General features: G+C 54.6%; 2 protein-coding genes across 2 annotated transcripts; both read left to right on the top strand.

Moving 5' to 3' along the window:
• Nucleotides 1-13,978: 13,978 nt before the first annotated feature.
• On the top strand, nt 13,979-53,016 carry SRRM4 (serine/arginine repetitive matrix 4). The gene is made up of 13 exons (XM_065646673.1): nt 13,979-14,109; nt 30,834-30,977; nt 33,274-33,357; nt 33,705-33,776; nt 34,737-34,763; nt 35,460-35,510; nt 38,456-38,542; nt 39,501-39,663; nt 48,009-48,346; nt 49,795-50,007; nt 50,248-50,358; nt 51,947-52,090; nt 52,752-53,016. Exons 1-13 carry the CDS (start codon nt 13,979-13,981, stop codon nt 53,014-53,016), a joined length of 1,830 nt encoding a protein of 609 aa, XP_065502745.1.
• An 8,008-nt stretch (nt 53,017-61,024) lies between these two features.
• Nucleotides 61,025-65,021, top strand: HSPB8 (heat shock protein family B (small) member 8). The gene is made up of 4 exons (XM_065646487.1): nt 61,025-61,127; nt 61,227-61,891; nt 63,012-63,075; nt 64,254-65,021. Exons 2-4 carry the CDS (start codon nt 61,513-61,515, stop codon nt 64,411-64,413), a joined length of 603 nt encoding a protein of 200 aa, XP_065502559.1. The 5' UTR covers nt 61,025-61,127; nt 61,227-61,512; the 3' UTR covers nt 64,414-65,021.
• The last annotated feature ends 3,987 nt before the right edge of the window (nt 65,022-69,008 follow it).

The following is a 69,008-nucleotide window of genomic DNA, read 5'->3' as shown; positions in this document are numbered from 1 at the left end:
AGCTGATTATTTATTTTTCTTCCTGGGAGTTGGAGGTGCCTGGGAAAAGGGGGGGTTGGAAGTGAAGAAACAGCACCCCTGGGCAAATGGGGCTGGAAGGTTTGGGGAGTACCCCGGACCATACAGTGACAGCATTTGGAGTGCAACATCATTTCCAGATGTGAGCCCAGAGCCAGAAAGGCGGCTGTTCTGGGCCAGACTGGAGGTCCACGCGCTCAGTGCCCAGCCACGGTGTGCAAGAACAGTACAAGAGCATCCCCAGGAGCCTCCAGAGCTGCTTCTCTGCTTGCCACCAGTTGCATTTGGGGACGTCCCAGGTATGACATGGTGTCCCTCTATTTAATGGTCATTCTCAGGCTATTCACGCACCTCTCCTGAGCCTCCCGCCCAAGCATCAGCTCTGTGCCACCCATAACCCATCCTCTCCAGGGCCAGCCACACTTTGCCTTGGTGGGCACTTGGGTTGGCCAACAGTGGCCAGAGCTCTGCTGCTCCCCTGTGTGGTAATACATGTAAAGCAAACGGACCCTCTGCCCGAGGTGAGTTTTGTTTGAGGTGTTCCTCAGGCGAGGATTAGCTCCTGGCTCTGCTGTTTGTTATGGGAAGAGCCTGTGTTTGCCTGGGAGATGCTGGATTTAACCAGGAACATGAAGCTTTCTCCAGCCTTGGATCCCCCACATCGCTGACTGACCGTGTTGCTGTATTTATGCCTCCATAAGACTTATCCAGGATTAATATTTAGCTGCTAATTAATCTTGAGAGCGATGTAAAGGCTTTGAACTGCTGTTTGAAGATTGAGTGGATGATTTCTGCTCTTGTCAAAGAAAGAGGGGTTTGGAGGTAAGATCCCAGCTCTGAATGGCATTATGTTGCACCTCATGGGCAGGTGGGACCAGCTCCTCCCTCCCTCTTCTTCCAACACTTGCGAGGTACCTGTGTGACAAATCCCCTTGGAAACCAGGAACAAATGGTACTTGGGAGGGACACCAGCCGGGATGACATCCAGCTGGGGACCGGGAGTCTCTCTGCACGGCCTGTGACGTTTGGAGTTGACAGTCTGGCCCTTTTCTTCTCCCATGAGCGTTTTTCCCCAATACATCATCTTCGCTTCCAGACTCACCCCAGCGCTGGGTGGCGGCTCAGATGTCTCATCAATCACCGCCGATGATGGCCAGGCGGTGTCTGGCGGAGCCGTGAAGCCGAGGTCCCAACCGCTGGCGCTTCCCCAGCCAGGGGTGTTTTGCAGACGAGCGGTGCTGCTCCCCGAAAACTCCAGCCGAAAACCGGGAAGAAACTACATCCCTCTCAGGGTCAAAGTCCACGCAAGATGCTCTCTCTCCATGCTGGCCTCTTGTTCCTGCCCACAGGGCAGGCAGTTTATTATGGATAGCCCTTGCAAACCTGCATCTTTTTAAAATAACATTTTTTCCTTTTCTGCGCTTGCCGGGATCACGGTCGGCTCCGCGGAGGGCTGATGGGTTTGTCTGCTGTTGCATTGATTTGGCAGAAACTGGGGATGAAAGCCCGGCAGCCTCTAGCTGAGACTGTAGAGGATTTTTAGGCTCGAGTTTTCCCCAATTCTGTCCATCACAAAGTGAACCGTCAGCCAGGAGCAGCTTGAAGCCAGAGATGGTTGAGCATCGATCGCTGGCTGCTGGGCGAGACCTGACCAAAACCCCACTGATGTCGGGAGGCAACTCCATCCTTCCTGGCTTCCAAACGCTGGGCTGGGAAGAAAAACCAGCCTGCTGAGACAGCAATCCTTTGACATCGTGACATTAGGCTTCAGACATCCAGCGCCGCTGGTAACAAGCCTGGTGGACCTCAACACCTTTCGGTTTTAATCTGACATGGGTTTGTGATGCCCTGAAGTCGGCATCGTCCATCAGTGCCCGGGGAGGTTAAACTCCTCTCCCTCACCCTCTGCTGCTCCCCCCGCCAACGCTTTACCTCTCCAGAAGCTGAATTCAAGTACAATTCACTTTGTTATTAATTTCTTTTACGCAGAGGCTTTTTAGAGTGCTTAGGAACAGGGACTCGTGTCACGGAGACACTTTACAGCCCAGCAGCTGTAACACTTAAGTGCTGTTTAAATAGCCGGCTCATCTAAAAGTAATAGGCAAAGAGCAGGGAGCTTGCCAGGGCCGCAAAGTGGCGTGAACAGGCCCTGTGGAGACGATTTTGGGGAGCAGGGCTTCTTCCCCAGCAGCTGCCTCCCCCGGGAGCCCCCGCACAGCACAGGAGACACGAGGCCACGTCCTGAGCTGGAGAAAGGTCAGTGGAGGGGGCAGAACCCTGTGAGCCCCTGGACGGGGATGCTGAGGATCCTTTGAGGTGTCACTGTCACCCCCTGGCCCGTCCTGCCATGGCACGTGGTGGCTCTGGGGAAATGGATGCTCTGGGACCCTTCACGTGGGTCTTATTTGCTTTTGAGCTGGTAACTAAATTGCATTCTTCCCAAATGTAATAAATGAGAGTTTTAATCAAACCCAGCCAGCCAGCACTCATGATCTTGGTGGTAGAGAAAAATATTGCGTTTTTTGTTTGTTTATCTCCCCCTACACTCCCTTGGAGATGTCCCGGCTCTCTTGGGGGCTCGATGGCACCGGAGGGTGCCAGCTTTGTCCCGCATTAGCCGAAACACCATGCCATATGTGGCCACTGCGGCGGGACCGGTGCCAGGATCTGGTTTTACGGCACCTCCAGGTCTGAACGGTGTGGCAGGGAAGCCGAGCACCTCCCGGGCTGGAAACAGCTGTGGGTAAGGGCACACGTGGGGGTAAAGCCATTGGGCTTCACTCTGAATTAGGGGGCAAAGCAGCCCCTGATGTGGAGCTGGTCTGTGTGACTGCGGGATGCTGCAGCCGGGAAGCGAGGACAGACTCTGCATTTTCCCTGCGCATCGGAGCCCTCGGAATGCACCGGATCCCAGCGCAGGGCCAGCTGCTCCCGGAGATGCGGCTTGGCTGCCGCCTTTCTCCAGATGGCTTTTCTCAACCCAGGCTCTTACAGAAATAGCGTGTGCGCTACGAGCAGCCGGCTCTGCAAATAGCTCACCTCCCGAAACGGAGGCGGCAGCGCGGTCGGAGCATCGTCCCCCGCGTCCCTTCCGTCCTCCTGAGTGCCTCAGTGCCAGCTCCAGCGTGCAGAAACCCCCTGCTTCCCCCGGGACACCTCTGCTGGCTGCGGAACACGGATGTACCCGGGTCCGCTGCGTCCTGGACCAGGGGATCCCCAGCTTTGCCGCGGGAGCTGACCCTCGCTCAGCCATGTGTGTCACACATCCCCGCAGGGACGGGCGGCTGGTGGCTTCCCGGGGCAGGACAGGTGGCCCAGGGGACACAGCACGTGTCCCCACTGCCGCGGTGGCCAGGCACTGCTGTCCCCAGCCGCAGGACTCTGCCTCATGTCCCTTCTTATACGTTTATTGTGCCAGCGTAGATGAGGAGGATGCATTTTTTTTTTCTGTAGGTTTAGCTGATTTATTAATACTCTGAAATGCCAGTAATAGCTCATCTATAAATCTTAAGAATTTATAGGGCAAATATTCCAGCGCGATATTAAAGACACAATTCATAAAAGCCCGTAAGCACCAGCCCGGCAGCTTCAGCAGCAGGAGACAGTTATCCCGGGGGAGGGAGAGGCTTGGAGCCTCAAAAATCTTTGGGAAGCAAGTTATTTTAGGGCCTGTCCCCTCCAGCCAGAGGTGCCTGTGGCCTCCTGCTCCGTGCTGTGCAGGCGCTGAGCCCAGGGTGGGTGCCAGCACCATCCAGGTGACCAAGTGCTGCTCCTGACCCCCCCCGGCACCCTCCCCAGAGACCCCACAATCTGCCATCGCCTCGTCCCCAGCCCTTGGCGACAGTATTTACCGCTGAAGTGCGCTGAGTGTAATTGCTAATCAGATACAGGCAATCAATTCATCCCGCCGCCGCCTCGGAGACGGGCCGCCTCTCCCTGCTGAAGGTGACTCCTGCAGGAATTCAGATTTAAAAATAAAAGCGATAATCATCAGAAGTTCATTAAATTAGCATCGGGCTCGTTTGCGCTCGGCGGGGGGACGAGGCGGAGGGCGCGGGTGCCCGTCCCCTCGCCGGGGCCCTGCCCGTCGCCCCAACCTCTCCCCGGTCGCAGGGTGTCTGCAGGAGATGCTCCAGCGGGACGAGCCTCCGAGCGGTCGCCCTCCCTGATTTACTCGTCCCGTCCCGGTGATGCTGCAGTCATGAGTCAACAGTGCAGTATATTTAAATGCAAAACACCATTATCCTTCATTAAAAGCTCTGTCATCGCCCAGACTGTGCAGGAAAGAGTTATTATGCCATTATACTCCCGGTGCCACGCGGGTTCCCCGGCCCTCTGGCAGCCGTGGGGATGCACATCGGCTGTGCCGGTGCCCGTCCTGGGCCCGGGGCTGTGCTGGGGCTGTGTGAAGTGGCTGCCATGCGATTTTTCCCTTGGTGGTGGCCTCCAAGTAGAGAGAGGAGGCTCAGAGGAGCCGGGCCGGGGGGTTCAGGGTGTCATGGCACAGGCGGGATGCGCTGGCATGGCAGGGGTGGGCACCGCGAGCGCGGGGATGCTCGAGGACGGGGTGAGCCCTGGAGCAGGTGGGCGCTGCGGGGGCTTTGCAGAGCGCCCGTTCTGTTCCCAAAGAGGGGCGAGCACCGCGGAGCCCGGGAGCCATTTCTGGGAAGGGTTTTGGGACCAGGCGCAGGCAGGAAAGCGATGCCTGGGATGGGGTCGCCCAGCTGCCCTGTGCCCCCCAGCTGCCCCAGCACCCACCAGGGACACGGGGCAGCCGCAAAGCAATCACCCCACAGCACCACCCCCTGCTCTGCACCCCCAGTTCTGGGGGGGGTCATGGTTGCTCTCCAAGCGCCCACTGTCCTGCAGGATCCAGCCCCCGTGCTCCTCAGAAGATCCAAGTAAGGGCAGAGCTGGTGTTTCGTGAACCTCTCGGCGATTCCCCGCCAGCAAGATTTGCAGACAGTATTTCCCTCTCGGTGGAGGAAAGCGAGTGAGGCAGAACGGCTTTTGTAGTAGCGGGGTGTTGATTCACGGCTCGTAGTTTAATTAAGAGAGAGACGAGATCAAAAGGGGGACTGTATTAAAAAATAAATCAGGTAGAGGGAGTGGAGTTCCTTCCTTTAATTACGGCATGGATTTGTAACGGAGAGAGACTCCATCAATCACAGAGGAAAGAAAAGGTGTCAAGTAGAGAGAAACCTTCCTGGGTTAATTACCGCTGAGGGAGGAGGAGATTATCGGCCGTTGTCAGAAAGCCGATACCTGCCGGTGCTGCTCCGGGTGGCACGAAACCCCTTCGAGGTTGGACACGGTGATGCTGGAGGTGCCTGGAGGGTGCGGCTGAGGAGATGTTCATGACGCTGTGCGATGGTGGGGAGGGCGGGCGGGGGTTTTTGGGAGCAAACACCCCCAGACAAGAGCACGGAGCACACGGCCGGGTCTGGGCACAGCCATGGTGGCCACGGTGGCCCTGCTTTTGGGGACCACGGGCTGTGCCATCAGCAGCACTGGTGGGGACCGGGGCAGGGCTGGCAGCAGCTCGATTTGGGGAATAATTAATTCTTTTTTGATCATCTGCTGTGTAAATCGTCAGTGGCCAGGAGTTAATCATGCATATGAAATGAATCCTTCTCCTGCCTTAATGAGTCCTGAATCGTGACCAGCATCTGTTTACTCCTGACACTTTCATCTTCTTGATGGTCTGAACAATTAATTGTTTCCAATAATCTCCTTTTTATTCTATTTGAAAAAAAAATATCCGAGAGCAAGCAACCTTCCACTCCACACTCCTACTCCCGCCGTCACCTCCCTAATCTTTGTTTTTTCAGTCTTAGGCAAGGATTTGTTTTTCAGGAGCGATATAAAGGCTCCGCAGGTGCTCAACCAGCCCGGGGAGGAGCGAACTCTCCGCTCTCCCAAGGAGGATGACGCTGGTTGCAGGACAGCCTTCCTCGCCGGCCGGCTTTGAGGCCGGGCTTTTCATAGTTAATAACAAATAACAACTCTGTTTGAACACGGGAACATTTCCGCCTGCCATTCACCTGGAGCAAAGCGCAATTAATCCGCCAGTTGCACCGCCAGCGCGGTGTTGGAATTGGATTAATTAGAGAGGAGCTCGCGGCTGCTCTGGGGCGGTCTGTCCCCGGCTGCAGCCTCCTCTGGCGCTGGGATCCGCGGTGCCAGTGCCGGACCAGCATCACCAGGAGCTGCCAGGGCTCGATGGTGGCTGATGGAAACAACCTGCCCGCTAATTGGAGCTTATGAGGCATGGCCTGGTTAGCGGGCACTTGTAAGACAGACAGACAGACAGACTAGAGTCTGACCCCCACCTGGGTTTGTGCTTTGGGGATGGAACCTGCGCCACTGCCTGGGGTCTGTGCCATCGATTCGGCTCCCTGGTTGACCACTAAAAAAAAAAAAATATACGTATGGGCAGGTATTGAAAACAGCTTTTTGGTGTAGGTATTTGAAAAAGGTTTTCAGGAACTCTGTGCTGTCTGGCTGGAGGAAAGGTGGGGGGGGTGTGTGGATGGGGTACCCCTGGGCACGAGGGCCATGCCCACAGGCTGGGGTAGGATGCCAGCCCTGCTCTTCCTGAGCTCATTTGGGTCTAACCTGGCACAGCTGGAAACCAGGGGCCACAGGGGATTTATTGTAATTGCCCAAATCAACTAAAAAACCCACAATGCCCTTGGGAAAGCTGTCAGGTCCCCACGGGCTGCTGGTGCCAAATGCCAACCTGCAGCTCTTCTGAAACCCTCTGAGCTGTCCTCACTGGAGCAAATCCTAAAGCCATTGTCGGCTAACTAAATCAGGAAAAATACCAACCCCAAACTGCTGAGAACGGGCCCTGCACCCTAAACCACATGGGACATCCCTGCTAACAGGACCCAAGACCTGGCTGCAGCCACCAGCCCCGCTCGGGATGCTCCGAAGGTGAGGCCAGAGAGCATGACCCAGCCTTTAGGTACTTTATTCCTTCCTTTACCCAAAAGGAAGAGCCAAATCCCACCAGTTCCTCCACTCTCCAGAAAAATGGGTTTAGTTTTGGTTCGATTTATCTTTTTCTGAGTTGAATCGACCTCCCCAGGAGGCAGCCGGGACGATCGGTGGCTTTGGCGATGTGCGGGATGCAGCGTTCAGACCTGAAGAGATGCGGCTTGCAAATCAGCTCGAAAGGTAACAGTAAGGTCAGCGAGATTTGGGGCTCCTGGACACGTCCCTTGTCACATCAGTTCCCACGGCGTACTGGGCTGTAACTTAGCCCAGTTTAATTGGCGCTTAAATTAGCCACAAATGGAACAGCGCCGCAGCTGCGGCTGAGTTCAAACATATATAAAATTACAGCACAGTAAAACATTTTCACATTTCATTAGTGTGTCTTAATGGGAAATATCTGCCCCCCAAACCCTCCGTTTGTTCTCCGGAGCAGTTCGCGCACGAGCAGTCGTGCTGCCCGTTATTGTTGCAAAATGCTCCAAATGTTTTGCAGAGGAAGCACTGCTCTGTGGACACAGGATAGGGAGCCTAAAATTTAAGGGTCTGGGTGCTTTCCCGAGGCACCTGTGAGTGTGTGGTGGGACAGAGCTGAGCAGGGAGCATCCCATGAGAGCCCCATTCCCAGGATGGTGCCACCTGTCCCCCCCGGCTTCACCAAAGCTCGGGCTTTCTCACAAGCAGGGTAACGCCTCTCATCCAAATCATGGAACTTTTTCAGTCAAAGCAGCTTTTCAGCAGAAGCCTATTTAACACTTAGGCTGGTGCCCTCAAGTGCTTTATTTTACAGTATTTTTGTTCCTCTCCGTTACAAGCAGTAGTCTATAAAAGCCGGCACGCGGCACTTTGTTCCCTCCTGCTTCTCTCCCCGTGGCACGGGCAGAACAGGGCTCCTCCATCCACGGCTGCCGCTACTGCCGGGCAATAACCCAGAGGAGAGGGAAAGAATAAAGCCAGAGAAAAAAAAAATCAATGAGAGGTGACTGCATGGAGTCAAACTGCTTGTCTCATCAGCATACTGATCAGGTTAAATAACTTTGGGTTCATGGGCAGCTCTGTTTTTCTCAGGCAGCACCTTCCCTCTTCCCATGAGGCTCAAGACGAGGGGCTCATGGTGTGAAATGGGTTTTGAGGTCCGAGCCCAAACTGAAAATGTGGCAATTGTACCTCATCCCTCACACCTCATCCCCCCAGCGAGGGATTTTGCTGCACTTGCCGCTGGGCTGGCGTGCTCCTGCCTGGACACGTATGGCTGTGGGCTCTGTCCCCTGCGTCCCTCTCCGTCCCCTCCGCCAGCTGCGTTTGACCTTTCGGCAGCGGCACTTGCAGAGCAGCAGCGGCTGCGCAGCTTTGCCGCGCGGTCCCCGGGGGCCGGCTCGCCTCCACGGCCACTGCGCCTCGGAGGGGAAAAATTATGTTTTCATCTCCATCCCTCCATCCTCCTGTCCGCTCTGGAGCTTTTTTTAGAGCCGAAAGGAAGAAAAGGCCATGGTCTGACTTTTCTGCCCCCCCTCTGCTCCTGCCCTTTCATTCCCCTCTTTCCAGCAGCTGCAAATGGCTTTGCCTGCGAACGCTCACACTTATCCATCCCTGCGCCTTTTCATCTGGCGCTGCCTAAACATGGGGGCCGGGCAGCTCTGGTAGGTGACCAGGGAGGAAAAAGCGCTTTTATTAGGCAGGTGAGCTGTAGAGCCTCATCCTGCGGATGGAGAAATCAGCTGCCCCCACCGAAGCTGGAGCAGAAAGCCGGGGTGGGGGACGCCTGGTCCTGCCACCATGGGTGGCCCTGGGCAGGGGGACATGGGGGCTCAGCAGGTCCTGGATGTCCTTCTGGAGATGATGGAGAGATGTCTCGGGACCCTGCCAGGCTGCTGGGGTCTGGCCAGCTACGTCCTGCAGCCTGGGGGTGACACCCTGAGCTGATGGAGGGGACATGGGCACCCTCATTGTCTCAAATCACACGAGCGCAGCTGCATCTCCCCAATATCAGTCCCCTCCCTCCTCCTCCCAGCAGCCCCCCAGCATCCCAGGGTGGATCACATCCAGCATCCCGAAGCTTTTGAGCCAGAGTGGCCCTGTCTGGTGATGGATGCACTCCAGTGCCCACGGCCTCGGTGCTCTGCAAGGAAACTGCAGCTCCGCTTTCCAGCCCCTCCCTTATTCATTGCCTGGTGATGGAAAGGACAGAGCGGCTACTGCCACCGTCCCCCATCGCAGGGGCCATAACAGCCTTGCAGGAGCCCTGGGGCTGTGGGTGCTCTCGCATTTCCCGTGGGTGAAAACAGCTCTTCCATGGGCAGAGAAAGGAAGGACAGAAAAAAGACACCTTTGGCAAACGCTTCGTCCTTTGCTGCACATTGTCCCATGGCCGTCACCTTGTCCCCACCCCACAGCCTGCTTGGTGCCACCTTTCTTGGGAAAACCAGCCCAGATCCAGCCCCACCAAGCATCTCCCAGCCCCTCCACCCAGGCAGCCCCATGGCCAGACCTGCTCTGCGTCCATCTGCATGTGCTGCAGCATCTGAAACGAAGCCGTGCATCACCTCGCGGGTTCACATCTCAGTTGCAAATGTTATTTTAAGCAAGAAGCCCTTTGCCCTTCCTCCACCTCCTCCTCCCTGGCCGAGCAGGAAGATGTTGCAGCAGGCAGCAGCAGTGGAGAACCCCTCTCCTGCCAGGCAGGGCTGGCTTCGTCAAGGGAATAATTGGTAGGTGCTTCTGAAGTGCCATGAATAGAGGGCACTCGTAGCCTTTGTTTATTGACTCTTGAGTGATAATGAATACTTCCAAAGATAATTATTGATTTTCTGCATTTGCAGTAAACCTGTTTGGCTGCGGAGCGGGTGGAGCGGCACCGCGCCAGAGCCGCGTGCAGGTGGGAATGAGGCGGTTTGGGCAAAAACAGGTTCTGACTCTTCCCACCAGGTACAAGCCAAATAAGAAAAAAAAAAAATTTCAGTGTTTATTGAAAAATATTTGTGCAGCTCCAGGATAAACTCAGCTTTCTTCTCTCTACTAGGGGGAGCAGATTAAAATTCAATCCTAGTTAAACACATTTTCTCCTTTCCCACCCCCCGTGAGCATACACAGCTTCGCACTGCTCATCACTCCTTCCCCCAGCCCCAGAGCTCGTCCTCCTTGACAGCAGCTGAACCCCCACGGTGGTCACCCAGAGCAGGGACCGCTCGCATTCCTCCATCACTCCCAAAATCAAAGCCTGGGGACAGGAGGGGATGGGGAGATTGGGCCCTTTAAATGTGGCAGAGGATAAAGCAGGAGAAGGCAGGGCTGGGGCTCCTGAGCATCCTCACCTGCTTTCAGCCAGGTAGGTCCCTCTCAGCTTTCCTGGGGATTTTGGGCCCAAGTGGGGGGTTTGTGGGATGACAGGGCGCTTGGTGTTTTATCGTGTGGCTCAGGCAGCTATGGGTCTGTGGAGCCGGGCAGGGCGGGTGATGCTGGGGGTCCGGCAGCTTCCAGGAGAGCTTCGTGTGCAGCCCCCTGTGTGGGGTGGGGGAAGCCCAGGCTCAGCCCTTTGTGTTCTTTAAAAAACAAAACAAAACAAACCACCATGCTGGAAGAGCTAAGGAAGAATTATATTTTTTGCTTTTGAGGAAATCTTGCTGCTATCTTCCAAGTCTCAGTTTCCCTGTTACAGTCACAGGACTCGCTCTCCCTGCTGCAGTTTACTGCACCCGTTTCGATGCAAACATTTGAACCTGCGAATAACCCAGGGCAGCATTTATTGCAACGCCCACGGGGCAAGTTACCACTGGCTGTTCGCTGCTGGCAGTGGTCTCACAGTATCTGCTGGGGCTCTGGGGATGCTGTTTGCAGAGTATGCTCTGGGCAAGGGAGATGGAGGGGGCTGCCTGTGCCCCATGGCGCCGTCCCCATGGCTCCTCGCAGAGTCACCGGCCCAGGGATGGGAATGCTGTGGGCGAACAGATACTCTAGAAATGTATGGTATCGTTTCTGCTTATGATATAGTGCTTTTTCTGGGTATCTTGTAACGCTTTTTTCAGGCTGCTTATTTATGAGGCAATTTATTACAGCGCAGTTATTCTATAGCAGGGAAGTCTATTCCTAGGAGCCTCCGTTAACGGAGCCAATTGCTTAATTGGCTCGCTGATGTCTCCACAAAGTATGCCAGGAGAGAGGGTTCTTGTAATGATCGCAGCCTTCCTCCTGCCCACACGCCACCCGTGCTGCTAATTTAATAGTGCAAACATTTATTATTCCTTTTATTTGGTAGTTAATTTTAGGGCATTTAGAGCTGTTCTAGGGCTGCTGGTGGAAGGGGGTGAAGTGCCCTGGGGTGCAATGAAGACCCTGGTTGCAGCTGTGGGTGATTGGACTCATCCTGCAAAGCCCAGGGGGGTGCAGAGGCTGATGCCTTGCAGGGTATTTGGTTAATGAGCCCCAAGCAGAGGGCTGGGGTAACAGTGCATCCCACATTTGGGTCATCCGCCAACAAAACAGTGAGACCAGGGCACGCGCGTACCTACAGCTGATCTCTCTTTGAGTTTCAATGCGCTGCGAAGGGAAACAGGCTCCTAAGGAGCAGACTGTGTGTTATGGGGATGGCTGGAAGGGCCAGAGGAAACCCAGGCTTGGACTTGGCGGGGGCCTGTTCCGGCTCTTCTGCAGGAGAAGGACAACGCAGTGGCGGGTGGGTGGCTGTCCTGGGGCCGGTGGGTCCCTGCTGTGTCTGCCAGTGTGCTCTCTGTGCCCCCCCAAGCTGTGTTTTTGCAGCGTGGCTGCTCTGGACCTCTCAAGCCTTTTTCCTGCTCCTCCTTCTGCTCTGCCCTTTGCTGGCTGTGACAGTCCCTGGAGGGTCCCCGCTCCGACATCTCCTGCCCACGGCATGTGCGATGTGCGCTGGGCTAGAGCAGAGCCGCAGCTCACGGCCGCCTTTCCCAACCCCGACGCGGTGCCCATCGCCTCTGGGTGGTTTTTCGGGAGCGGGGGGGGTTGGGGAGCAGCCTCTCAGCGAGCATCTCTCTGCCGTGCGTGAATGTCATCCCCTCCCTATCGAGCTTTTCAGGCGATGTCTGGCAGAGCTGACAGCGTTTCTATAAAGCCTTGCTGGATCCGTGCCCGCTCCCGCTGCCTCCCCGGCATCCGTCTCCAGCCGGTCACGGCCTCGCAGCACAAAGCCCTTGGCCAGCGCGTGTCGCCGGGGCTCTCGCTTTGTGGCTCTCGGCGTGGGGACACGGCTCAGGGTCACCTGTCCCCGTGTGCCGGTGGGGCAGAGCCCTGGCACCGGGAGCAGAAAGCGAAAGGGAGCACGGAAAGAGGAGTTTGACAGACAACAGAGTCAGGATGAGCCTTCTCCTAATTTTGTATTTAACATAAGAAAGTGATCGAGTTTCTCCATGATTTTTATTCTTTCTCGGCTCCCACCACCTATTGTTCCTGGCTCCATTATCCCCCCCCGTCACTTACATAAATGTATCGTGAGGGTTTCTAAGGCACAATAGAGAGAGTCTCATTCACCCAAGGTCACCAGCTTTCACTTGTGCTTCAAGGCATTTGGTAGAAGAAGCATTTTCTCCTAAAGACGCTTTTATTGTACTGGGTGCAGAGGCGAAGGGAAACAGCAGCGCCGCACTTGTGCTGCCCCAGCCCATCCCTTCCCTGCTGCACGTACCCGGTCCTGGTGGGTCAAATCCTGCCCTGCAAGGTGAGGTCTTGTTTTTCTGAGCTGGTTAGGACCACATTGCTGGGGCCAAGAAGCAACATGCCCTGTCCCTGCACCAGGGAAGGGATGGGGGATGGAAAATAGGGGGAGAGTTTTTTCCAAAAATCTCCTCCCCAGAAAGGTCCCAGTATGGACCAGTTACAGAGAGGTCTCAACAGCTTCCAGCTGTTTTCTCATCTGAGCTGGTAGCTCTGGGCTCTCCCTCTTTTTTCCATCGTGTCTGATAAGCAGTTGTGAGTGGGCAAACATGAAGGGTACTGGTGGCCTGTGTTGGGGGACGGGGATTTGTGGGGGCACAGGCTGGTGGGTTTGTGCCCCGCAAAGGGCAAGGTGTGGGGGTGCCAATGATCCTGCAGCGAGCTGGAGGCGTTCCTTGGCTGGGGAAGGTGACGATGGGGATGGAGCAAGGAGGGTTCTGTGGAAAAAGCCTGGAGAAAAGGAGACTGAGGGGAGACCTTCTCGCTCTCTACAACTGCCTGAAAGGAGGTTGTAGTGAGGGGGGTCGGGCTCTGCTCCCCAGGACCAGAGGGAACGGCCTCAAGTTGCGCCAGGGGAGGTTTAGATTGGATCTGGGGAACAATTTCTTCCCCAAAGGGCTGTGGGGCATTGGACCAGGCTGCCCAGGGCAGTGCTGGAGTCACCATCCCTGGAGGGGTTGGACAGACGGAGATGAGGTTCCCAGGGACATGGGGCAGTGCCAGGGGTGGGGGAACGGTTGGATTCCATCCTGGGGGGTCTTTTCCAGCCAAAATTCTATGACTGCAAAGACACCAGGGCGGACATGGGTCTGTGAAGGAGGGTGCAAAACCTGCCTGTAGGGTGGGAGCTGCTTGAGACCCCCCAGGAGCCGCCTGAGCCCCCCAGAGCCACCTGCTCCAGGGCGGCCAGCCCGGCTTTTCCGCGGGCAGAGCGAACCCCGCCGCAGGGCGGCCACCGGCTGCTCCCGGGAGCGCCCACCCGAGCACCGGCGGCGCGGCCGCAGCCCCGGGGCCGCCCCGGGCCGGGCTCCCCGCGGCCCCGGGCGCAGCGGCGGCGGGAGGCGGTGCCGGGGAGGGGCGGCGGGCGGGCCCGGCCCCTCTCCCCGCCCCGGCGGCACAAAACGGGCGGCGGGGGCGGTCGGGCCGCAAACCTGCCCGCCAACCGGGGCAGCGCCGGGCCGGGCTCCCGGCGCCGAGCCGAGCCGGGGGGGGGGCCCGGGGCTGGGCGGGGGATGTAGCGCTCAGCAGCGCGGAGAACGGGGTGGGGGGCCCGGGGAAGGCCATGGCCAGCGTGCAGCAGGGCGAGAAGCAGCTCTTCGAGAAGTTCTGGAGAGGCACCTTCAAAGCCGTGGCCACGCCGCGACCCGAGAGCATCATCGTGGCCAGTATCACGGCCCGCAAGCCGCTGCCCAGGTAAGGGCTGCACGGACGCCCCCCATCCCGCCTCCGGCTGGGGCTGCGCCACCCCGAGCCTCCTCCTCACCCCCAATTAGTGCCCCCCTATCAGGAGGGTCTAGGACATCTCCTCTCCCCACCCCAGTTAGGGGCTGTTGGAGCTGGGGACCCCCCGTGCCTGGGGCAGGGGGCTGTTGGCTGGCAGGGTCCCCTCCCCGGGCTGGTGCTGTGCTCCAGAGGGGACCGGGCTCGGTGCACTTTGGCAGGTGGTTCTCAGAGCCTGGGAGCTGCCTGCGGGGTGCTGCGTGGGGACCTGGGAAGCTCTAGCTGGGCTATGGAGGAGGGGGCAGCGTTCAGGGTCATCGGCCAGAAAGTGTGGTCACCTCCATCCCTGCCTTGCAGACCCCTGCGGTGGGTGGCCTGCCGCTTGTCTTGTCCCTGTGTCGCTCCTTCACTGTGCACCCTTGGGAAGGTGATACCTGGGGAGGGGAACAGCCCCCCCGCCTGCTGGACCCTGCTGTGGCGCATGGAGGAGGCTGATGCACCCCAGGGAGGTGCAGCCTGGAGGCCACAGCTGCCCAGGGCACCCACGCACGGCCGTGCAGCGGGGCGGCCGTAGGACTGGTGTCCCCCAAGTCTCCAAGGTCTCTGCTTTGCTCGGCTGGTGCCTGCCTGCCCTGTCCCTCCTGCTCCTGGAGGGGCCGGTGCCCCCCCTGTTTGCCAGAGGCCGAGCAGGGCTCAAACCCCATGGAACAAAGCGAAGGGGCTGCTCGTACCCCCCGAGCTGCTCAGCCAGGTTGTCACACGGACAAAGGTCCGTGTGGCTTCCTCACAACAATGCGCTCTTGAATTTATACTGATTTTGCTGGCTGTCTCAATATTGTTTAAAAATATCCCCTTCGCGCTGTTTTTGTGAGGAAAGGAGGCTTTTGCAGGTTCTCCTCTCTTTGCTCTGTATTTCCACTGCTGGCGCTACCCACTGGTGTAGGGAACAACCTGAAGTTTCATGAAGGCGGTGGGTGGGTACAGGAGAGGGGCTCTGGGTGTTGGGGGCTCAGCTTGTACCGAACAGCGCGGAGCGAGCTGTTTCGGGTGCCTCCTGCTCCAGCGAAGGTGAGCTGCAGCAGCGAGGGGGACAGGGTCCCGCTGCTCGTGAAACAGGGAGGTCACTTCTGCCCCCGCAGCCCAGCTGCCCAAGTGTGAATTTTTCCAGTCTCTCTGATTGCCATTAATCGGGGTAGAAAGTTGGGAAAGGCACGGCTTACGCTTCCAAAGGAGAAAAGCAAATTCTGTTTCCACGGGCAGCGCTTGCAGGGCTTCAGCCTTCGTGGGGGAGAGGAGCCACTGTGGCTTCTTTCTCCCGTGTCAGGCTAGGGTCGGCACCCAAAGGGGCTGTCAGCGAGCTGGGGGCTGGCTCTGCTGCCCGGATGTGCCTGAGCAAACCTCGCTGCTTAAGTATCTTGCAGTTGAGATGTAATAGGGCAACAAACTAGGGCATTGGGGAAATACAGCAAACCCAAGTACCAGGAGTGATGTACGGCTCTGCACGGCAATCTGGATTGCCACGGACGTCCCAGCCGGGCTGAAGACCGCGGCAGGAGGGTTTGCAGCTACGTTAAAAGTTAACAAATACAGGCGCCTCTCTGTTTCACCAGCATTGCCAGCTCTGGCAGGAGGGGAACCATCTGTGCAGGGGTCAGGAGCTCTCGGCACATGGCAAAACGGACCCTCCAGCTCAGCTTTGCCACATTTTGCACCTCGGCACCGGCAGATCCTGCACAACGGGGTCCCCGAGCCAGGGTGTGCTCTGTGCAGCCGGCTGCGATGCCGCCGGGTCCCCGTGTTGCTGCAGCCCGTCTCCTTTTGTCTCCTGGCAGCAGGTGCTGCTGACCGGGGCCCCGGGATGTTCCCCGCCATGCAGCCATCTGCACCACTGCCCTCCCTACAGGTGTGGAGCGGGGGTGGCTCTGGCGGGGCTCTCCCTGGGGTCTGTGGGGTATTTGTGCTCCCCGGTGCCATCGAGGGGCTTTGCTGCCTGGGGGGGTTGAAGCTGAAGGCTGGGGGAGCAGGAGGACCGCGGTCCCTGGCTCCTCTCAGGAGGGCTGCCAGCTCAGTTTGCATCGCGCCGGGCTCTGCCGGGAGCCCGAGGTTCTTTTTCTTGCCAGGATTGTGCCTACAAGATTCCAGATCTTGCAGGGCCCTGCAGTGGGTCCCCACTGGGGTACATGGCGATGTCCCCAGCACCCCGAGCTGGCACCAAGTTTGTAGCCCAGCAATAGCCAGAGCCTGGCTCCTGCTCCTATCCCCGGGAGAACTGCCCTGAGGTTTGCCGCGGCTCGTCTCGCAGCTGTCTCGGTGCCCAGCTCCACTCTGGGTTTGTTTTTCCTGAAGGTTTTGCTGCGCCGCTGCTCAGATCGGCCTCTCTTTCCCTGACGATGCTCTCGGCTAATTTAAGAGCAAATGACTGCGGTGCCAGCAAGCTGAGCGCACCAGAGAGGAGAGAAGGAGACCAGTTAGCCAAATGAAAAATTAAGATGACCATCTGGATTCCTGTTTTCTCCCACACTTGACAGCTGCTCCTCTGCAAACACCGCGGATCTCTGCCCTGGATCTGGCCCCGCGCTTCCCACAGCGGTGGAGGCGATGGTGTGGTTTCTAGGCCAGTGCTGCCCATCTCCCCATCAGGTTTTGCTGGCTGAGCCTGTACCCTCGAGGGGTGCCAAGGGGCTCAGCTATGACATGGGGGTCCTGCTGGTAGCCCCCACAGTGGGCATAGGCCAAACCCATTCTCGCAGAGTGCCCTGGACATGGCTAAGCGCTCAATCCTTCATCCTTGTGGGGCAGCAGTGGGGTTCCCAGGGCAGAAGGTGTTTGTTTTGGTTTTGTGTGGTTTTTTGCTTTTTTTTTTTTTCCCCCTCTTCAGCCGGCTCTGCTCTGTGCCCCATCCCTCGCCTCCACCTTGCTGCTCATCCCGGAGATAAAGCCTCTTCCATCTAAATTCCTATCAAGCTCTCTGGGAGGTTTGGAGGGTTAAAGCTCTGCTAAACCCACAGTTCATCCTGAAACAAAAGAATACATTAATCCCTTCCCTCCTAGTCCTGCCGGGGATGGGGGGGCATGTAGTCGGCCCCCCAACACAGCTTCATGCCCAGAGCAGGGCTCTGCCAAAGTAAATGGATTATTGACCAGTTTGCAGTGTGAAAGGAAGAGGCAAGGTGATGGGGAAAGGGGCTTTTCCAATTAACCTTTCCCCATGCTGGGCTCAGTGAGGCTTCACCTCCCGTGATAAGGTGCCACCAGTCTCTGCCCAGCCTTTGGGGACAGGTATCACTGTCACACTGTAGCCCTGGCCCTACAACCCGGATCCATTTCCCCCCCTCTTGGCTGGGCTTTGTCTGTGTCTCTTCCCTGGCCGTGCCCCTGGCCACAGCGTGGTGACTGGGAGCCCCTTCGCACTCGGGGGTCTGACTTCCCCCAGCGCTGCTGCGTGTTTCAGCAGCGCCCGTCCGCTGGGGAACCCGCGGGTGTCGGGGGCAGCCAGGCCGGGAGATGCTCCAGGGTCCCCCGGGACGCGGAGCTGGTGGCAGTCTGGGAGCCTGGAGGATGCTTTTGGGGATGTTTGTGTTCTCTGCTGCCACACGGCCCGTCATGGCTCTGTCCCAGCACCCCCAAACTCAGCTGAAATCCACTTCTCCATGCAAAGCGAGGGCAGTGTTTGGGGCTGGGGGTGCTGGTATCGGCTCCTGGGGCAGCGGGTGATGCCGGGTGAGCACCGGCAGCGCTGGGAGAAAGGCGGCTCCTGCATCCCTCCCTGCCAGATGGCCTAAGTGGGTCGCATCGGGGCAGCGCAGCGGATTTGTGCTTTAACCCTTAATCCCCCGCGGTGTGCTGTGCACAGAGGGGGAGGTGTGTGGCTGAAGTGGGATTAAGTGCAGTTTCACTGCCTGGTTTGCTGTGGCAGGTAATCTCGGAGACGGGTGTGGACGCCACTCTTGCAAACCTGCTGGGACAAGGGTGGCAGTGTGTCCCCCCCCGGCTGCATTGGGACCAGGCAGGAGCAGCGCTGGGGGTCAGCATGTCCCCAGCGAGGGGAAAAGGCAGCTGCAAATCCCCTGTGACTTCTGGCGGAGCACAGAGTCCCCGATGGGCTGACTCGCCCATCCCAACCTCTGGCTTCTTGGCCGCACTTCAGTGGCCCTGAACCCCGTTCATCCCGAGTGGGCTGGTGGCCCTTGGGCATCAGGGTGTGCTGCTGGGGAGGAATCCCTCCCTCCGGCACATGGCCCCTGCTCCCGTTAATCCTCCCCCTTGTCGGGCATCTGCTCTGCGGGAAGAGGCGGCGGCAGGGCCGGCCACGCCAGCCGCCTGGCTGCCATCTGCTCCCAACGAGCCCAAGCGCTAATGAGCCCGTGGCCCCGGCCCAAGCTGGGGGGGAGAGGGGCTTGAAAAGAAAAGCAGAGGGGGAGAAGAAAAGCCCCTTCCTCGGGGGGGGGGGACTGTCAATAGGGAGGCTTTTGTCTGTCCCTGCCCTCTGGCTCCAGCTGGCTGGCGGTGGGAGTGGGGAGAGCTAATTAGGCAGCTTGGGAGCTGGGAGGAGGTTGAGGGGAGCTGGGGCGAAGTGAGCAAGGGGCAGAGCCAGGGATGTCTACAGGACCGTCTCCTTGCTGCTTGCAGCGCCTTCATCCTCCTCCTCCTTCCCCCTGGCCCCATCCACCTGCCTCTCTGCTGGACCCGTGCTGGGGACCGTGGTCCTGCTGGCGTCCCCAGCAGGATGAGGGACACCTCTGTCCCCAGAGAGGTGGCCTTGCTGGCATGTTGGCAGGATGGACCCGCTCCAGGTTGGGTGGGATGCAGTGGGTGCTGGGTGGCACAGCTGGGCTCAGCACCCATGGGTGCCTTAGCCAGGTGACCCAGCATGGGATGGTGGACAAGCACCTAAGGAGAGGGGCCTTTGGAGGCCCCCAGAGGAGCCCAAACCCACGCGTGGGGTCTTCTTAGAGACTTTGGGCTGGAGCAAGCATGGTATTGATCTCCCCTCCTCATTTTCCTCTTCGGCTAAGAGATGAAACTATGGGGAAGAAAGCAAAAGGGGGGTGAGTTCGCTGGCTGGAGAATCATTTTGTAGAAATACTTGGTTTCACCCTTGAACAAAACCTCCTACAGATGTTTCCCTGGCTATCGCGGAGTCCCTGTGTCTTGAATGAGGCTGTTTCATAGAGCTACTGAAGCGTGGAGCAACAGGCCAGGACAAAAAGTGGTGGTTTAGGGACTTGTGGGGCCGATGCCTGTCCCCGCACTGGGTCTGGCCAGCCCCTGTCCCCGCTCGTGTCCCATCCCTGGAGAAGGAGCAGAGCGGGGCTTTGAAACCCCGTGCACGCGTTCGCATCCCTCCCTCGAGGTCTAAATAATAAATATTAAGGGCTGTGAGGCCCTAAATAATAAATAGTAGCAGCCACCCTTATGCCAGGGATTGCCGAGGAGCTTCTGCCTGCCGGCGGGTGCTGCGGTCATTGTCCCCTTGCTGTCACCGTCCTGCCTCTGCCATCCAGGGCAGCCGATCCTGCTGTCCTGTGTCCCCAGCTGTGTTGTGGGGGTCCCCTCCGGATCCCCAGACACAGGGGTTTTCTCCTTCCACAAGGGCTGTGGCTGGAGCTGAGCCCTTCTCTCCTCAGCCCCATTCCTATCCCGTTCCCACAGCTCCGTGTTTGGTGGCTGGACCTTTCTATAAGTACATTTTTCTATAAGATGAACTTATCAAAGGCAAACCCCGTGTCACCGAAATGAAATCATTTCATGCATGACCACCCTTTCCTTCTCTCTTTTTTTTTTTTTTTTTTTTTTTCCCCCCTCCTTTTCTCCCTGCGGCCACTGAAACCTCTTCATCATTGCAAAGCCCAACCCAGGCAGCAAAGCCCACACGCGTTTGGGCTGCAGATACTGCTGGGGCTTTGCTGGAATTGGTCTGTGCCCGGGGGCTGTGGGGGCTGGACACCTCCTCCAGCAGCGTGGCCAGGTCTAGTGTCCACATCTTGGTGCCACCATTGCCCAGCAAAGGCCACACGACCCTCTGCGGGATGCTGGGTGCTGCAAAACCGGCTTCTCCATCAGCTACTCAAGCTGAAAGCGCTGACAAACAGTGGGAGTTTAAAAATAGCAGGGTTTTTTGCACGTGGCGGTAGCACTTTCCTTGCCAGTGCAGCGGGGACTGCAGGAAGGGCTTAGAAAAAATAAAAGTTGGGAAAAAATATCTATTAAAACCTCCATTGGTGTTTCAGTCTGGCTGAGCTGGGTCTCCTAGCCCGTGGCCAGGGCAGGAGGCAGCGAGGTCGGGACTAACTGCTTCACTGATGACCCATTTAACACTTCATGTTTAATTTATGTCTTGTCATTAATGAAAGAAGAAACAGCTGCTGCTGCCCGGCCCTGGCCGAGGGCTTTGTGGGGGGCAGAGGTGACAGTGGGGGCACCGGGGAGGGCACAGGGGTCAGGGTGCTGGTGTGGGCTGCAAAGACCTTCGTGCTGGTGAGTCCTGGGGGTCGAGGTCAGATGCCCACCTCACGTGCAAGTGGTGAAAAAGCTCTGAGACCCACTGGCCATGATGAGAAAAAGAGTTTTCTCTGCCACTAACACCAAATTCCAGCAGCGCATCGTCCCGGTGGAACTCGATGGCACTTTGGCAATGGGCTGATTGTGTTGAATTTATCTCTGTGCCTGTGGGTGCTTGGGAACGTGTGTGTTGGGATGTGACTGGAGGAGAGCGGGGAAGGTGGCTGTGATTTTAGCTGCATTACTGTCAGGATGAGGAATTAGCTATTGCCCAGCAAGAGAAATATTTTTGCATTAAGCAAGATTTCACAGTTAAAGACCACCTGCTGAATTAATCTGTGGGTCAGCTGGAGCTGCTGGATAACCAACCGCCCACCAAAGTGGTGCATGTATAACACCGACGTATAGTAGCACGTAAATATATCATAACTTATTCTCTGCTGCTGCATCACCTGCAGCCTGTGGAGCAGCCCTTCTCGGCGGGGCGGCTGTGGCACACCGAGCGAGGAATGGCTTTGGCCCTTGGAGGGTATTTCCCTCTGAGACTGGTGATTTCAGCTCTGCAAACCTATTGCCTAGAGAGCATTTGCCCTCATCAAATCCCCCCTGTGTTGCTCAGAGCATGGTGAGGTTCATTATGATGGGGCGAAGCAAGACAAGTGGGTTCAGCGCTGCTTCTTCCAAGAGATGGGTTTTTATTTGCCAAAATACTTCGATATCGGGAACATATGGGGAGGGGGGGGGAAAAAAGTAAAAAAGCAGCTATTTGCCTGCCACAGCTGCCTGCCCCGTCCCTGCCTTTGTCTGCCCGTCACCGCCTGTGAGCGAGTTGCTGAAGGACGATGGTGCCACCAGAGCGGAACGGGAGTGGGTAGCGCGTGCAGGAGCAGGAGGTGCAGCGGGTCTGGGTGGGCATCGCCGGCGGAGGAAGAACAAAGGGAGCCGACGATCATTGCAGAGACAGGGCCGTTCTGCAGCCCAGCCCACCGGGGAGCAGTGGAGCACACGGGCTGTGCCAGCTGAGGATGGACACGATCTCCTGGGACCTCTTCTGGCTCTGTGTCCCCAGACCCTGGCTGCCCCAGGGGTCCCTGTGCAGGGCTGAGCGCTGCAGGACATGAGACATGTTTTGTGCATCTCCCCAGGATCCCAGGGCGTCCCCAGATGCAGCGACTGAGCTGCCCGTTCTGTCCGATGGCTGGTGAAGACAGTGGCACCGTTTTGGGCCGGTCCTTGTGCTCTCCCACACATTTCCCACGTGCGGTTCAGGAGCCAGCACAGGTGAAGATTGTCCTTCGGATGTTTTGGAGGGGTTTTGGGGTGTTTTGGAGAGTCCAGGCTGGCAGACACAGCCGTCTTGTGCTCCAGGCAGGTCCTTGCCCATGGGTGTGCTGGGTCGTGTCCCTGTGTCCCTGTCCCTGCCCTCGCCGTGACTGTGGAGCATCTCGGCACCTGGGGGACAGAGCCAAAGGCACAACGCCCGCAGCACATGCCAGCAGCGGGTTTGGCCCCACTATTTGCTGCCTTGTTGCAGTGGTTCCTACCCCATTGCCCTCAGAGGTTCCCCAGGAGTGTTTTCTCCACCCACAGCCTCAATTTCCCCATCCCTCCGAGCAGGCTCGGATGCTCTAGGGCAGGTGCTCTGCACAGGAGCTGCCGCCGTGGGGACGGGTGGGTTAATTTTGCAGTGGGAGTTCAGGGGCCGAAGAGCTGCCTGCCGGCTCTGCTGGGCTGCCAGTGCCACCGAAGGCACGTTCATCTCTGATTAATGGAAACTGAAAAGCAGGATCCTGAGGACAAACATCTCCTCTGCCATGGGCTGCTGCTGCCAACCCTCGCCCTGCGCTGCCGCCGGGTTTGTCCCACGCAGAGCAGAGGACGGCAGGTCTCGTTTTGCCTTTCCACAGCAGAAAAGCGGGCAGTGAACCCCGCGGCCACAGCCTGAGCCCTGCCTGCAGATCCAGCGCTGGGACACGGCCACTGTCCCGCTCCCCCTGCTCACCCTCCCCACCCCGGCGGTATCGATTTGACCTGAACTCCCTGTAACGTGCTGTGATTTCTCTCAATTAGGCTTTGAGCGAGGCCTCTGCAGCGTTCGATAGAGCCAGCCCCAGCGCGGTGCCTGGACCAGGACGGTCCGGGGGGAGGTGCTGGGGGATGCTCCCGCATCCCTGACAAGGGCATCCCTCTGCATCTTGCTTTCCCCATGAGGATAATCGCACCGCTTAAAGCTTGCTCCTTGTCCCCTCTGCCTTCCTTAGCTCTTTCTGTCGCTTGGACTGGTTGCTTTGCTACCACAGGCCGTAGGACAGATTTGCCGCATCGTTAGCTGGTTCATCTTCCTAATTTAAACGAACACCAGACCTGCATGGTGCCCCCTGCTCTGTGCAGGAGCAGCCCTGTCACCAACCAGAGCCGAACTGAACCTGAGCAACCTTCATCTTCCCATCCCCAGCACAGCCACCCTGCTTTCCTCTTTCTCCTTGGTGGCTGTCATCGCCTTGGGGACATACTTAGTCGGGGCTTGGTGTCACACTGTTTCCGGCAAACTAATGGGCAGAGTGCTTGTTTTCTGAGATTGTATAGAGCAGAAATCCCTGCACTTCATCTCCAGCTGCAATTACCGAAGCCAAGTCGATGCGGTTGATGGTAATAGGATGGTAACACTGTCTGAATTTGTATTTAATGCTGATTCCGAGGGTCTATAATTTTCATCAGCGCCACATGACTTTTTATAGAACAGAAAAATGTGAGAGCAGTTAATGAGCTGTAATTCTGGAGAGCTTCTGCCTTGATTGGGACTAATTATTTTCTTTATAAAAATAATTAACAATCCACACAACCTATGGCGTGAAAGGCATGTGGCATTAATTAAACCATGTGGTATTTTCAGGGCACCTTTATCTCCCCTTTCCCAGCACACCCCGAATAGATGGTGGTGTTGCACAGGGAAAGCCAAGCTGGGCACAAGCTGTATTGGGGTTTGGGCTTGTTCAGGGCAAAAAGGACAGGTCCTGAGTGAGGGGGCTGCATCCAAATCCCCCCGCAGCCTCCTGGCCTTGCATGTATGATAAAAATCCTCATTTGAGTAGGAAAAGCTGTTTTGGGTAGAATAAGGCGATGGTTTTCATGCATGGGCTGTCCGTGATGGATGCAGAGGGGACACGGGATGTCTCTGTGTTTTGGCTGAAAAGCAGCCGGTGAGACCCCAGGACACGTGCAGGAGACTGTGCTGGGTGCTGTCACTTGCTGTAGGACATTGGGATGTCCCGAAATTGAGACGGTTGTTTTGTACAGATTGAGCCCTTGTTCTCCAGCGCTCTGAGATCCTGGGACGAGTCCCAGGTGAATGTGCCCCAGCGCCGACAACACGGGGTTTGTGCATGCTTAGACACACACTTACATAATATATAGTTGTTAACAAGACTAATTCCTCTATTTTCCTGGAGGTGTTCTGAGAACTAATGAATATATTTGCATAATCTTGATTTTGTTTATGAATAATTCTGGATTATCCAAATGCGAATAACACTGGGGCTTTGCCGTTCTAGATTGCCTTTCAGCTGAGGATAGCAAAGCATTTTACAAATATTAGTTCAGCCTCACAAATCCCAGCAAGCCATGAAATTATTATTACTACACCCAATTAAAGATGGATGTGCTGAAAAGTGAAATGATTCTCTCCAGCCCCTCCTGGCTGGGTCTGCCACGGGGTCTCACCTGCCCCCTCCAAACCTTCTACTTAGGGAACAGCAAGCCAAGAAATATCTTCCCGCTTGCTTTTTTGGGATGATTTAAAACAGTGTTCAGAGTTGCAGGGTGCTGTGGATGGTTGGGGAGAAGACCTGGGAGTGGAGAGGGAGGTTCCTTTCTGGTTCTGACCCCCAAACAGCCCCGGGTGCTGCAGCACCGAGCACCCCGGTGCCAACCTCTCCTTCCTTGGAGCACAGCAGGAGGACAAAAGGACAAGAGGACAACTCTCCTTGACTTAAAACCCCCTCACCAGTCCTTCCTGGGCAGCGGGCAGGACCACCGAGGTGGTTCCCATGGGACTGGGGGTGTTGTGGGGAAGGAGGTTTGGGTTCAAACCAAACCCTCCCACCCCTGAAGCTGCAATTCAGCAATTTCCCAGCTCCGCTGATGTAGGAGATGTGATACAGGGGCTCTTATGGCCATAAAAATCCCCCAGCAGGATGTTGCAGGGGGTTTAAAGCCCATTTCCCACGTCCCTTCCTGGGCTGGGAGCGTTGCAGGCTCATCTCACCGGCAGGAGAAATCTGTTGCTTCATTCCTTTCCACGGGAGCTAATTGCTGCCCACGCGTCCCCAAGTGGGGACATCTGCTCCTCGTGGCGTCACCGAGCCCTCCCGGCCCCACGTGGCCCTTGGCATCCTGGTGGGATGGATGCTCAGGAGACAAGTCCCAAATGGGAGACTGTCCAGGGACCCCCGTGCCCCAGGACACTGGGGTTGGGGACGCCTATTTGACTGCACCCGCAGGTCTGTTCTGGAGGGAGATTAGTATTTTTTAATGTTAGAGTCGTTTCAAGTTGAGCCCTTGGGATTGCTGTTCATTAGCTGTGTGAACGGGTTGGGGTTTTTTGGAGTTAGCTGAGTGTTGGGGCCTCCAGTGTGTTTTCTCTTCTCCTTCCAGTGGTAATTCAAAAAAAAGAAAATTAGAGGAAGAAGAGGAAAAAGGTTTGTGTGAGTGGCAAACGGAGCATTGCTGCTTTGAGTGCAGATCTCCAGCCGTCTTCTCCTTGCTGCCTCTAACATGCCTTATTACTAATTCATTTTTAAAGTGATCTCTCAGCACTCCCAGGAGCTCCTGGTAACTGTGGGCTTACAGTCCCCTATTTGATTAAAGTTTAACAAGCTGTGTTATTCCCAGATACACCAGTTTGCTGCTGTTTGCCATACTAAACAGCATGGGGTTTTGGACCAAGGAGGGAATGGGCACGTCGCAGAGAGCGCCCATAATGACCAAGCGCCGTGGATGTGGCATCCTGTCCCCTGTCCCTGCCACCACAGATAGTGACCTCCAAAGAGATCGGCGCTTCTGTTCAGTTCGTTGTGGTTTTGTTTTTAAACCCTGGAGCTTGGAGTGCCCCAGACCATGGGTCAGGGTGTGCAGGGTTCCTGTGCCGTGGTGCAGCTCAGGGCAACGTCAGCACTTCTGGCTCTGCCTGCGGGCACCAGGGAGAAGCCGAGACTCCTCCTTTCCTATTTCCTGACGGAGGAGAAAATTGGCTCCTTTACAGGTGTGGGAACCTGCTGGGTGTTTGTCTGAGGAGGAGGATTTGAGGATAGGAAAGGCACAGGATTGTCCCACAGCGTGCAGGTGCTGTGTGGCACAGAGCACCGCAGGGACCTCAGAGCCGGCAGCGTGGGAGGCGCAAGATGCCGTAGAAACCGCTCGAGATGGGGCAGCAGTCCAGGTTTCCTTTAGAAACAATATGCCTGCCTGCCATATTCCTGGGCTTTGTCGCTGCTGCTGCTGGCGGGCGGTCGGCAGAGCCATCCCGGCTTGCTGGCAGCGAGGGAAAGTGACGCCGAGCCTGGCGAGGCAGCCGGGAGCTGGGGAGGGCTGAGGGATGGGACGCGTCCCCAGGGAGAAGGAGACCCAGCCGTGGGGACACGGAGGGGCTGTGCTCTCCCTCCTGCCTTACCTTACCTAAGATGGTCCACGTTAGCATCGCTTTCCCCCACATTTTACGCTCCAGTAGAGCTGTCCATCCCTCGTGGCTCAACGGGAGCCACCGCCAGCTGGTGCCCGGGCCAGAGCCGTCCCCGCGGGCTGCGGCCACACAGCATCCCCCGAAGCATCTGGCACCCACCCTGGGCCTCTTCCAGCAGGGAAGCTCCTCTGTTCTGCTTCAGCCATGCATAGCAAATCAGCTGCTGGAAAATAAAAAGCCAAGCTGCTTTTTTGGCCCGGGATGTGATAAGAGCGGTCGTTAAACGTTTCTGGAGTCCAAGAAGCAAAAGGAGCTGCTGCTGCAATCGGGCTTGCAGCGGGATGCGTGTTCCTGGGAGCAGGAGGGGGAGGAGAGTCACAGTTGGCAAAAATTGGATGAAAAATGTGTATTATGGAATTGTATTTCTCTTCTGTGCTTAAACTGCCTCAAGAAAACCACGCGCTTTTCTGCAGCTGGTGCCTCTGCTGATGCATAGAAAAAATAGCGGGGAGAAGATTAAAATGGAACTGGCTTGGAGTCTGTGTAATCAGGGAAAATATCTTGGTGATTTGCTATTATAATTTTCAATAACAAACTGCAGGGCTCCCACCGCACTAATAATAATGGTTTGAATGTGGTGGGGGAAGAACCTGCCGTGGGGTGTTTGTGTGTGTGTGTGTGTTCATGGGAAGCACTTACAATTTTTCCCATCTCCTAGTTTTGAAGAGGTATTTTTAGTGCATGTTTCAAAGAGCTTTACGTAAACACATCTGCTGGAGTTTTGGCTTGGAAATGTCTTTACAACCTTTTTTCCTGTCCCCTCCCTCTCCTGGGACAAAGGAACAGTTTGACCATTTTCTTTTTCAATCAGATGAGCAAAGCTGGAGAGCAAGAGAGAAAATAGAAGGGTCGTTTTGCCAGCACCAAAAGGCTTCTCAGCCCAAAGTGGTGGATTTCAGAAAAGCTGCAAGCAGCTCAGCCCATCTTCTCCAGAGCCAAGAGCCGGGGGCAGGGATGCAGGGATGCAGGAGAGCAGGGACCCCAACCTGCCGTCTGCCCCCTCCTGCGCAGCCAAAACCTCTGGGCAAGGAAAGGAGAGGAGGTGAGAGATTCAGTCATGTGTCCACGCACTTTTCGTGTGTTACGAAGTGGTGGCAGCATCCCTGGTGCGAGCGGCTGTGCGCGCAGGAGTTTCTCCCGCTTCCCATGCCTGTGTCCTTTCACGGGCTGATGTTCCCAGTCCCCAGGCGAGACATCCGTCATCGGTTTAATGCCATTGGAACATTCACAACGAATGGGCTCATCAGAGATGCTTTAACCTTTTTCATTTTGGGGGCTCTGGTTGGCTGGAGCCGCTTCTACCTTTTCACCAGAGGCTGTGGAGATGATAGGAATGTGGAGCCAGCCAGGGCTGAAAAGGGCAAGGTAGTAAAGTATCCATATTTGTTTTCCAGATGCTCTGTCCTGAGCTCGGAAACGCTGTCGGTGCAGGTCTGTGAGGAGCAGTCAGTGCTCGGGGTCTCCAGCGTGCTGCCCTGCGGCACCACGCTCCCGCTCAGGCTGTGCATGCAGCGCCTGACCCAGCTGCGTATGCAAAGTAAAATAAATTATAAAAAGTAAAAGGCTTGCTTAGCACAATCCAGCCCTTCTGTGCTTACGCTGCTGCTTGCAAAGCCAGGCCACGGAGGGCTGGGGCTGCTGGAGCCCGTCCCGCAGAGGCAAGGGATGATGCTGCTGAGGTTGGTGGTGCGGTGGCAGCATCCGGCAGCTGGAAGGTCACTAGGAAGACAATTTTCCTGCTTTTCTCTCCTCTGGAGAGGAGCAGCTGAGTTACTGCAGGGCAAAAGGATGATTGATGAAAGCTTTGTGGCAGGAGATGGCTTCAGGGACAGAGGAGCTGGGCTGGGACGCAGGAGACTGTGGGCAGGGGAGGGGGTGATGACACGCAGGGACTTCAAGTGCACACCAAACCCACACCCACTGCCCGTCCCTGCGGGGCCGGAGGGGCTGAGGGTCACCGGGCTCAGCTCCCGGTGACGCGTGTGTCACCAAGCGCCACATTTCATGGCCTGATGAGTTGGGACTGAGATGAGATGAATGCAGCGGGGATGGTGTGAGTTAGCTCTGCTCCCTGGGGCAGCAAACACTCTGTGCCTTTGCCTCGTGGTTTCACCCCCCTTCAAATTAGGAATATTTGGGTTCTTTCCCACTAGTGACCTTTTCAGCATCGTTTCTATTAGGGTAGCAATGCATCATTTCCCTCTGCTGTCAACGCATTCTGTTAGGGGAGGAGAACACGGGAGAGCTCAAATCTGATACCAAAATGTGGAGAAGGGCTGGTGGGTTCTGAAAAGCAGCGAAAGGCTTGGGCTGGTGGGAGAGGCGAGAGCCCTGCATGCCTGCTGCTTCACTTCTAGCCATTGAAAAGCTGGCAAAAATTGCCATCAGCCCAAAAAACGCCTCCTGGACTGGAGGCTGCTGGAAGGGACAAGGGGAGCACCCATGGCCAGAGGTTGCACAGGGCACGTTTTGCAGCCCGGCGGGTGTCCTGCTGTGTAGGGTCTCCCCGTCAGGAGCAGCGATGCTGCTTTTGGACAGGTCTGAGGGGTAGGCTGTTGTTTTGCAGAGAGAAGAAAAGAAAAATGAGTGCAAGCCATTGAATTGTCTACTGGAAAGGGAGAAACCTGGAAGGCAGGCAGGACAGGCAGGCAGCTGCCCGCGGCCAGAAGCGCATCCTCGGGGACAAACACACAAACTCCGGTCCTCGCCCCGACGGTGGGGCAGCCTTGCCCCCCAAGCAGGTCGAACCCTGGGCATCCTTCCTGCCTCCTCTTCCTCCTGCCTGCTCCGACACGTGTCTCTGCAGGCAGCACGTCCTCTGCGCTTCCAGCCGCATCGCCCTGAGCATCCTCGCTGCCCTCCCAGCGCCGGCTCCAGCAAAGCACCCGCAGAGGGTTTCTCCTTTCTGCTGCTGGCAGGGGACTGGCAGGGGAAGGCGTGATAATCCTCTCCTTTGAGGCCACAGTAATCAGTCGCACCAAACTGCAAGCATTTGTGTATCGGTCATGAAAAAGCACAAAAGGCGCCCAATAAAACACTGTGTTTTTATATGTATGTTCAATGTCTATGGAGCTTAACGCAAGGGGATTACCAGCCAGTTTAGAGAGTTAGTGACTCTTGGCATTCATCAGAGGAGAACATTTGGTTGAATTGAAGCCAGCCTTTGATGGGATTGGAGAATAATTATTTCCATCAATAATTACTTCCAAGCCCAGAAGAAATGGTTCCAAGCGTGTTGCAGGACAGGAGACCTTCCTTGCCTCAAGGCCAATGTGTTTTAACCCCAGAACCTGAAAATCCCGTTAGTGGGGGCAGGGACAGGGGTGAGAGGGACATTGCCCACCGCGCCGGGGTCCCTCCTGCCAGGCAGCGATGCCCCAACGTGCTGCCAGCCCGGGGGACCCTCCTGCCCCCGCTGCTGGAGCTGATCCAGCCCCGACTTTGCACAGGTCATTAATTTGGGGACATTTTTAATGGATCCTAATGATTGAGCCTCAGAAGACTGTTCTTAAAAGGGGTTCGGGAAAGGCCACAAGCTAATTAGCTTGCACAAAGAAAGCAATTAACCATGTAGCTTCCCGGATGGTTAAAAATAACATAGATGTTGGGAAGCGACTGAGGGATTTATTACAAGCAGAGTAATAGATTTTTAAAACCATAGGGACCATCACCTCCTGCATGTCCTAGGCCACAAATATTTCACCCAGCTTCCCCCCATTGACCCCTATCACTTGTGTTTGGCTGATGCACATCCTTAAATGTTCCTGAGATTGGTGTCAAAATGATAATGGGAAGAAATGGGGACAACTTCTCCACCAGCTGAGCCCAGGCCACCATTGGTACCACCCCACAGCCAGGTCGGGCTTGGACAGGCTGATAGTTGTTTATTTGTTCGAGTAATACTCTGGATGACACCAAAAACATAGCGTTCTTGGTCCCCCTGCCAGGTATGGTTTATGGCTTTCCATTAATCTTTCTGTTCTTCAAAATAAACATCTGCGGGGCCTGGAAACCAATTGACTTTCCTCCTGAGTGTCTGAGCTCAGACTTGTTTGGGTTTGTTTTCTCCTTTTGGCTTCTTTTTACCATTTGAGCTTGCCCTGCCCGAGCCCTGGTGTTTCTTGGAGACTTCTCACCAGCAGCTTGCCCTGCCCCAGCTCTGCTCCTCACCAGCTCTTACGGTCTCCCCAGGGCTCTTGCAGGCACCTGCCTGGCCCAGGTGGCTCCCTCAGCTCTGCTGGGCCCCCCCAGGTTCTCCAGTTTGGGCTTTCAGCAGAACCAGGTGTGTTCAGCCGCCCAGCGCCCTGTTTGTAGGAGCAGGGCAGAGGGATGTGCTCTGGCTGCCAGAGCTTTGCGTCTATGCGAGTGCTGGTGAGGAGGTAGAGGATGAGTGGTGAGGTATTAGCAACCCGTAAGAACGGCTCTGTATTGCTCTCTTTCTCTCCTGTCGCTCCTGCAGTGCGACGCTGGGCTGCTTGCCGTACGGTGCGGAGGACAGACGTCCCGAAAAGCCGAGTGGCCGCGCGGTGAAGGAGAGCTCCGCCACCAACGGCTGCGCCAAGGGGAAGGAGAGACGGGGCCATGCTCGCCGTAGGTCACGCAGGTGGGAGCCAGGGCCGCGAGCGGGGTCCCCGTGGAGCAGGAGGGTGGTGGAGAAGGCGCCTGTAACTGTTTACACAGCCTGAGCCCCTGCGGGGGTCTGTGAGAGCTTAAATGACCTTGTGAACGTACCGCAAATGTAAGCAATTTCATGAAATCGTGTGGTTCGCTTCCCGTGCGCATCTTGCTCTTACAGCCCCCTTGCCAGCAGCTCTGGCTGGAAGATGGGTGACCTGCCAGCATCCCCGTGTGCTACCCCCGGCTGGGCATTGCTCAGTGATTCCCCTCCTCACAACTAGATCAGACCAGCAGCGCTGGCTTCGTTAGGACACTGCTCCCTTATCAGTTCATCGCTAGCCCTTGACAACTTGAGATGGGGGGCAAAAATGAATCAAACGTTGTAAATTAAGCAACTAGGGTCTCTGAGCCCTGCCTGCTGAACTGTCTCTGGGGTTAAAGCCTCTCCGTTTGGTTAAAGATGCTGGAAAGAAAGAGCAAGAAAGCATATTTCATATCTTCAGATTTCAGGCTAACCGGAAGAATAATCTAAAGTGTACTTTTAATTAGACTTTGATTACAATCATGGCGAAACAATTAAAATCGGATCAGTGCAGGGAGAAAACTTCCACTTCAAAGACAAAAGGCTTTATCTTGGGAGGGGGAAAAGGGCTCCACAGAGCCTGCCCGCGGCTGCACAGCACGGTCAGAGGTTTCTCCCTTAGGCAAGAGGGGCTGAGACGCACCCAGACCTGCTTACTGGGGGGCCCAAATCTGTGCTGGGGTCCAGTATCCTGATAACGGAGGGGCCGAGATGGGTGTTCAGGTCCCTGGTCTAGGACAGACCCTTAGGTTGACTTTGGGCCAATGTCTGAGCTTAGCGGGAACAAGCTGTCTTGGAAAAGACATTTCTTCTACCTTTATGCAGAAAAAAGACCCACCGAGCCCAAAGTGTGCCGTATCTCATAACAGCATTCCTGCTGGTTGGTGAGATCCTTGAGAGGAGGAGAGCACGAAGAGCTATTTGGGTGCTGCTCAGGGGCTGTGATGTGTTCACACCTTGGATTTACTGCACTGGGAACACTCAAGACTCAGTTATTCACATTTCACTAAAGCGTTGGCATACGGTTTCGTTTTGCAGAGCGATCAAAAATTTTTAAGAAGTGTATTAAAAGCACTAAGCAATTGGCTTTTTATGGTAGCGTGATTTTTGACAGTAATTCCAGCCCTGGATGTGCAAGTGTTTTGGGGTGGTGGAGCCTGATTTCCCCCTGCACATCCCCTGCCACTGACAGGTCAACGTGCTACAACATTCGCTTTGCGTTACGACCGTTATTGCACATGACATTAATTCTTTCTGCAGAAACTGCTCAGCTGTCAGATGGTTTCTGTAGTGAAGATCCCACAGCATTGTCCAAACATGGGACCACCTTCGCACATGCCCTGCTAGTGGTCGGCAGGGTGAGAAGTGGGGAAACTGAGGCACAAACCCGGCACCCTCATTTCCAGCAGTGATTTCTGCAGCAGCCCCGGGGAGCTGGCTGTGCTCACTCCCAGATCCCTTTGGGGATCCACAGACAGATCTGGGATCAATCTGGGGATCTGCAGGCTGTCACCAGCTGTTCCCCATCTTTACAAGCATTTGCTTTGGTTAATGAGTAGCCACAGAGTATCTGTCATATTTTCAGCCCAGTGGTCTGAATTAATTTAATCATGGTATTTGCTTTTCATTGGAATATAACGCAATTCAGTGTCATATGTTTAAAAAATAAATTAATTGACAGGAGGCTTTTTTCCAGGGTTTAACAACTGTGTGAGAGATTTGTATCTTGTTAAATTACCATAGCATCTCAATAAATTTATATATTTCTCATCAATTGCTATTTAACATATGTCAAGTCTCTTATTATAGTTAGATGCATCTGGCTGCAATAATTATTGTATGCAAATTAAATGCCAATTAATTATTTAAAGCGTATTTACAAAGAGCAACAAAACCTATAAATCTGTTACAGAGTTGTTAACCTTAGCAAACATGTTTTAAATAATCATCAAGCATTGCTGTGCTGTACAGTAGCTGTCTCATTATATCTCTATTAGACCCGCAGAGGAGACACTTGATTTAAAGTGTGACAAAATTATTCGTTAGAGGGTAATTAGGTGCTCGCCTGTACCCCGGCTGCACCATGAAAATTGGTCTCTCTGCCCTGGACATCCCTGAGATGGGGATGGGGAAGAGCAGTCCCGTGATTCAGCTTTTATTTTTCTTATTTTAAATTATTTGGGTTTGCCCCCCTCCTCAGCGCCTCGTGCGATGGGGACCGTGTGCTGCCACCAGCCCGGGGGAAGAAGAAGAAGAAGAAATCCGGCCGCAAGAAGCGAAGGAGGTGAGGGTGGCCGTGGTGGTGTGTGGGGCAGGAGGGGACAGGAAGCCCTCAGCCGTGCGTGGGGGGAAAAAATACGGTGTGTAAAATGGAGGCCGGACACCCCACGAGTCCGCGTTTGGGGCTGAGGGTCTCAGCCCTGGCCACAGGGAGAGGAAGGCGCCGCCATTTTCTCACCCTTCCCTCAGGGTGTGCAGGCCGGGGTGACCCTGCAGCCCGTCCTGGGGGTCCGGGCGCCCCCCGGCCCCTCGTCACCCGGGGGGATGCCGCTGGCGGCGGGGTGAGGGTAGGGGTAGCCAGGGAGGGCTACGGGGAACCCTGTGGTCCCTAACACCCCTGTCCCTCCTCAGGTCTCCCTCCTACAGCCCCTCGCCTGTGAAGAAGAAGAAGAAGAAAAGCTCCAAGAAGCGAAAAAGAAACAGGTATTTTTTTTGTGTGTGAAAATGTAGTTCCCTGCCGGCAGTGGTTGTTGGGTGTTCGGACAAGGGGTGGGGGACGTGACTGATGTCACAGCTGGTTGAGCTCTGCAGCGGGAGGGCAGAGAGGGGCGTCAAACCCCTGACCCTCCGCAATGGCCGCCCAGGGCGCAGAGCCCCACGGGGAGGGGAAGCCGAACAGCAGAGCTGGGGTCCCTTTGGGTGAGGAGGGCACGAATTGGGGTGCACACGCAGGGCAGAGAAACAAACACGAGCTGTTGGGGTGTGGGGGACGAGAGACAGATGAGCCAAATTAGTGTGACATGTGCAGAACCGCTGTCCTGTTTCACGTGGCGCCCACCCCCGGGACACCGACGGGTCAGCGCTCGGGGCTGGCGCTGGTCCCTGTCCCTTGTCCCCCAGCCTGCACAACGTGTGTCAGCGTTTGGACCAGGAAAAGGTTCAGCCCAGCACACCCCATCCACATCTCAGTCTTCCCTCCCAGCCCCAGGTGGCTGCCTCCGTGTTCTCATTCTGAAGCCTATTCTTAATTTCAAGAGCACAATCAAATTTTAAAATTACAAAGATTTTGCTGTTTTCTCTCAACCGTTAAACCAGTATTTGAAGAGAACAGTGGATGCTGTCTCCCTTGGAAAGCTCATGTATTTATAATATATTGAACCAAAGAGAGAAGCTACCAAAAATGGGTAAAAGTTGAGCTTGAATATTAAATAAAAGTGAGGGAGGAAGGAGGAGAGATAAGGTTATAGAAACTCCTTTAAAATACTTCCTTCCCGAGAAGGGATTCTTTTGCTCTTTTATGGATGCTGTCTCCTGACAGAAGTCCTGGGTCAGATGCTCCTTGGCTTTGAACCTTTAGTGCCCATTTATGCCCCTGCAAGCACATTGTCTCTGATTCAAATTTTGTGAGACCCTGTATTCAATGTACATATTTGTGTCTTGCAGGTTATCTTCAAAGAAGAGAAGACACAGGTAAGAGTTGAGCAGGTGTGTGTGGTCCCTTAGAAATGTGACTTTAATGGTGTCTTCAGGATCTCACAAGGTTGATGTTCACTGGGTGGGGGCAGTAGACACTTTTCTTCTGTGTCTCCTTGTGGAATCCCCTTGACTCCCCCGATTCCTTGTGGGTCTGGGGCTACCCTCTCCCTTTTCAGGCTTATGTGTTCCTCAGACCCGCCAGGAATCAGGTCTCCAGCCCAACCTGTGCAATCAAGCACATAACTGAAAAAGACCTCGTCATATAACGTGGCCCCTGGCAACCTCATCCGTGTTGCATCCATCCCGCATCTTGAGTCTTCATCTCTCTTTATGGTTTCATTTGCACACAGTCTGGTATCCCCCAGCAGTGCCCATCTTTGAAACATTCACAGGTGTGTACTGGAAGAACTCTCTTGATTCCAGTATGTACAGTATCAAGAAGTATTAATCTTCTCTATGGGAAAATACAAAGTCACCAGGATGGCTGATCCCTTTGATGGTCCTTTTTGGCCAAACCCACGAGGCAGATTTGTCAGCAGGCACTCAGACCCCCTGTGCTGCAGCAGAATTGTTAATCCCTTTCATTTTTATTGCACGCTCTCGGGCAATCCGGTTGTGACATTGACGTGTGATTGTGCAGCTTTTTATCAGAACAGAAATCTCGGAATTAATTAGCCATTTCTTATTTAGTTCCTCAAGCCCCAAAAGTAAGAGAAAGGAAGAAAGAAAACACAAAAAACAGTAAGTAGCGATTCATGGTGTTCCCTCCCCTGCCTGCAGAGAGCTGTGGGGCTGGGAAGTGCTTGATGTAGTGGGTCCCCTGGAGCTAACGCCTGCTGCACAGCCCTAAGCAATTTGCAGGATTATTTCACAGCTAAAACCAGCAATTCTGGTTTTGTTGGAATGGAAAAGGGTTTGCAGAGGCTGGAGATCTTTCCTCACCCGCTCTTTTGTGCTATCTCATTCAGCACTTTCTTTGTATCTCACAGGGATGTACAGTGTCTTGCCCATTCAGTTGTGAGCAGAGGCTCCAGCTTTTCCTCTCCAGCTGAGGGCAGCATGAGAGGATGAACTCAAATCTGCAGAGCGCGGTGCCCACAGCCCAGAGGGCAGGCTGGAGCACTTGCCAAGAAGGGCTTGAGCTCCTCCTTGTTTGCTGCGCTTGGAGGTTCCAGTAGGGGCTACTCGTGATATATAATACAACCAACTATCTGAATGGGAGCAGAAGGCAATGGGGACTCGGGAAGAGAAGGGATTGTGTGGAAGTGATGTAGGTTGAAAAAAACAGAGGTTGAGGCTCGCATCTGCCCTGGAGTGGTGGCAGAGCACAGTCCTTGCCCTGTGGGGCAGACAGTCAAGTGGTACGGTATAAAATGTGGTTCCTTGGGGCTGGAAGGAAGGCCTCTAAGCCTTCTCTGTTTTCCCCTGGGAATTGCAACTTGTGGCTTCTCACCTGCTTTTTCAGAGCAAGGAAACAATTGTGGGGCTGAACCCTGGGCACCAAACCCCTGATCGGCTTTGCTGGGACTTGGGCTACGCTACTAGAGACAGAACCTGAGCTAGCAGGTGGAAATCTGCTGGTTTGGTCAGTATTAGTAGGACCTGCCCTTTAATTCATCCCAACACAACTTTTAGTTCTTAGGCAGAAAGGAGACAGGGGGACAATAACCCGTGACGCCACCAGTGTCACCCCAATACACACTGGGACTGAGGAGACTGGGAATCCGTGAGGTGCAGAGCAAGTGCTGCATGCACAGGCCATCTCTATAGCGTGCAGAAAGCCCATCTCCTTTTCCCTATGATTTCTACATGTTCAGTAGCACAGACACTTTTTTTTGGTTTTGTTTTCTGCTATGCACGCAGAAATCTCAGTGGTAAAACTGAGGCTTCCTAGGTTACCGGTAGAAGCAGGAATCTCCCAAACCCAGTGCAGCAGTGGCCAGTATGCAATAGCTTAACTGTGGTAAAAACAAAGATCAGATCCTTGCTTGCACTGACCGGGGGGAGGAAGGAGAGCTGCCAGGTTTGCTCTTTAGGGGTAAACCAGCCCTTGTCTTTCAGCTCACAAATCAGAGCTGAGCCATTCCTGGTTTCTGCAAACCTTATTGCTCCAGGGTGTGGATCAGACAGATCCCATGAGCCAACTCAGATCAGGATTTTTGTATGATCACACTGCTTTGGCTTATCTTTGTGTAGAGCAACTGGTTATCTAAATCACACAGGACCAGTTTTTCCTCCTGCAGAAAGGGAGAACTCTTAAGCTGGAAGGACTGATGCAGAGGGTGAAGAGCAAACAGGGATTTTCAAACAAATACACCCCGTGAGGGGGAGATGCTCGGTGCTGCTGAATTCAGCTGTATGAAAATAAGGAAGGAGGATCGCAACATATGAAGTTTGTAAAAATATAATCATAGGGTGTGAGAAGCAGCAGAGAAAACAGCCAGGTGGCGTTCAAGCAATGGTCTGGGAGGTCACCCTTTCATCTTAAAGGAGGTGCTGTTCTCAAGCAATTGATTTGCTGAGTTTTTATAGCGGCAAATTGCTAAATGCTGTCCAGGCAGGCTGTGTTAATGCTGTCAGTGACTGGTATAACGCGGCCACGAAACCAGACGGTTCCCACCAGCCAACTCATCTCCAGCTCTGCCTGCTGGCACTGCGATGCCAGCCTGAGCAGATGGTTACGCTGCCAGACCTAAAATAAACTGCTGCGGTGGGCAACGATGAGAGGGACTGGGCACAGAAGGTGACAGGTAGCCTGTCACCCACGTCACCCTGCTCTCTGCATGCAGGACTTCAGCTGTTGGCGCCAGCAGCAACTGCCCTTCAGTAATGGGGCCAGGTCATCCCTCAGGAGCAGCCTGGAGGGAGCAAAGGGAAGCTCGGCAGGGCACGAAACCCGCGTCCCTGCACATAGTTTGCTGGTGACTGTCCTTGGGCCCTGTCAGGAAAGGCAGCAGCAGTGACTGGACACTTGTAAGAAGGCAGGTAAAATGGTCCTTGCCCTCGAGGAGGAGCTGTGTGTAGGGCAGGCTGCTGTTAGCGAAGCTGTACTTCATATAGCAGCCATAGGAGCTGCCTATAGGACTGTCTGGACCGCAGAGAGCGTGGGGAAGGCTGGCCGTCTCTCAGTGTGCTGTATTATTTGGACCCTGTCCTTCTGCATCTGCTCTTTAACAAGGAGCCTGCCCTACGGAGAGGGTTGGAGCAAGAAATGTGAGGGCTGGAGCTTTGCCATGGGGCGCCCAGAGGGACGGTGCTCCCCCGGGGAGGCTCAGCAATGAGAAGGTCCCAGGCTGTTTCCTGGCTTAGAGCAGGCTGCAGGGTGATGGGCAGGCACACGGCTCTCTGAATTCTTGAAAGCAGAAAGAATTGGAGCTGCCTGCTGCCCTCTTGCATGCTAGTCCATAGATCTTCCCCCAGCAGGCTACAGAGCCAACCTAACAGCTTTTAGTTAAAATGCTAGGATAGATCTCGGTACGATGGCTTGCCTTAATGTCAGTGTGGCTGTGAAGGGATGGAGAATTTCACGTGCCTTGGTGTCCTGCACAATGTTTCACACACCAGTCTCTTTAAAATGCAAATCTCCTTTCTGATTTGAATGTTATTGACTTCAGCCTCCAGCTGCTGGCTCTCGCATCCCCCCGGTTTGCCAGCCTAATGGTGGTTTTCCTCTCTGCTTCTTCAAGCTCTCGTGCGCGCACCCGGAAATCTCATCGCCATCGCCACTCTCGCTCGGAGAGCTCCGACTCCCACTCCCCCAGCTGCCGAAGCAGGTAACGTCACTGTCCCTGAGCTGGGCGTCCTGCTCGAGGATGTGATTGTGATAGTGTGTGTGACCCGCAAACTCTGTGCAGAGCCACATCGTGTTCTGGTGGCAGATATGTCACACGGTGGGGGTTGAGCTTCTTGTGGTCTTGGCCATAGGAGGGTTTTGCCTCGAGGAGCTGTGGCTGCAGCTTTTCAGTCCAGCAGTCACTTCTAATCCCCTTGGCTGATGATCAGCCCGTGGCAACTGATTCCAGCCTAGTCTCCCTTCCCTAGCCCAAGGGCTCTGTCCTGCTCGTGTCCCAGGAAACCCTTAAACATGGTCTTAGCAATGGAAATATATTTGCCCATGGCAGTCTGTAGCCACTATCTTTGACCTGATTAAAATCTCTGTCCTGTGGATGACAGATGCATCCTGGGGCCAGCTAAATGGATGCTGGTGCTAGAGCTGGCATCACTGCAATAGCAAGTCGCATGGTTTATACACATCATGAGTTCATGCTTCAGGTTTTCTGAAAGCGCTTGAACACACCACCCCCACTCTCTCGCTTCACTCCTCCTAAGTACTGGGAATTTTCTTATGAAAAGCTGAGTATCAGTGAGAGGAGGAATATGATCAGTAATTGGAGAGGTATTTGTGCAAGAGTAGAGCATCATCTCTTGCAGGTGTATTACCATAGGGACATTCAAGGCTGTGTGAAAGCGTGGTCACCATAAAATCAGGAACTGGAGCTGAAATTTGAGGTTAAGGTCCAAAGCCTGCAGGCAAAGTATTTTTTTTATTTAAATGTAGAAAAGCAAAACACCCCTTTTCTTTCCATCATGGCTCCACAAAGCAGCCAGGTGGAAAAGCTGCTCCCCCACACAATGGCCCAGCCCAGAGCTGCCAAGGGTTTGCATGGAGCTGGTAATGGGCACTGCTGCAATAGCGAGGAATAACGGTTTGACTGTTTGTGTTTTCTGGAGGCACAGAGCCAGGTCTCGGGAGGAAGGGCGTAAAACACGGCGGAGACGCTCCCGGCATCGTTCAAAGATCACAGCAAAGCCAAGCGCCTCTGCAGAGGTTCAGGCCAGCCAAAAAACCAGCCAAACCCTCCCGTTCTACAGCTTCCTGTCACCCAAGGAAGTCGTAAGTATTACACACTGTGCTGCTTTGCTTGAACTAGCCACAGGAACCTGGGCAAGAAATCAGATATGAAATTTTTATAACTCAATTATAGCGATGTTAGACAAAGTTGGTTGAAACTGTATTATTTATTAATGGCGCTGTTCTTCAATGTATTTAAAGTCATTCCTTCCTTCAGCACTTTCACACCAAGGGTGGGGCTGGAGAGGGGAAAAAAATTGCAAAGGCTCTAGCCTATGAATAATGAATTGAGGACATTTAACTAAAAAAAAAAGTGGCCTCCAGCAATGATATTTTATAGGGAAGTGTTTGTTATGCAGTCTTTGCTCAGCTGGATGTGAACTTAATTCACTGGTCTTCATGTCTGAAAGTTTAGCCCTTCAGGGGAAGAAAGGGAATCAAACATATATAAGAGAAACATTTAAATTTAATGAGTTGGTGATATTGGCAGCGGATATTTTCTGACTATCAGGATCCTTCTAGGATCACTGTTGCTCTGGACTGACAAGCCCAGGGGCCAAATTCGGAACTTACAAGCAGCTCTCATTGATGCTAATGGGAACTGCACATGCAGCCGAGGGTAAAATCAGGCACAGTGCCTTGGGATGTTTTTCCATATACGTGGAAAGAGATGGTATAATACATGCCTTAGAACTGAGGGAGCAAGAGATGGAGGGAAATATTAGATACAGATGGATAAGAAGTTTTCCTTCTCCATGGCATGTTTCCCCTTTGTTCTCGGTAGCTGCAAAGCAGAGGTGTGATGCTCTTTGATCGTGGTGTTAGCATCCAACAGGCATTCTGGAGAGATAAATCGCTACATAGGACTCAAGGTAGTGCAGAATCTGGTACTCCCGTGTGTGGGTGTGTAACGTTAGAGGTGTCTTGACTACAGAGTCCTCCAAGCCCCAAAGTGCTATAAAATGGGGAACTGATTTTCTCCTTTAGGCCCAGTTATCAACTGGAAATAGCTCTGCCATAAGAAGTAGCTGCATGAGATATGAGATAGATAGTGCCAGCAAGAGGAGAGACTTTATCCGCTCGCCTTTACAGACAGCGTTCCGATCAAAATACACAGAGATTATACGTGGGTACAGACAGGCACAAGCTGTCTCTCAGCATTATAGATATGCATATTTGCTCTCGTTATGTACATCTACTGAGTGTGTAATGCGCATATGAGTCACTGCTTATAAAACCATATAAGGTAGAGTGAATAGCAGAACCTGCACACCACGCTTAGCTGTGTGTGTGTGCACATGTGCAAAGGAAGAATACAAGGTATGAAGCTTTTATTGTTGTGAGCCTGAGGTGTTGCCCTCTGCCAGCCTGGGAAGGTAGGAATGAGTTAAGAACTCCTCCCAAAAACCAACCAGCCAAAGACTGCATCGTGTCACCAGGGTGGCTGGTTTTTGTTGGGTTTTTTGTTGTTGTTGTTCAAGCTGTGTATTTTACATAAATGTTTTCAAGTCTAAGCCTGGTTTTTAATTGGTACTAGGTTTCCTCTCTCTGAAGCCAGGCTCCCTGAGTCCTGTGAGGCCGACTACCAGCTGTTCTGTTCCCTGAGCAAGAGTAAACTCTAATTTAAAATTGTAAAAGCTTTAAAATGAGCTAAACTCAAGCATGCTGCACTCCCCTTTCCACTTGCTTCACTCAGGGTAAATGAGCACACAAGCTGCAGGGCAGGGAAAAGCGGAGCTTTATAGTTACAGATGCAGGGGATGGATGTAAAGTAGAAGTCATCAGGCCCCTGCTGCATTCTTTCTAGTAAAGGTTAATAACACAGGCAAATATTTTAATAACTAAAAGGCATCAGTACTTTTACTATGCAACCCACTAGTGGCCTTCTGTTCCCAAAAAGAAGTACACTCTCTTGGGACATCATTCAAGAGCACATTTAAGCATTTGTTTAAATTGAAGCCCCTGGTTAAGTGCTACCCCTGAAATTTTTCTGAATAAGGTCATTAAATATCATATGCTCAAAAACTGGCAAGGGAAAAATGGAATGGGAATGCTTAGTCTCATTTACTGATGACTATACACAACTCTGTGATGTTTCTCCTTTTTGCGAGTTAGCTGGTTGCTCTATAAATAAGCTTAGTTCTGTCAGAATCTACTTTGAGAGCAGCCTGGATGTGTTAGGAAATGAAAACGTGCTCTTGCAGAAAACGTTGATCACACATCAAAAAATAAATTACTGGAAAAGCAAGGATTTTGTGGAAAATTCCAAAATTAGGATTCAAAAATGCGATGTTTCAGTCCTCTATGGGGGTCGGTGTGTCACACTTCCCTCCCTTCCCTTTGCTGGGGCTTCCAAGCCAAACCACCCTTACCTGCGGAGCTGCGTTGTTGTATCTCCAAAGGAAAGGGATTGTCCAGGGAGGATCCCAGCCTGCAGATCCAGAGAGACAATACCTGAACTCCCATTAGCTCATGCTACAGCACTTCCAAATCAAAGATTTTTCTTTTTAAGCCAATTTTTATTCTATATTCTTTTTCTTCTGAAAAAAATTGAAGCATTTTGTGATAACTTCTGCCCTCCCCACTATTTGTTTTCCTTCATTTCTACTGGAACAGCCACAATTTCTAACTAGGTCTACCTGTAATTTGTGAGGGACAAAGCATACAAAACAGCGCCCTGCCCACGCATCTACCTTGCTGCTTCTTGCCCTCTTGACTTTGTGCATAAGTTGATGCACATGCACATGCATGCACACATGCAGAAACACCCCAGAGTTCCCCGCTACTTTTCTTTCTGGCAGTGAATTTCCAAGCTTCTCTGGCTCCTGTTAATCCCATGCAGCTGCAATAACCACCTATTGGGAACAGGATTGTGGGTTTGTGCCTCAGCATGCAGAGAAACTGTGGGTAATGTGGAGCATCTATTTTTGAACCAAACACCCCTAGCCTGCTGCAGACGCTTTATTCCACACCAACACAGCTGTATTACGTGCCACTGTGCTTTCAGTTGAGCAGTGCAATATAAATACCTGCAGGGTGTGAATCTAATTGCCTTGTTGTACCTGATGAAGATTACTGCACGCTGCATATGCTTTCCTTGCCAGCTCTTTTACTTCCACTGAAACCCATTTACAACGTCACAAATTAACACAGGCTTGAGCCAGATTTTCAGTGAGGCTCAGTGGGGTACGGCTGCTGCAAATGATGCCGTTTGTCTTTGTGCTCATGTGTCTGCAGAAAGGTAGAAGGGGAGAAATACTGTGCAGGGGCTGGGACAGCGTGTGCAGGAGGGCTCAGCAAACCTTACAGCAGACCTGCATATTGGCTTGTTGTTCCTATTTTCTAGCCTGGGTTTTGGTTTACGTAGGAAAAACTATTCTTTTAACTCTTAGGCAGCATGTTTCTGACACAAACAGGGTCCTTGAGGCGAAAGGCAAAGCCTTCCATAAATGTGGAAGTTTTTATCTTTTTTGCTTTTCATTTTCCCAGCGAGGGGACTGAGGTTACCTTCGGTTATCGCCCGGTAAATTCGCAGCTCAGTGCTGGGACCGCAAGGAGGCCAGCACCGGGGGTATGGAGGGATACCTGGGGTATGGAGGGATGCCTGCAGCCATTGAAGGGCTGTGCTGCTCACCAGGTACCAAAGGAGGTGGTGGAAAGCAAACTCTTGCTCTGGTGTAATGCCAATTTGGCCCAAGCAGAGATGGGGACACCCTGGCCTCTGTCACACGACCCTAGCTGCACGCCACAGGCTGAAAAGATCTTTGCAAAGGAACAAACCTTTGCCTGGCGTTCTCAGGAATTTACCCCCAGCGATGGATCTGTGAGCCAGGCTGCTCAGCAGTGTTGCCGTCCAGCCCCAAATAACCTGAGCTCTGACCTTCCAGGGACAGTTGTGTCGTTGCCTCCACACTCCTGGACTTAGCTTTGCCTTCATGGTAGAGAAAGCCTCACCCTGAACTCTCCAGCTTGAGAAAAAAAAAAAAAAAGGTATTTTCCACTCAGTATTCCTTGCATCCTACAGCACTGCTGGTTTTTGTACTCCCTTAATTTGAAGAGGTTGGCTTTTCAGCTGGGGCAAATCATCAGCAGAGATGAGCCCATTTCCCTGGGTGAAGGTCTCCCCTCAACCCCGGCGCTGGGAGATGGAGGTACCGGCTCCCCGAGCAGCAGGTGCTGCTCCTCGGCAGATGTCTGCTGGGCCCTTGCTGAGAGCAAGGCTTGCTGGGGTCATTGACAAAAGAGTTTTTTTATTCCTTTCATTATCACAATGCAGAGAAAAAGAGAGAAAGGGAGACATTATGCACCTCTGAAAAAAAGAAATTAACTTCACTTTGAAGTGAGTTGCAAAACAAGAGGAATAAAGAGACCCCAAAAATAAATCCTTCGACTATAAGTGAGGCTGTGCTGTGCTGCTCATTGATGGCTCTCAGTCCCCCTATGGCTGAGAAAATGTATAGTTGTCTGTTGCCTCAGGGCTGTTTGCAGCACAGTAAATGGACTTGTTTGGTTTAATTGGGAGACAAGCAGTGATTGTATTTTTGTAACCTATTAGACTGCACTGCCTCTTGGTCTAGGATTGCACTCAAAATTACAGTCTGGAGTATGAGGGAGGGCCTCATTTCTACTCTTCCTTCATCTTGATTAAATAATGATTTGAAACAAAAAAAACATCAGATAAATATGTCTTGGGTTCCCTTGAGGGCAGCAGTAGGTCCCCCGCTGAAAGCTGGAGGAAGCAAAGTTCACTGAGATTATTTAATTATTAGAGATGGGGAAAAAAATCCAAATGTTCGCATAGGCACAATTAGATTCATGAAAGAGCAGACTCTTTTTAAGGTACCCTAGAAATATAAAAAGCCATTAGAATTCAACTGAGCTCTGCATAGTGTTTTCAGATGTGGTGCTCAATTTCCATCTCCGGTGGCTGCTGTGCCTTTCAGATGGGACCAGAAGCAAAGTCGAGGCTGTCAGGTGGGGAGTTTGTCTCCGAGCAGACAGGCGAGTTCAACGTCTTGAGACTTGTCCTGGCTCTTGCCACAGGACAGAATCTGCCCTGGAGCCTGTAGGAAGCCACTGGCTGCAGCCTGGTGCCTGGAGGTGGTGGGGCTGCGGAACTGTTCTCACTGCCCAGACCAAACCCTCTAGCCTGTCAAAGGCTGTGGGCTCTGTATTTCACTGATGTCCATGTCTCACCTCTTCCCAGAGTGCTGCTACTACAGAGGAGCTTGTCTATGCCCCCATCATTTGACAGATTTTGTGATGTGCTGACAACAGTTGCTACTTTGAAGGCAGATGTCAGCAAAGGCAAAGCAAGAGCATGTGTCCCAGGTCCCAGCGGCAGTCTTGAAAGCTGTTTTCAAAATGCCAAGAAACTGCTGTATTTGTTGGCAAAAATAAAGACCTTTGGTTTAGACTGGAAGGGAACAGAAACAAGGTGTTTGCATGCGTGATGCTGGGGTCAGTGTCCCTCAGAGCACCCCTGTGCCCACTCCAGGCCTTTCCCACCTCTGTAGCCAGGGAGTCCCTCATGTGGTGTTTTCATGCCTGTAAATGAAAGGTCAAAAGCTGGTTAGGGTTCAAATCTAACGCAAACCATAATCCATCGTTTGAAAAAAATATCTGAAAGAGCAACCCTCTATTTTTGGGGACGTGGTTGAGCAGAGCGCAGTGGTTCATAGCAAGGAGATCGGTTCCCTCAGGGCTCTGGATGTGGCGTTAGGATTTCAGAAAGAATTGGTGGTGAACAGAGGAGAGCTGGGCACCTGGCTCTCATATGCTCCTTTGACATTCCAACTTCTACTGGAGTAAACAAGGACTGGTAGAGAAGTACTAGAGCTGAGAAGCAGCAAGGAGCAGTACCAGATGCTGAAATGAGGACTTGCAATGTGTGTCTCCAGTCATTCCTAGTTGGAAACATTTGGAAGATGTTTCTGCTCTGTCCAGGGCTTCTGCATTGAAGGTGCAAGCTGGCTGGTGAAGAAGTATCACTTCGTTTTCCATGTCTGCTGCTGGGGCTCCCAGTGCCTCCCAGTTAGGATTACGCATGGCTTTTAAGTTAGTATGGGGTGGGAATGGGAGGGTCCCCAGCTACAGTATGGACTGGCTGAGATGAGCTAATTCCTGTCCCTCTGTCCCTGGTCCCAGAAACAGTGAATGCCTCTGGTAGCATAGGAAAGACTTGGATATCTCCAGCGCCAGGAGTCTTCCGAGTGTGAGGACGTTGTGGGCAGGACTGTGTGCTGAGAGCTGCTGTGTGCGTGGGCAGCTCTGCTCTGGTTTCAGTTGCTGCTGGTTCAGCACACCCGTCCCAGTCACTGTCCCTGTCCCAGTTAGCACCTCCTGAACTAGACTGGCCGTCCCCGTTAGCACCTCCTGAACGAGGTTGAGAGCAGCTGCCCTGGGGACACAGATCAGGTGCTGCTGGCAGGTGGGTGGTTGTGAAGGCACCTATCTGATGGGATGAAGAAGTTTCATGTCAAATGTGCCACGGGCTGGGTCTGTAGCCCCTCTGTGGATAAGGAAAAGCCCTGTCCTTGTGCCAGCCGCTCTGGGGCTGAGCTCTCCAAAAGGACTGTCCCTGCTGTGTGACAACCGATCCTCTGCCCCCCGAGATATTACCAACATTGCGGTATAGTTTTCTCAGCCCAAAATACCCCAGGTTTGTGAGGGTATGGCCCAGGTCCCCAGTGTGGAGCATGCGTGCCTCAGAGCACGGTGTGAGGACGTATGCAGGTGTTTGAGGGACCGTGGCTGGCAGGGATCGTGTCAGAGGGCTGTCCTGAGTGGGGGGAACCAAACCTATGTGTCCACACTCCAAGGACCCTGGACCAAACCTTACAGGTGGGAATGAGGAGAGCAGAGCATCTGAATGCAAGAGGAGGCCACACAAGAGTGCAGACCTGCCGGCTCTGCGTTTGGCCCTAATTCCCCCCAAATTGCAAGGACAGTGCCAGTACATTCCTGGAGTGGCTCGAGTAGATGCCAGTGGAGTTAAAACTGACCTATAAAATACTCAGATGATGTAAATCTCCTCGGTGGTGCGCAGGGTCCCAGACAACAGACCTGCCCAGGGCAGCTCATGTGGGTTTGGGGTCCTTGCTGACCTCGTTGGGTTCAGCAACCCCCTGAAACCCAGCCAGGGTCTGCCTGAACCCCCACACTGGCGCTGGCAGGAGCAGGGCTGCTGTCCCCTTCCCCATCGGTTTCCAATGCAGCACAGGGGGGGATATTTTTCCTCCTCTACTTTATTTTTTCACTTCTTCCCTCACTTGAGTTCCCTTTGTCACTTCTGTGAAACCCAAGGGGATTTAGTGCAAGCTGCGACTTTTCAGCACAAGCGACCAGCCTCCAGGAACAGGCTAGACGGCCTAATTTAGAGCAGAAGGAAACAAAAATGAATAATAAGCGAGACAAGCAAGCAGACACAAAGCAGTCGTGACATTTGCATAGAGGAGGCAAGCGAACAGTTGGCAGTGTGAAGAGAGGGTTTATGTTTTTTTCATGTAATTTGAGACTCTAATGATGGACTTATGTTGCCCGCTCTTCCTTTTTTCTTACACCTTACCTACTAAAGGAGGAGTTCTTGATGGGTAAGTGGATGCTATCCGCAAGACACCAGGGAATTTATTAGAGGTCACTCGAGCGCATTAGCTATATCTTCTTCAGGGGGAAAAAAGCACACAAAGAAGTATGTGTATACCTTTTATTTCCAAAGGTTTTTTTTTCTTTTTCCCCCTCCCCCTCCTTTTTTTCTTTTTTTTTTTTCAGTGATAAGCTTATTTGCCAGTTTTTACTTTGTACAGAAGCCATTGATTTTATTTTTCTTTGCTTATTTTAGTGACATTATTTTAGCCTTCTTATTAAGGAAGCTTAAAAAATTTGGTCATTTAAGATTTTGTTTCATTTTTATTTCCTTTCCAAAGATTATGTAGGGGTTTTATATCTATATACCGATTTTTTTTTTTTTCTCCCCCTCTTTAAGGTTAAATAAAGCTTTGTCCTCTGTTATACCTTTTTAATTTAGTTAGATATTTTGATTCTTTGGTTGCCCGTTTATGTTGTTGAACTCTTTTATTTAACATGAATCGCATGCTGATACTCTTTGCATGATCTCTAAATCTTCCCGTTATCATAGCAGGGGGAAAAGAAGTTTCTTCGTACTGTGGATTTCTTTCAGGGATATGTGCTTTTGGTTTTTTCTCCTCTTTTTTCTTTCTCTTTTTTTCCTTACTTTGATTCTTTCCTTTCCTTTTGTTTCAGTGCATCATGATGGTAAAATTTCTGGGTTTATTAAAAAAAAAAGGCAAAATAAAACCAAAAACAGACCCCCCCCCCTCCAAAAAAAAAAATGTTCAAACAATGCCAAATGGCTTTTTTGCTTTCAGATCTCTCAGTCAGGGTCTTCTGCTGACCTCTTTACCAAAACAGACAGCCCGCCTGGCAACCTAGCCAGCCAGAATGGAGAGTATCATGAATATGACTCAGGAAACGATACTTCCTCCCCTCCTTCCACTCAAACGAGCTCGTCCAGGGCAAAGGATGGCCAGGAGAAAAGAAGTCTAGTCCATGATGGCTTTGGCCATGCCTTCTCGTCCGGGAAGTCCAAACTGGCCAACAGCGATAACAGCTCTGATTCAGGAAATTCCTTCACCAGTTGCTTTTCCCAGAGCAAGGGAACAGCTTTGGAAAATCTGTCTCCAGATGCCCAGGGACAAGACGGAAGGTCAGTGATTGCCAGTAGCTGCTGCTGGCAGCCAAACACCTGGTACGTTGTTGCTCTGTGTCTCCTGCCCGCTCGCTGGTTGCAGTGGTGAGCTGGCAGGGAGGTTTTTGTGGTCTGGAGGCAGTTAGATATAAATCAGACCCACTGTCTTGCCAGTCTGGAGTCCAGAACTCAGCAATGACCAATGCTGTAGCCCGAGGAGGAAGATGAAACCCAACCGTCACACCCCTGGGCATTGCCTGTGCCGCCTTTTCTGGCGTTAATGTGGCTGGTGCAGGGTTTGGCCCTGGGTCGAGCCGTGTCCTGAACACAGCCCTGCTCAGCTGGACACGACCATGTCAAAGAAAAGAGCTGCTGGCCCTTCTGGGCAAAACCTGAAAGGTGTATCAGGGGGTTGCTGTGCTCATTCTCCCCCTCTGCTTGCTGTGGGGAAGGGGCCTGGGGTTCATTTTTGCTAAAACCGTTACAGGCTGTTCTTTCACCTGTCCAAGGAACCAAATCCAGCCTGTCCCTTCCCAGCTCATTCAGGACTGGTCCTGGGTGACAAGAGAGCATCTCCTGCAGGTGGGGAGCACTGGGGGGACAGGTTCCTCGCTGGCTGTGGGGTCCAGTGCCACAGGTCTTCATCAGGAGAGGGAGCAGGTCCCAGTCTCCATCACCGCCTCCCGTTCTGGGGGTTTGCCCGGTGATGGTGGGGATGAAGGCACTGAAGCGCGGTGGCCGGTACCCGAAGCTGTGCTCAGGCAGTGGTGGTAGGGAGCTCGTCCAGCTCCTGCCCGCAGGTTGTAAATACTGAAAGTTAGAGCCAGGATGTGGTCTGGGGGTGGAAGTACTGAAAGAGAGACGAGAGGGAGCCAGGGGAATTGGTGTGAGGAAGAACAAGCCCTCAATTTTCAGTCAGAGGGTAAAATTTTAGGGCTGTATATACTTTTCCCACTGTGACTGCAGTGGGATACCTCTGCCTTCACATGGGTGGAGCTGGGCTTGCAGCTGGCCCTGGCTGCTGGGCTCTAGCCCCAGGCACTTCTGGAGGTGGAGGAGTTTGCACAGCCCTGTCCAGATGCAACGGGACTTGCCCATTTGTGCTGTTCCACAGCCAGGCTGGAGCACAGGCCCTTGCTCAAGCACTTCTCACCTCACTCCCTCCACAGGACCCGCTCCGCTCGCTGCCCTGGCCCAGGCTCTGCTGACCAGACATCGCTGGTTTGTTGCCCACAGGGCAGAGAGCTGTCCCTTGTGCCACCTGAGACCCGTGGCACAGCCTGGGGGGTGAGCTCCTGGGCTCTGACCCACACACAGAGCAGCCTGGGGAGCTGGGAGGTCTTTATCCCCAGTTGGGGAATGGGAAGATGGGAGCACTTGTTGGCTGAAGTGTGGTGCTCCCCTCAACCAGAGACCAGTCCCAGTTCAGCCACAGCTTCAGTGACTGTTCAAATATGTGTTCACAGAGGGTGCCTGTCCTTGTGTCTCAGCTGTTCGGAAGAGAAGCAGCGAAACTTCATCCCGTCCCCAGCCCACAGCTCCCCGCTGAGGCCGTGCTCCCGCAGCAAGTCCTACACCAGCACGGGCAGATCCTCCCCTGGCTCCAGCCGCTCCTGCTCCTCACACCACAAAGCCTCTGCCAGGTACTCCCGAAGCAGGTCCTGCTCTTCAGGAAAGAGGTAAGGCCAGCTAAAACAGCTATCTCTGTGGTCTTCTGGCAGGCTCCTTGCAGGAGGAGGTGTAAGAGTTTGGGGGGTGCCTAGGGATCCACATGGCTCGGAGTGAGTTTCTCCCACAGAGCTGATCCCAGAGCGTGAAATATGGGGCATCTCTTTTCCCCATGATCCCAGATTCTGAAGAGTCTCATACAGCCTCACTCTCCAGTATCTTTAACTCTTATAGTTCTTGCCTATCCCCAGGTCGTCTTCACGTTCCCCCAGCTATTCCTCCAAATCCTGCAAAAAAAGCCCTGGGAGCAGGAGTTCAAGGCCTCGTCGGAGCCCCAGTTACTCCCGCTACAGCCCAAGCAGGTACAGCTCTCTCTTCATCTGCTGCCTCACGCTTTCCCGCTGCCTCCATCACTTGTTTGGACTCTGACACACTTGCTGGGTCCTGCCAGCCCCAAACTGCTCCCTCAGCTTCCTCGCTGGGTGCTGTGGTCCCCAGCAAGGGGTGAGAGGGAGCAGGGGGACATGCACTAAGGCATATGGCAATATGTTACGTTGGCCCTCAGTCCACTGGAAATATCTCACCATTTATTGCCCCAGAGCTGGTGCTGGTTGCAGAGCGAAAAGCGTATTTACTATAGCCAAGGACTGCCCTGTACTGATTCAGGAGAATTTCACACAAAGCGCTTTTGGGGTAGGTTGGTGGGAAGGAGACCTGTTTTATCGCTGGCTTTGAAGCATCATTATATCTCATCCTCAGAGCCTGTGGCATGTGAAGCGGCTGTTCCGCCGTTGCAAGGGACACGCTATGCAGCCAAGAGTGCACAGAGGGCTGCTCGTGGTGTTTGCCAGGGCCTCATGCGAGTGAAAGATGGCTCACAGGAGCAGCGAAGGAGTGTCCCTCGCTGTCATGCTGGTGTGAATGGTGGGCAGAGCATTAGGCTCCAGTTGGGTCTGCCCGCAGCTTCCATCGCCTGAGGAGCCTGCGGCAGCCCCTGCAGCAGGGCTGCAGCCCTTGTCAGGGAGAGATCTGATTGCAGAAGGGAAAGACACTCTGCTTCTCAGAGTCGCGTCTCTGCAAAAGAGTTGTCAGGCCCTGGGAAGTGCCCTTGCTGCATGAGCAGATGGCAGGTACCCTCGTGCTGGCACTCACAGCCTCACAGTGGGGGAAACACAGTCCAGGCAACTACTCCCTCCACACCCCACAGAAAACACACATCTCACAGCTCAGCCCTAGAGATGCCTTTGGGCAGGTTTTTCTGATAACATCTCTGCTGCTGTGAATGTTTTGCACCCTTAAAATGTTACATTCCCTAGGTCTGGTTCTTGGCAGCTGTGACAATCCCTGCACTGCTGTAGGAGAATATTTCTTGCATGCAAGGATCAGGCCCTTGACCTGTACTGTGCCACTTTGCAGATGGCATTGAGCAGGGTGTATGAAGTCAGCCACACTCCACGAAAGGGCCTGTGCTGACACATACAGGAATTTAACAAAGGAGAGAACCATAGCAACCCCGGCACTCCTTCTGGGAGCCGCGCGGAGCTGCACAGCCCTGCCGGTATACCGGGGCCCCTGCTCACAGGGAGCCTGCTGGCAGCCTGGTTCTTGCCTACTTCTGCAACAATGGCCAGCAAGAGTAATTGTAGTAGAGCTAAACACATAGTGCCTCCACAAACACGGGTACGTGGAAGCCATCTCGGCAGCATGGGGCCACCAGGAGACACTGCTGAAACCCCCAGACACAATTAGTGGGTGTCCATCTGTCCAGCCAGATGAGTGTCTCTTTGTCCAGCTTAAGGGAGTGTGCGCAGGGCTGATGCCACCAGGGCGCTTTGCTCAGAGTGGTCCCTTTCAGAGCTGAGTGTCCTCCTCTCATCTGTGCCCTCCTGGGTCATTGCCTCCATGTCCAAAAACCCGGCAGTGACGTTTTCCAATCTGTGCCTTCCCCAGAGACCGTGAGCGAGGGCACAAGTACGGCTCCAGCGAGAAGGAGTCGCACAGGGAGCGTGACCGGCGGCGGCGACGGTCCTACTCACCCCTGAGGAAGCGCAGGAGAGACTCTCCCAGCCACCTCGAAGCTCGGCGCATCACGAGGTAGGGGGATGTGTGGTCCTGTCGTTTGGAGACAGGCTCAGCCAGTGTTCCCTGGGGGGGGACGTGGGCTGTTCTTGGGTCCCAGCCCTTGCCAGAGGAGGTTGCTCCAGGAGGAAACTGGTTTCCCTGAGCCTGATCAGCAGGCCCTTCCGCCTCTCCTAGAGCTTGAGGATTTCCAGGTTAGGGGCAAAGAAAGAAAGAAAAAAAGGCAAAGGAAGTCAGAGCAGGGACTCACCCTGCAGGTACCAGGAGCATCCCCCTCACGGGCTTTTTTTTTCACCCTCTCCTGTGGTACATGTCCCCCACTGTAGAGAGAGTCAAACACTGACTCCAACCTTGGATAAGAGGAACAAAAGTATTTTAGAAACCCGACTAGGCATAACGTAACAAGCTTGATCAGCTAAAACCCTCACACTGAGGGCTCTTTGGGACATCAGGCAGGGCCTGGCCTCAGGCTTGGTGCTCAGGACATTCCCCAGGGCCGCAGGGTTGGGTGGTTTGAATCTGAAGGCCTGTTATTTACCTGATCTATTTCTTTTTTCCTTTTAAATAAACACATGTTTTCGGGGAGTGTTGTGCAGACTAAGCAATGCTTTTGTGAGATTTCGGCAGTAAATCCACCCTTGTGTTGTGGTTAACACTCGTCTCCCTGTCCCCACAGCGCCCGCAAACGCCCCATCCCCTACTACCGTCCCAGTCCCTCCTCCTCCAGCAGCGCCAGCAGCTACTCCTCCTGGTACAGCAGCTTTAGCCGCTCCCCGAGCAGGAGCCGGAGCTACTCCAGCTACCGGACGAGCCGGAGCCGAAGCTGGAGCAGCAGCAGCGGCGAGGGCAGGAGCCGCAGCCGAAGTTCAGGCCCCAGGAGCAGCCGGAGCAGGAGCAGGAGTTATGACTCAGGAGGCAGCTCCGACAGCCTGCATCGCTAGGGAGTGCCTGCGTCACCTCCGAATTCCTGGCATTCTCCGCTTCCTTCCCACCTACCTGGCCATCGATAGCAATCATCCCCGATACTGATGTGGTGGCAGCGCCAGGCCCCCCTTCCCCAGTTTGGAGTAAAGCCCCCGTGTGCCCGGTGCAGCCCCTTCACTACCCTGCGGAGTGGTGGATCAGTCCCAGCTGCCCAGGCCAGGGCTAGAAGAAGGGTCGGTGCTTTACAGAGTGTCTGTCATGACAGACCTGCTCCATCCTCCCCGATGTCCCCATCTCCTCATCGCTGCTGCTCTCCAAAGCACTACCAGCTGGTCCAAAGGGAAGAATACAGCTCCTTGCTCTTCTGCCAAACCAGGAACCAGCAAATTAATTTCTGTTGGAGGGAGAGACCCAGTTAGGGAGGAATTTGCTGGGAAGCTTTGGTGATGAGTGGGGGTGGCCTGTCCCCACCACGGCAAATATCAGGTCCCTTGGGTCTCTCCTCCAGTTTCTGCCCACTCTGCAGCAGGCCTCTTCCATGAGAGAGTATTTATTTATTACCAGTCAGCCAGTCCCTGCTATAAATAGAAGGCTAGAAATCCCCCCTGACATAATTCCTGGGGAAAAAAAAGGCCATTCCATCTCTTTCCCCTGCCCTTTCCTACCAGGTATGTGTTATCTTTTGCAGGGTTGTTTTACCGCCCCCAGCACTGTGACTTGTTTGCAAAGAAACTGCTGAGAGGTCTGCAGCAGCCATGGGGCTGGTGGGTACAAGGGAGAGGGGAGCTGGCTCCACGCTGCGCTCCCAGGGCCAGGCCACGGCGTGGGAGGTGGCGGCCGTGGGGTTCCCTTCTCAGAGGAACCCTCTGGCAGTTTGGGGACAGTTCAGGTTTTTCTAAAAGGAGCTTTGCCCTTGGAGCACAATGCTGGTGGGCCAGTGAGGAGATGAGCTAGCCAAGCTGTGGGGTGTCGTGAGAGCATATGGGGTTCAAAAGGGTATTGCATGAGCCAGGGGACCCTGATTCCCCTTCCCCATAACAGGCAGCGATTTTAAGCAATGCCAAGAGGATTTCAGGAAAACATTTCTCCTTGAGACCCTGAGGCAGCATCAGCAGCCCCATCACAGGGCCCGCACTGAGCTGGGACAGATGCGCTCACCCCCATTTGCCACTGGTAGGAGGGAGCAGTGCAGGGGGGCAGGAAGGGCCCTCCACTAATTGCCTGTTTTCCTAAGAAGCCGCAGACAAGCAGCAGGAGAGCCCTGGGCCCTGGGGTTTTGTCTCCCTGCCAGCCCAGCTGCCTGCGCAATGACTGTGTTTTGCAGGGTAACAAAGGCTTCTCCCAGCACAGGCTGAGCTGGTGCTGGGGAGTTTCTTTCTCTTACAACATCTGGGTGCTTAGAGACGCTAATTTGGGCTTAAGACCAAGGCTCCCTCCCTTTTTCCATCCCCTCCCCTTCCATCCTGCATGATTATTAACGAGTTTGGGCTTAATGAGTCAAGGAGGTATGTCATTTAAATGTCACAGAAAAGGGCTAAGTGGAGATGGCATCTGCTGGAGGAGGAGAGGGAGTAGAAAGAAATGCAACCTCCCGCTACAGAGTTACCTTAGCAAGCATAGAAACCTGTTGGAAAGTGCAGCAGCTGGGGGTGGATTCCCACCTGAGTGGTACAAAGGGAAGTTTTGTGCCAAGGGTCCCTTTTTCCCAGTGTCCTTCCTACTGCTGGTCCCCCTTGTCCTGTGCCTTCAGCCCCCAAAGCCTCCCTTTTCCTAACACCTTTCCCCGCCTTGCTCTCTGCAGGTGATGTGTAGGTGGCCAAGGCAGAGAGCTGGGCACTGGTGTGGTCACTGGTTTGGTGGGGACGCTTGTCTGTCTCCTGGGAGGCCACTTTCTAGGACACAGAGAAAGGCATTCCTGGTAGGGCTGAGCCAGGGCTGTGACAGAGGGATCAGAGATGGGGTGTTCTCGCAGTGGGGTGCCACTGTCTTCCCTCCCGCGCTGGCCCTGACAGCGACCCCTCAGCCACCTTCTGCAGTGAACTCCCTTCTCGGAAAGGGCTGAAAACCTCACACTTCTTCCCCAAAGAGTCTCTCCCAGTTTGATGTTGAAACACCCCATCCCTCAGCTCCCTGGGAGCACCCAAAGGCAGCAATGGGAGCCCAAACCCCAAATCTACCCGTGTTTCAGGGCGGTTTGTGCCCCTCAGCACCCCCTGACACGGACGCGCGTCAGCAGCGAGGAAACAGCGAGCCAGGAGGTCAAAGAGAAGAAAAGAGGGGCTTCGTGCAGCTGGTGTAAATACCACATACAACAGACTCAAGTTCCTGGTGACTGGGGATGGATGATCCAAGCACCGCATTGGGGCAGCAGCGCCCACCGACCATGGGACAGGAGATGGCTGAGGGTCGCGTGGGGGTGACGGTGGCTTTATACCCGTCCGGCTGCCCCCGCGCGAACAGTCCCTGGCAGCCGAACGCTCCCGGGGCTTCCCGAGCAGACTTGCGCTGAAGTCAACCTCTTTATTTATTTATTTATTTATTATTTATTATTATTATATTTTTTAATTGTATGTCAGAATGGATGCAGGTGGTCACCATTACCAGTATTTATTTATTCTTTCCTTTTTTTTTTTTTTTTGGTAACAATAAGTTATTTTTGGATCTGTTTATTCGTTTGTTTGAATGTATCCATGCCACTGTTCTCGTGTAAAGGTTTACAGCTCTGACCCCTCTCGGTGAGGTGGCCGGAGGAGTGACGGTCACTCCTGCTGCCAGCGCGTCCCTGGGGCTGCGCTCTCCAGAGCAGGACGGAGAGCATGTGATGGCCAGAGAGATGCAGGGCAGAGCTGTTTGTCTGTTTTCACGTTAAAATCTAGGCTTTCCCATTAGATTTGTCATGGGTGTCACCAGAAAAACGGATCTAGGACCTCACGGAGGTGACGGCGAGGGTCTGCGTGCCGGTGGCCGGGCGCAGGGCGGTTTGCTGGGGAAGCGTCGCCGGGTCCGTGCTGGCGCCGGCCGGCTGCCAGCTGGCGGCTGCGCTGTTTCCCTTGGCTCCGCAGGCAGCAACAACTCGAAACCCGGCGGCTCTGCACCCGCACCGCTGGTTTCCCTGGGAGGATGCCGTCGCCAGGGCTCCCCTGCCCTGTTTATCCCTGCATGATGACCCACCCATGGAAAAACGACAGAAATGAGACCGTGAGAGAGCGATCTGTGCGGAAGATGATGCAAAACCCAGCCTCGGGTGACAGGACCTACCCAAGTCTGTGTGTATGTGTATATATCTGTGCGTGTGTATGTATATGTGCACCTGTGCATATACATATGAGTTTCCCTCAGTGGTAGTATTTATTTTTTAACTTATTTAAGATTTTCACCCTCACTGTCAGTGGACAACTGGGTTTTCTGTCAGTTTGCGAGAAGCCCATGAGCTTTTCTGTCTCTGTGCCTTTTGCCAGCGCTTTTTTTTTTCTTTCTTTTTAATGTTGTTTCACTTCATTGCTTTTAAGGACTTTTGCTGTGCATCCAGCACCTCAGATTGCTGCTGGCTCTGTCTGCAAAGAGCAGCGTTTACCTGGTGGAAAGGCAACTCGGTCATTTTGGCGTTGGTGAATCACTGCTCGCCCGTGGTCGGCCGCACATGGGATGCCCAGGGCCGGCCGCAACCTCACCCAGAGCAGCCAGGCTTCGGGAAAGTATCTTGGCCGTCTTTTGGAGGTGATACCTCAGAGGGTTTTGCTTTCCTCGTACACAGAGGCCGTTTCCCACCCAAGATTTCTCCCCCCAGAGCTGTGCCGTTGGCTCTCCCCGCTCCCTGGACCAGCCTTGGCTCTGGGTTTGGTCACACCGAGCAGGGCTCGTCCCCCCTCTGCCAACCTCCCGGCACTGGGGTCAGAGTCCAGAAAACCCAACACCATCTCTGCAGGTTTGCTGAGAAGCAAAGAGAAGGGATATTTCAAAGCACTGTTGCGTTCTTTCTTTACTCCATGGGTTACAGCATTTGGCTGAGTTTGCCTTTCAGTTGACTGTGACTTTGCTCAATGTTTTTGTTGTTTTGGGGGACTGAATTTGCACCAAATTTGTCTGCAACAGCCAATCACTGTTATTTTGCTATGCATTGTACATATATTGAACAGGCTAAGAGGACTTAGCCTCTATTTAATATTTATTTCTTCTATTTATTGAGCATTACTTTAAAAAAAGCTACTTGGGTCTTGCTGTTGGGTCCATGAAGGTAGGAGCTGTTGAGGTGTTGCCATTTACACTGGAGAGAGGTTATCAGGTGAATTACTGGGGCTGTCACCTGCCGGCACGGAGGCATCTGGCAGACAAATTAGGCTCATTTGGAGCTCAACCACCAGTGATTTAGGGAGAAACCTCATTTACATGGCGATGAGCAAGGCAGGGGAAAATCCTCCAGCTTCTTGGATCAGCTTCTCTTGACAAGTCACAACCCCCTGGAAAGGTGTTGGGTGTTCAGAGGCAACAGACCAGCTGTGCTGGAGGAAGAACCCAGCTCTTCGTCCTCCGTGCCATGTAGGGCTGCTTGGATCACCAAAGATCCCTGGAGATCTCTGATCTCCCACCACCGACCCCCTCTTGGCTCTCAGTGGTCACTGGGGGAAGGGAGCACTTGTGGCCCTTTCGTCGGTGCGAGGAAGGGGATAGGGTTGAAGCGACTTGCCGTGGTCTCTACCGGGAAGCAAGGATGTCCACCCTGCCCACCCAGAGACCCTCGTCCTCGTGCCATGTCCTGCTTTGTCCCCTTCCCCGAGCCTTGTGCCAGAACCAGCAGCTTTGCCTGGACGTGAGCTCGGGGAAGGTGGCCAGGCCAGGACTGGGGAGGTCTCTCCTGTCGTCTCCGACGCGAGCCAGAGCTTGCTGCAGGCATCTACCCCAGCTTCCGAAAAAGCGTGGGATGTGCTAAAAATCGCAAACTGCCGCAGCGTCACTCCACCATTGTCCTCGTCACTCGAGTGGGAGGTGTTTGTGCTCCGTGCCAGAGCTGCCCGGGCTGGCGGGGTCGGACGTGGCTCCGGCGTTGGCCGGCAAGTGCCCAGTGCTGGGCTGTCCCTGCCAAGCTGGCCAGGAGCCCTGGGGCTGTCAGGATATTTGAGAAAGGGATGGATTTAGGTGCCTGTGGACTTTGCCCTTTAGTGTCCAGTGGGGTTTTGTTACCTCTCTACCAGAGGATAAATAATTCTCATGACTTTTGCTGCTACCTGGAAGTTTGCACATGACCAGGAGGGTCTCCGAAGCACTGGTGCACCTGTTGTAGCAACAGCTACACGGTCAAGCATCCCAGCTTTTGGGCTGTTACCTACAGAACACCCTGAACCTCACCAGCCCACGGGCAGCTCTCCGCCTTTGAAACCCAGGGAATGAGAAGATTTAGAACAAAAGCCAAGGCGTGAGAAAAGCCGCGAGGGAAACGGTGTCTCTGTTTTCTCGCCTGTTGGTTGATTCCTTACCAAATGACACTGGTGCATCCGTTCATTTGACTTCATTGTAAAACTCCCTTTGCTCTCCATCGAAATGCATACTGTATCCTTTAGTCTTCCTGGGGTATCCGAGTTGTTAGCCTGGTTAGAAAAAGGGTTCCAATAAAGGTTCAGACAGTATTTCCTTCTCATCACAGCCCTGTTTGTCGCGTTCCTTTCGGATCCAACTGCGCGCAGTGGGATATTTTGGGTTGTTTCAGCTGCTCCGCGGGGAAGGGCATGTGCCTCCGCTCCCAGCTGCCCAGGCCCGATTCCTCGGGACATGGGCTGAAGCAAAAAAAGTTGTGGGTTAGTATTTCTGGCAGCTCTCCCTTCCCTGCTGGGCCAGGCTTTCGCTGCCCTTTGCCAGGCACTTTGGATCCTCCCGTCCTGTTTAGGCACCGGTAGCACAAGGCAGAAATGCAGCCGTCTCACCATGGAGGTCACCATTTGGGGCTACCGGTGCTTTTCCCTGCCCGCACAGCCCTCTCTCCAAACCCTGCGTGACACCCCTTGCCCTGGGCTGCTCCCCAGGACTGGCTGGGAGTCCCACAGGGGACTGGGAGCACTGGGCCAAGTCCCCGTGCTGCACCCGATGGGGCTCAGATGGGCACCCAGGAAGGGTCTGGCTGCAGCATGGACAGATCCTGGGGACGTGCGGCGGTGTCCCCAGGTCACTTGGAGGAGAAGGGAGGCTGTGAGGCCGCTTTATGCTCCCCAGAGCTGATGTTGTGGGGCCAGCTCGGCAGCAAGAGGCAGCCGGGAGATTTGGAGTGACAACAGGAGCTAAATTGGGATGGCCCGGGGAGGGTGAGAGCCGGCGGGAGGGGATGTGTGACTAATCGGGATAAACAAGGCGACAAGGAGGATTCCTGGCCGGGGAGGGAGGATGACCTGGAGCTATGCGGGGAAATGCAGGAGGATCCTGGAAGCACAGCAGCATCGTGGAGCTCCCCAAAACCTCCCTGGGGCTTGTTCCCCTCTCCCTGTGGGCTGGTGTTTGGGGCAGAGCTGGGTGCTGCCCAGCCAAGGTGAGAGGTGCCCAGTTGAGCTCAGTCTTGGCATGTGGCGATGTCCCCCAGGACACCCTGCTGTCACCCCCAGGCAGCAGGAGCCCCCAGTAGGGCAGGGGCAGCCGGGCAGGACAAGGGGATGGAGGGGGATGCTCTGCCCCTCCGCTGGCGGCTGCCTCCCTGTTCACAGGGCTGCTCAGCCAGGACCTCCCCAGGCATCTGCAGGCATCCCGCTCATCCCCGGGGATCTCCTGTGACGGCCGGCTGTGTCCCCATGCATGGGGGGACAAAGAAGCTGAGCACAGAGGAGCAGCCCTGCCCCACACTGTGGAGACGCAGCGATGTCGCGTCGGCACAGCGTGATTAATGCCGCTGGAGTGACCAGCAGCTGAACTGCTGTGCGGCCTGCGCTGCGTTAGTCTGCCTGCTGTAATTAGTTCCATCAAGTCCATTAGAAAAATTGCAGATGCTGGAGAGAAGGAGCATGAGGCAGAGCCAGGATGCAGCATGAGGAAGTGGTCCCGTATCCAGCATGATCCTCGTTGGTGACGCCCCATCCCGCAGCGCATCCCGTGCCCGCCCAGCCGTGCCTGGACCACCTCCACGGGGAGCCCCTCATTGCCGCCAGGTACGCCCAGCTCGCGCGGCCGGGGCCGTGTCCCCAGGTGGATGCTCGCCGGGAGCTGTCCCGCCACCGCCGCCGTGCCTCTTCCCACGGCGCGCTGCCCGCTGCCCTGTAATTAGCCCCAGCGCCGCGCGCGGCTGTGATTACCGCCTCGCCCTGCCCGCGCACGGCGATTGCGGCAGGGCCGGGGCACGCGGCGGGGTGAGGAGGAGGAGGGTGAGGAGGATGCAGGAGCACCACAGGGACCCTGCCCACCTGCTGCCCAGGGTCCTTCACCTTCCCGCGGTTTGGGGACATTTCTCAGGGCTGAACAGCGAAGGTGGACAAGGAAGCGGGGCTGGAAAGGGACATCCCGTGGAGCACGGCTTTGCTCCCGCATCCCCCAGTCCTGCTCACATCAGGCTCTGAGGGCAGCTCCTGGCCACAAAAGGGGTCTGTCCCCTGCCCCAGCATCCCCCAAACGCCCACCCATGGGGTCCCACCGCCCCACGGCGCCGTGCCAGACGTGCCACCGGTGGCCCGTTTCCTGGTACAGTGGGCTGCTCGGTGGCGCGGGGACACGTGGCTTTACAGTGAGAGGAGCAGCTTGGCCCAGCCCCACCAAGGGGGTATTTTTAACGGGTGACACTGGGGTGAAAGCAGCCGGCCCTGAGCTCGGGGGCTATTTTGGGTGGGCGGGCTGGGCGCAGGGCGCTGGGAGGGGGCAGCAGGGGCCAGGGCAGCTGCCGAAGTGCCGCAGCCCCGCGGCAGCCGGGATCCTCGGGCCGGTTGAGAGGTCAGCTGCCGCAGCCCAGATTCTCCACGGCTGTTTCATCCTCTCCAAAATACTCAGCTGACAGGGCAGGAATTGCAAAACACACCCCCCCCTCCTCCGAAATCCATATAAATAGCGCTCGCCCAGCGGCTGGAAGGTTAGAGAAGTTTCTCGGCTCCAAGCTCAGGCATTTATTGCAGGTCTCCCCCGGGAGCAGCTGGGAAAGTCGCACATAAAGTGCTGGGGAGCGAGAGGGGTGAGATAAGCTTTTTAATCTCGGGATATTCGGTTTTATTTTTTTTTCCCCCCCCCTCACCAAGTTTTATTTTCCTCTCCCTGGTCCCTGGGATTGCAGCCAGACAGGAAGCATTTTCTCGCGGCCAGAGAGCTCCCTCCGTCCTTCCTGCGCTCCTCCGGCTCCCAGTGATTCAGCCTTGAATCGATTTTCTCCGTCGTCCTTCACCTGGTGCCGGGGAAGGAGGAGACCATCCCCGCAGCACCCGCCCGCATCCCGCCCGGGGTGGATGCGTCTCCTCCGGGACGGGCTCCCCGGGGAAGTTCACAGCCAGGAGCGGCCGCACAGAGGCTGAGGCTCCGCGGGAGAGCCCCGGGGACACGCTCGGACCCCTCCGAAGAAAGCCATGGCTGACAGCCAGATGCCCTTCTCCTGCCATTACCCCGGCCGCCGCAGCGTCCGCGACCCTTTCCGGGAGCCCGGCTTGACCTCGCGCCTGCTGGACGATGATTTCGGCATGTCACCCTTCCCCGGGGACCTGACGGCGGACTGGCCCGACTGGGCTCGCCCCCGGCTCACCACCACCTGGCCGGGTCCCCTGCGCGCCGGCATGGCCCGCGCCTCCGCCATGGCCCCCGGCTACGGCGCCCGCTTCGGGGGGTACCCCGAGAGCCGCAGCCCCGTGCCCTTTCCCCGCGAGCCCTGGAAGGTGTGCGTCAACGTGCACAGCTTCAAACCCGAGGAGCTGACGGTCAAAACCAAGGACGGCTACGTCGAGGTGTCAGGTGAGAGCGAAGGCGCTGGGGGAGGAGGATGGGGTGTGAAAAGCAGCCGGCGCTGCCCTACCCATGCTGGCTCAAGAAATTGCTGCAAAATGCAAAAATCACCTTTGTTTTGAGCCAGCGGCGGCGGCCCTGTGCTTGGGAGCAGGGCCAGGGCTGTGGCGGGGCAGTTCAGGGGTGCCACGGGGGAAACCGGCTCACAAGCTGCGCTGGCTTGCTACCAAAATAAAAAGGAAAAGCCTCCTTTGGGGTAAATCTCCCCAATTTCCACCCCGGCTGGCCAGGGAGGCCCCGCTGCGGGCGGCAGCACCCTGCAACCGGCTGCCAAGAGGGGCCCCAGCTTGGCTGGGTTAATTATAGCCGGGGTGAGGCCGGCACGGAGGGAGATTCCCTTTAAAGGGGCCGAGAGAGGCAGCTCTGGCACCGGGAACCAGGGGGCAGCTGCCCCACAGCCCCCACCCCAACAGGCCCCAGCCTGGGGATGAGCCGGCCAGAAGCACGTCCCTAAAAATTCAATTAATGGTGGGGACAGTGGGTGTGGGGTGCAGAACATCTGGGGTGCCCACAGACACCCAGCCTTGAGCATCCCTTGTGCCCAGCACCCAAATCCTGCACTGTCCCCAGTGCCCTGGGCCAGGGTCCCCAGCGAGGGGCTGGGGGCTGCCACGCACCATGGCCCTGGCTGTTTATTTGGGGTTCAAGGCATCGCAGGGGGAAAAACGCAGGTCAGGGGGGTCCGGGCAGCCGCTGGCGTGGTTTTAACTTCAGAGACGCTCCAGGCGCAGGGACCCCCAGCCTGGCAGTGCGGTGGCAGGGAGCACAGCCTGGGGAAGGGCACAAGTGCAGACGCTGCCAACTCCAAAAGTTTTATTACATCTGGAGGCTTTTTCTTAAGGCCCAGCTCTTGGCAGGCTGCGAGACCCCAGGCTCTCGCTGGACATACGGGTGTGCTGTGTCCCCACATAGGGGAGGGTCCCTGAGCCCTCCCTGGAGGGAAGGGTTTGCGCTGGGGAAGGGGAACAGCAACTCTGAAAATTTCCTGTTGGGTTTCGTTGTGGCTTGTTGGGGGAAAAAAAATAATCTCCTGGCGAGGTGGTGACGTGGGGTGCTCTCTTCCCTCCAGGCAAACACGAGGAGCAGCAGGTGGAAGGAGGGATCGTCTCCAAGAACTTCACCAAGAAAATCCAGTAGGTACCGGCTGGCCCTGGGGCGTCCCCCCACGGAAGGGGCTGGGGTGCAGGGGGGCTGCCACGTCCCCTTGAGCAGCACTCAAATGTCCCCAGGCTGTTGTGGGACCCCATCCCTGTGGCACTGGCAGCAAAGAGCTGAGCTTTGCCAGTCCCCATGCCCTGGCTCACGCATGCAGGGACACCTGCGCCTGTTTTCACCCCAAAATCTGCCCTTTTTGCAGTACGTACCTGGCTGGTTTGTACCACACGGTGATTTCCCAAGGGAGGTAAAAGAGGAGGAGCTGTTTTTCTGGGCGTTTTGTCAGTCTCCTCTAGGCCTGGGGCTGCATTTGGAGCCAGCTGGCGTGCAGGGAACAGGAGAGGTGCAAGGAGCGGTGCCAGCGTATCCCCCGGGGTTCAGCAGGGCACGATGGGCTGACACCATCAGCAGCCTCAAAATACATAATGCATCCCTCTGCATGAACCTACCTATCGCTCTACCTATCTGCATGATGTCAGTGTGATTGCCATCGCGGTGACTCACCCCACAGCTCACGTTGGCAACAACTACAGCGAAGGACAGGGAGGCAGGCGAGTCCCGACCGCGGCGCTTTGCCCATGCAGGGGGCAGAGCCCCGGCCGCAGGGCTCACAGGGTTAACAGGGAGAACCAGCAAAGCCCAGGGCATGGGAAGGGTTTCCTCAGCTGGCAGCAGCTCAGTGTTGCTTTTCCACCCCAAAGGAGCCTTGCGCATCCCAAACTCCCACGGGAAAGCTGGGGCCGGCACCGCGCTCCCTCCTGCTCGGCGCTTGGCCGCGGCGGCGGCTCCTTTTACGGGCAAGGCTCGCGGCTGACGTGGGCTGCGGCACGGCCGTGAGCTGCTCCTGCTCTGCAGAAGCCCGGGCGGCACAAGCGGTGGGTGACATCCTGTCAAACACATCTGCCGGGGAGATTAAACAGAGTGCCCGGAGGGGCCGGACCAGCCAAGAGGCTGCTTTAAATATCCCCAGCGCATTCCCAGGCGCTACAATAATAACGCAGGCTTTGCCGAGCCCGGCGCCGGGCTGCTGGCTCAGCATCGCTGGCTCCCCACACGCTGGGGTCCTGCGTGGGCTTCCCAAGGGGCGAAGTCCAACAGCGACGCTGCGAGCCCATAGCCACCCCAGCCCCGAAATCACCTTTCCTTTCTCCCGCAGGCTGCCCTACGAGGTGGACCCCATCACGGTCTTCGCCTCCTTGTCGCCAGAGGGGCTGCTGATCATCGAGGCGCCCCAGATCCCCCCCTACCAGCAGTACGGTGAGGGCGGCTGCGGCAGCGACATCCCCGTCGAGAGCCAGGAGGCCACCTGCGCCTGACCGGCCACTGCATCCCTCCCGCACCCCGGCGTCCCTCCTCCCCTCTCCCCTCTCCCCTGGACCCCCCCCGGTCCCCGGTCCCCTGCGGCGTCCGGACAGCCTCTGGCAAGGGTGATGGGTGCCGCTCGCAGGGATGGCAGCACCCGCCACCCCTCAGAGGGACCACCCGAGAGCCGGGGCACATGCCAGGGTGCCAGGCCACTGTCCCCGAGGGCTCGTAGCGGTCTGAGGTGCCAGTAGAGATTTTGTGCCCATGGGGCCGAGCAGAATGGATATCCTCATTATGGTTATTTTTTGCTCTGAGTCGCTCGGATGGGATATTTATAACTATAGCGGAAAAGGGCCCTTTTCTCTCTAAAATTGACATGGAATCCCATAGCCCTTTATCTTTTCCTTCTCCGTGCGTTGTTTTTTTTCAAACTGCATCTCTGCAAAGGACGCACATCCAGCGGAAGAGTCTGACAGCACAGCATCCGTCCTGAGAAATGCAAACCGTCCGTGTGTTTTTAACGTTGGTTTTGGGTTTTTTTGTTTTTCTTGTTTTTTTCCAAAGAGAATTGTGCTTTTACTTGTCAGACCTGAGGAATAAAACCCAGTCGATGTTCTTAGACTCTGCTTGTCTCGGAGTGGGCGCAGGGCTGCGGGAGGAGGGTGGGGAGAAGGGGGGATGCCACCATGTGCCACCTCCTAGCCTGGCACAGGGTCCTCCCCACGGGGAGGAAGGAGAAGAGAGATGTGTGGGGATGTTTGCATTGATGGATGGACAAAACATTTGCTCGAGCCCTTTCTGCAGCCTGCGAATGCCAAGTCCCGGCTAACACTGTGCTGGGGAGGCACCGAGTCCCATGAGGACCATGGGCTCATCCTTTCCTTACCCTCTTGAGGGGTTTGCAAATGTTTGTCATGCTTGGGGATGATGCTACATCAGCCTCTGAGCTGGGAAGAATTGGGTTTGTGGCACCCCCATTTCCAGCTCCCCACCAGCAGCTCCACGGGGAAGCACTTCCCAGCTATTTCCCCGGTGGAGCTGCTGGCAAATGGGTTCTGCCGGGCTCTGGGTGCGGCCTTAACACCATTCCTGGGGTCGAAGCACCAGGTAAGATTTGTTAACATGCTGCAATGCCTGGGGTCAGCAAAGCAGAGGTGCCAATGGGCAGCAAGAGTTTTTCCATCGATCTGTGCAGCACCTGGGCCAGGCACCCAATTTTCCATGTCGCCAGGACCTCGGAGTTAAAAATACAATCTCACATGCTCCGCTCGGGCTCATTCGGGATGCGGTTACCAACAACAGCCCATCACGTGCTCTAAACCCTGGCTCAGGGGCACGATGGGACCTGCACTCCAGATCACAGAGGGGAACCTGGGGGCTCTCACCTCGGTTTTATAAATTACATTTAATTTTCAACAGTCGTTACGGAGTCTGGACAACACCCCATGCCCGTCAGTGGGAGCCAGCCCTGGGCTCAGCCACGACAGCTCCGCCAGGCGCAGCGATTTTTATGAATAAAATCTAATCCTTGAAATGTAATAGCGACATCAGCAGGGAAAGCAATAAAGTCATGAGTCACAGCTCCAGCCCCGTGTCCTTGTGCCAGCTGGAGCCGTCATGCCTCACGGGTGACACCTCTCCAGCACAAACTGTCCCTCCCCTTCCTCACCCCTTCAAAGAGTTATTTTTTTCAGGACCCAACCCCAATTTTCTCCCCAGCACCCCATCCTCTCAATGGCAAGGAGCCTGTGGGCAGCAGGGCTGAGCTCTGCAGGGCTGAGGGGAATGAGCCGCAGCTGAGCCCCTGTCCCACCCCAGGGTATTTGGGGAGGTCCCCAGGCTGCCAGGGCGCCAGTGCTGGGGCAAGGGGAGCCCCAGGCTCAGCTTGGGGGCTGCGGCACAGCTAAGGTGTTGGCTCTCACCTTTCCTTGCTGCTCTGGCAGTTTGAGGGAAGCTTTTTCTTCTTTATTTAATCGCTTTTTGTTTTATTTGGTTCTGCTTTCTGATGAATTCCTTAATAATGTCTCATAAAGGCTGTTGGAAGGTGCATTAGCAATAATTTCTCAATGGCTGAGGCTGGCATTGGCAATTAGCACTAAGGACCTCTTACACAGGCAACGTGCTTGGACCTGCACAGCCAGCGGCTTCTCAAGCTCTGAGATTGTCTAGAACATCACGTATTAATGAAATCATTGTAAGTGGAACTCTGCTGTGCTGTGGGTTATTTTGGGGTCTGTTTATTTATTTTTTTGTTTGTTTTTAAAGTACGATCTGATTATTGAAGTGAAGGAAGCTTTAAAAAAAAAAAAGTAATCCCTCCTGGTGTTTCTGCCAATGGAAAAATAAGTTTGGAAACACCGGGATATTTCTGCATCAGCATTTCCCCGTGTCTGAGGAGGATGAGGTGGGAAAGGTGCGTTTCTGGGGTACCAGGGTGCTGCAGAGCTGGGGCCAGCAGGAGCTGTTTGCTCATCCTCAGCTTGCGAGTTAACGGCTTGGAGCCATTAGAGCTGTAACACAACACCATAATGGCTGCTCCGCCAATTACATTACATTTCACGGGTTTATAGCAATTACACTGCATCGGCTGGTGTCATAACACATTATGGTTTATAGCTTAATACTGGCTCTAACAGGGAGATGCCGTGTGGGGGAGCATCCTCCGGGCAGGGAGGAATGGGCTTCCCACGGGTCCGACCCCGAGCTGGGCTGAGGGGGCTCGAGAGGGACCAAGACCCGGGGCTGTGCATTTTGGGACCCCTCACACCCTGGAGAAGGGACAGAGCTGTGCTCATCACCAGCTCCCCTTGCATGGGGCACCTTTCTGCTGGCCATGTCTGAATCACCCTGGGAAGCCAGTGCTCCCTAAATAAGGAGCGGTGTTAGATTTATCAATATCCACATCATTCAAAGCCAAATGATTTTTACCGGTGGAGGAGGCATCCTAACCAGCCCCTTCAAACTCTGGTCTCAGAGCAATGCTGCTGGTGTCAGCACAGGGCTGCGCACCTCGCCCAGGAGGGGAGAGGAACAGATGTTAGAAAGATAGAGATAGATTTTTTTTTTTTTTTTTTTTTTTACTAAGAAGTCAGTTCTGATAAAATACCCAATCACATCTGAAAGAGGCTGGTGTAATTAGGTAGTTGGATGCTGGGTAATTTGCATTCGGCTCTTTGCTGGCAGCACGTGCCTCACCGCCCGGGCAGCAGCCAGAGCAAGGAGGATGAGGAGTGTGTCTGGTCCAGGAGAAGAGATGCTGGGGACAGGGCTGAGCTTGGAAATCCAGCAACTCTTGATGTATCTCAGAACCACGAGCTTGCAAGCTCAACTCTAAGCCCAGCAAAGCTCTCCTGGGCTGCTGGAGTGAAATGCAGGTGGTTCAAGAAGCCTTTTTGTTTGGGGAAAGACTTTCCTGGCTTCTTTGCAGCAGGGATCCTTCCTCTAGCACAAGCTGGGGATTCTTGGTGCTGGAGGCACAGAGCTAGGATGGGCTGATGGGGAGGGCTGGGAATGCAGCGCCAGGAGATAAGGGGGCTGTGTCATGGGAAACTGGCCTTGGGAGACCTGTCGCCCAAACCAGCTGCTGCAGAGGGGCCGAAGGGTATGAAGAGATAAGGATAAGGTCACCCCAGCCCTGGGAGAGCTCGGCGGCAGCAGGCTGGGTTTGCAGGAGGCTGAGTAAACTTCTCAGCCATGTCCTGCTGTCTGTCCCGAGCTGCCGAGGGAGCTGCAGGGGCTTTGCTGGCACCACCAGCCCTTGGCAAGGCAGGAGCATGGGCACAGGCCAGCGGGGCTGAGCGGCTTCTGTGCACCAGTTTACACCCCACCAGCGCTGGGCTGGGGGAGCACGTGGCTCCTCACAAGGCACCGGCTCCCAGCCTGTCCCAGAGGATTCATTTTCCTAAAATGGAAGCAAAAGCTGAATTGATTTATTTTGGTTGGCAGCATGCAGAGCAGGGTAAATAATCCCCAAGAAGCTCCCGAGCTCTCCAGATGCACCGGGCGTCTCCGGAGGCCTGGTTTCTTCTCCTAGAAGACCCGGGTTGGTCTTGTTTTCTGACACCCCAGCCGGAGCCTGGGCAGAGCCGTGGCCAGCGGCCGGCACAGCAGCTCCAGCATCGCATCCAGCTCTGCTCCGGGCAAGCGTCACTCTTGCGTCCATGCGTTCCTGTGACTCAGGACCTTTCCAGCTGCTCTGGGAGCTCCTCTGCAGAGCCCTGAGCCGGGTATGTGCCATGGGCACGCAGGAGTTCAGCCTGTTTTCCTCCAGCATCTTCTTCCTCGGCCCTCCAAGAACCTGCAGCTCTCCAGGCTCTCCCTCAGCAGCTGGTTCTTATTCTGCAGATTGTCTGGGTTGGCACAGGGTGTTGATATAACACTGCTGCGTGTTTCTTGTCCACAGAGCCCTCTGGAGCATTCCCGGTTCCCTGAGGGTTTCTCACTATTTCTCATGCAAACCCAGCCCCCAGAGAATATCCTGTAACCACCCAGGTGTTTCTCTGCTAAAGTCGAGGTCATTTGAGATTTTTCATGTTTCTCTTTGGGAGTTTCTCCTCTGATGGAGATTTTGCTTTGTTGCAGTTTTGTTCTCTACTTGCAAAGCAAA

Source organism: Caloenas nicobarica, chromosome 16, assembly GCF_036013445.1.
Source record: "Caloenas nicobarica isolate bCalNic1 chromosome 16, bCalNic1.hap1, whole genome shotgun sequence".
Taxonomy (NCBI): Eukaryota; Metazoa; Chordata; class Aves; order Columbiformes; family Columbidae; genus Caloenas; species Caloenas nicobarica.
The sequence above is the reverse complement of the archived record's forward strand: the minus strand, read 5'-3'. Positions and strand labels throughout refer to the sequence as shown.

Bases quoted from the DNA above. Each gene is read 5' to 3' on its own strand.
- SRRM4 (XM_065646673.1), top strand. From the start codon at position 13,979: ATGGCCAGCGTGCAGCAGGGCGAGAAGCAGCTCTTCGAGAAGTTCTGG. The intron at 14,110-30,833 runs GTAAGGGCTGCA...TCGCTCCTGCAG, and splicing joins GCCCGCAAGCCGCTGCCCAG to TGCGACGCTGGGCTGCTTGC. The intron at 30,978-33,273 runs GTGGGAGCCAGG...CCCCCTCCTCAG, and splicing joins GCTCGCCGTAGGTCACGCAG to CGCCTCGTGCGATGGGGACC.
- HSPB8 (XM_065646487.1), top strand. From the start codon at position 61,513: ATGGCTGACAGCCAGATGCCCTTCTCCTGCCATTACCCCGGCCGCCGC. The intron at 61,892-63,011 runs GTGAGAGCGAAG...TCTTCCCTCCAG, and splicing joins CGGCTACGTCGAGGTGTCAG to GCAAACACGAGGAGCAGCAG. The intron at 63,076-64,253 runs GTAGGTACCGGC...TTTCTCCCGCAG, and splicing joins AACTTCACCAAGAAAATCCA to GCTGCCCTACGAGGTGGACC.